The sequence below is a fragment of the Pristis pectinata genome, chromosome 18, assembly GCF_009764475.1.
Source record: "Pristis pectinata isolate sPriPec2 chromosome 18, sPriPec2.1.pri, whole genome shotgun sequence".
Lineage (NCBI taxonomy): Eukaryota > Metazoa > Chordata > Chondrichthyes > Rhinopristiformes > Pristidae > Pristis > Pristis pectinata.
Window position 1 is genome coordinate 20,994,847 of NC_067422.1, and position 72,089 is coordinate 21,066,935.

Genomic DNA, 72,089 nt, shown 5'->3' on the forward strand with positions numbered 1-72,089 from the left:
TAACATGGACTTTAGTAAGGCTTTTGACCAGATCCTGCATGATCGGTTGGTCCAGAAGGTTAAGACACAAGGGATCCTAAGCATGTTGACAAACTGGATCCAAAATTAGCTGGGTGATAAAAGGCAGAGGGTAGAGGTGGATGGATGTTTTTCCTGATTGGAAATCTGTAACAAGTGATATACCACAGGGATCAATGATGGGACCCTTGTTGCTTGTAATATATATTAATGATTTGAATGGGAATGTAGCAGGTAGGGTTACTAAGTTTACAGATGATATGAAAATTAGTAGAGTCATGGATAGCAAAGAAGGTTGTCTAAGGATACAGCAGGGCATAGATTAGGTGGAAAATTGGTGCCAAACTGTGACAGATTGAATTTAATCCAGGCAAGTGTGAGGTCATGCACTTTGCAAAGTCAAATTCTGGTAGGACATACAGAGTAAATGGTGGGGATCTTAGGAGCTTTGATATACAGAGGGACTTTGGGGTGCAGGTCCATTGCTCACTGAAGGTAGTGACACAGGTGGATAGGAGAGTGAAGGCGTCATTTGGTATGCTTGCCTTCATAGTCCAAGGTATTGTGTTTAAGAGTTGGAATGCCATGTTGCAGTTGTACAAAACATTGGTTAGACTGCACTTAGATATTGTGTACAGTTCCGATTGCCACATTACAAGAAGGATGTGGTAGTAATAAAGAGAGTGCAGAAGAAATTCACCAGGACGTTACCTGGAATGGAGATCTGTGGTTATAAGGAGAGATTGGATAGGCTGAGTTTATTTTCACTGGAATGTAAGAGTTTAAGGGTTGACTTTATAGAGGTTTATAAAATTATGAGGGTCATATATAGTATTGATAATCCAAATCATTTTCTCAAAGTAGGGGAGTCTAGAACTAGAGGGTGCAGGTTTAAGGTGAGAGGGGAGAAATTTAAAGGAGATCTGAGGGTTAAGTTTTTCCACACAGAGGGTGATGAATATCTGGAAAGAGCTGCCAGAGGAAGTGATGGAGGCAGATACAATCACAATGTTTAAAGGCATTTGGATGGGTACTTGGATAGGAAAGGTGCAGAGGGAAATGAGCCTAATGCAGGCAAATCGGATTAGTGTAGATAGGCAGCATGATATGGATGGACAGATGGACCAAAAGGGTTCAACTCTGTGCTGTACATTTCTATGATTCCATATTAATTTAACTGGTGGCAAACAGGCCAATAAGTCCCAATGATGTTCAGAATCTAAGTTGTTTTCCAGACCACAGAAGTATTAATCCAGTGATTTAACTCACCACATAATTTGGACAATGGCAAAGTCAAAACCATTTATTTCAGCATATGGGAACAGGGGATCAAGGAGGAGATTTTTTACATCAGCCAGATGTGGACATAAAGACAGTAAAGTGCTCCAAATGCTCTGCAATGGTTTTCTCTTCACTGGAGGGTCACTGGCTAGAATTTCTTATCTGCACTGCAACCAACAGTTTTAGATGTGTTTCTTTAGTATCTGAAGACTTTCATCTTTTGCAGTATAATGAATCACAGGTTGCTGTCATGGCTCTGCACTAGACAAGTCTTCCATCATATTAATTCTGTCCAACTCTTCCTGTGGCTCATAGAATAAAAATGTCCTAATTAAGATGTCAGCAAACTTTATCTGCTTCCTTGTCTGAAAGACAATTCATATTATTTATATCTTGTCTCATTACCATCCTTTGTAGTTTTTCAGAATGTTGCCAAATGTTCCCTCCAAGATAACTTCAAAGGATTAACAATCTGTCTGTGTAGTCACTAATCTGCCATAAAGATGTTGATGGAATCACTGAATTATAGTCCCTACCACTTAAGACACCCACGTTTCAATTAGGCCATAAAGTGCCCCATGTAATTGGTTGAGAGGATGGCAAGGGAACTATAATATCTACATCCTGCTCTGTTCCCACTGTTCCAGTATCACTGGATGGAGGCTCATCTCTCCCACTGATCTGCAATGGAGTACACTCCAGTAGATGATAGACACCTCATAAGCCTCTATTTATTTGATAACCTAGTCATACAATGCCCTCGCCCAGAGATTGAATGACAGTCATTCATTCCAAGGCCTGGATGAAGCTGATCTCAATCAGCCACATGTTCCAAGCTGGTATAAAGCATTGAGGCTTGAAAAGATGATGCCACCGCCAACCTGAAACAGGTTCCTCCATACTACTAAGTATAGGGCTTCTAATAATTGAAAATATTGCTTGTGTGGAAAGCAAGTTCCTTTCAGAAGCTGGCATTTGACATCCCTTCTCTTCATCAGTCACTTTCTAGCCTGACTGATTCTGTTCAAACACGCAGCCCTCACCAGCACCTGCAGATATCAGTCCCTCACCATCTAACTCACTGAAGGTGCCAATCATTGTACAGATAGTCAGGAAAGATGGAACACATAACATTGCCCCTATGGAATATTTGCTGTCTTGCTTATTCTTTTGCAGTAACTTGTGCTAAGAAGCACAGGGGTAAAAAGGGGCATAACTTAGTCAGGCACACTGACTGACAGGCTGCCGAATGCCTGGTTGTCCCACACGGTAACGAAGTCCTCAAGCTGGCTAAACGTAATTTTCTGAAGTACATAGACATGGATAACGTTGGCTTGTGATGATCAAGTAATCCACGCCCATTTATCTCGGTACAAGGCACACATAAAATTTGTGCTGGAACTGCATTAACATAGTTTCACTGACCAGCTAGTGCTACATGCTCTACTGCTGGCGACTGAGATGAATTTTATGAGTGGCAAACACTAGTACCATAGAACCATAGAACAGTACAGCACAATACAGGGCCTTCGGCCCACCATGTTGTGCCGTCCTTCAAACCACACCTAAGACTATCTAACCCCTTCCTCCCACATATCCCTCCATCTTAAATTCCTCTATATGCTTATCTAACAATCTCTTGAACCTGTCCAATGTATCAGCCTCCACCACCACCCAAGGCAGCGCATTCCATGCACCAACCACTCTCTGGGTGAAAAACCTCCCTCTGATATCTCCCTTGAACTTCCCACCCATTACCTGAAAGCCATGTCCTCTTGTTTTGAGCATTGGTGCCCTGGGAAAGAGGCGCTAGCTGTCCACTCTATCTATTCCTCTCAATATCTTGTATACCTCTATCACGTCTCCCCTCATCCTCCTTCTCTCCAATGAGAACAGCCCTAGCTCCTTTAGTCTCTCCTCATAATCCATACTCTCTAATCCAGGCAGCATCCTGGTAAATCTCCTCTGCACCCTTTCCAATACCTCCACATCCTTCCTATAATGAGGTGACCAGAACTGGACACAGTACTCTAAGTGTGGCCTAACCAGAGTTTTGTAAAGCTGCATCATCACTTCGCGGCTCTTAAACTCGATCCCACGACTTACGAAAGCTAACATCCCATAAGCTTTCTTAACCACCTTATCTACCTGTGAGGCGACTTTCAGTGATCTGTGGATATGAACCCCCAGATCCCTCTGCTCCTCCACACTGCCCAGAATCCTGCCATTTTTTACCTTGTACTCCGCCTTGGAGTTTGTCCTTCCAAAGTGTACTACCTCACACTTCTCCGGATTGAACTCCATCTGCCACTTGTCAGCCCAGCTCTGCATCCTGTCAATATCCCTCTGCAAGCTTCGACAGCCCTCCACACTTTCCACAACACCACCAATCTTTGTGTCATCTGCAAACTTGCTAACCCAGCCTTCCACCCTCTCATCTAAGTCGTTAATAAATATCACAAAAAGTAGAGGTCCTAGAACCGATCCCTGTGGGACGTCACTAGTCACAGCTTTCCACTCTGAATGGACTCCCTCCACCACAACCCTCTGCTTTCTACAGGCAAGCCAATTCTGAATCCACACTGCCAAGCCACGTGAGCAACCAGTCAAAGTCATGCTGACCTTTTTAAAATGAGAAGTGTTTTACCTCTTAAACTGGAGGATGGATGGAATTCTGCTAACAACTAGCAGCATGTTGGAGAGTGCAAGTGAGCATGGTCCAGTTTCATTCCAAAGTGGCTGTGGCTGAGGTGGAGCAAGGTCGTCTATGTAAGTGGTTCAAAAGTGTTCCAGGCACACAATGAAGCAACAGCAAATGCTTGCACATGCAATCCTCCTTCTCACATCCCACTTTGACTTTATATCTCAATCTCTTCCGATTTACAAGCTGCAGATGATGTAAGCTTATACTTCTTACCTTCTCCCTTCACCACAGACCTGACCTTCTGCCTGTCAACTGGCTGAGACACATTACCAAAGGCAGATTGCCAAATCACAATGAATGGCGGTATTAAACAGAAGCCTCACGTGGCTGCTATTAATAAGATAAGGAGGCTGGAGCCAAAATAAAAATGAAAATGACAGAGGGACATAGATGGAGAATGTGGATTGTTATAGGAGACCCACACACCTCATAGTTCGAGTTGCTAATAAAGGAAAACTCAGGTGCTGTTCACAGAAAGAACTACCACCTGTCCACCAAGGGAATATGAGGCACATTTAAATGAAGAGGTCTACCAGCTACAGATATTTGTCAAGCATCATTGAGTGGCATCAGGGTATTAGTACTTGGATAACCTCAATGTTGTGTGCTTCTGGTTAACAAACTTTCAGTGAGTTAAGCTCTCAGCTTTAATGAATTTATGTCAGTTTAATTGGATTGGCACTACCTTCAAGTATTCATTTGCTTTGAAAAATGCAGAATCTTACTGAACCAATGATCACAGGAGGATTGTGACTTTGTTGTAATTAAGGGAAGGTCCTGGTCCAAAAGTGTGGCCAGGATTTGTATGAAAGAAGGAACCGTAAATGAGGTGGGATGGCAAATGTATCCACCAGTGGAAAAGGCCGGTTGAGGTTGAGAGTTATTTTAAAGGAAAGTGCTGCAGGCTATCCTGTGTGATGCATCTCTTTGGGAGGCACAAGAATGGATTCAGATAGAGATAAATGAGAAGTGTAGGCCAGATAAAGCAAATAAAAATCTGGCAAGTGATAAGAGGGACAAGAAATTGTGTGTTACTGTTGTTTTTGATCAACCTAGAAGACTTGGATCAAAAGGCAACAGAGAAGAAACTTAAAGTTGAAACCAGCACTAAAGCTGATTCTATGCCGAGAAAGATGAAAGATGAACACAAGTATTACCAAGCAAAAGGAAACTAAGGGGCTGCTGGAATTTCAGTTTGTGTGAAAATCTGTGTAAGTGTTGATTACAAATGTTTAAGAATTTACAGCATTCCTTTGTTTGTATGTCTGTCTTAACAAAGTGCCGGGATTATTGATTGCTTTTATTGCCAATACCATGCTTTATTCAAAGAGGTAAAAGGCGGTTAACCCTCTGTTGTCTTGTTTTTTGGGTATATTAAATATTTTAATGTATGTCTTTTACTCAGTCAGTTCTGTTTTAGATTTACTCATTGTTTTTCAATGCATGCATGTACACAGGTATTAGTTTAAAGACACAAGTCTTATTTTTGATTTTGAACACTTGAACTGTGTACTTCTTGGGCATGCATTCTGGGAGCATCACATGAAATTTGTATTCAGAACCTGTCATGTGGATCAAAGTTTCTAAGTTGCATTAAAGTAAGAATATAGTTGCTAAATATTTAAGATTGTGCACCCAGAATTGGGAAAAATGTAATTACATTTTAAATTAAAGCTGCTGCTGTGGATGTTCCTATTGTTCAAAGTAGCAAAGAGTTCTGTTTTAGCAAAGATAAGATTCAGCCTTGGAGAATTACAAGTTACTGAATGGCGCCTTGGTTTATAATCAATTGAACTTGTGGATTCACTTTGTTTTAATTGGATTACTGCTAACAATTGGCTTTGCTTTATGTAGATTAAACTAAAAAATGTGCAGTCTCAATTAGAATCAATTTGAATATTTATATCATTTTCTTATTTCAGTTCCTGCAAGTACAACGACTAATATTCAGATAAGAGACACAGGACACAGCAGATGCTGTAACCTGGAGCAGAATACAAACTGATGGAGGAACTCAATGGGTCAGGCAGCATCTGTGGAGGCAGAGGGATTATTGATATTTTGGGTTGAAACCCTGCATCAGGACAGAGTATTCTGATTATCTATCTCCAGTCCTGCATCTTTGGTAGGTAAGAATCAGAAATGATCAAGAGTCTTTGAAACACACCTCAAAGTGCAGTAAAGTAGAATCTTTGAATATTTTTAAAGCAGTGTCGGATAGATTCTTGATAAGCAAGGAATTAAAGGTTACCAGAGTAGACCGGAATGTGAAGTAAAGATGACATTCTGATCAGCCACAATCTTACTGAATGATGGAAGAACTCAAGGATCTGCTCCTGCTCCTAAGTTGTTTGTTTTCATTTACATATATTGTAAATTCAACAGATAGAAAAAGGCAGCCACCAATTTAATCAAACATGGAATAAAGAACGAATAAAGGAAAAAAAATTGCAGAAGTCCTTTCTATCTCAAATCATGATCTCTTTAAAATCTTCTGCAAATGCTTCATCATTTTATTCCTTCAATGTAAGAGTAAGGAAATTAGTTTTTCTTCAGTTATATTCACCTCTTTTGACAAATCTTCAACAGAGATATCTGATGAGAGACCAGAATGAAAGATTATGTGGTTTCTATCCTACATAAGCATCGATGGTACAGCAGAAGATCAACCAGTTTTAAGAATTAAAGTATTTATCTGCAAACATTGACAGACACTAAATGTCACAGCATGGTGACAATTTAAATCGAAGACTTAGCCTTTCAAGTTCTTGGCCTTAACCTATTCAGGTACATTGGTAACCTTACAAAGCAAAAAATGGGAGATATAGAATCATGAAGTCACAGAGCTACACAGCATGGAAACAGGTCCTTCGGTCCAAGTCATCCATGCCGACTAAGGAGATTACTGCCAAAATAACGGCAAACATATAAAACCGCCAAACCTGGGCAACATTTGTTTCTGAAATTAAAATTGATAGAATAATTTGATATGTTGCTCTTTCAAGAAGAGTAAGTTTTACCTGAATCTAAATAGATAATCTAAAATTATTTAAAATGATTCGCATTATTTATTTATTTATGATGCTATTGCAATGGAGATGTACAAGAAATGTTGTCAGGACAAGAAAAGTTTGGCTATGAGGAGAGTTTAGATAGGCTAGGACAGTTTTCATTGGTACAGAGGAGGATGAGGTGGATAAAATTATGAGGGACTTAGATAAAACGAATAAGAAGGGCCTATTTTTCTTGGTTGTGAGGTCAAGGACCCAGGGTCATGCATTTAAAGAAATTGGTAGAAGAGTTAGAGGGGAGGAGAGGAAACGGTTATTCACCCTGAAATTGGGAATGGGAAGAAATATTTCATGGAGAATAATAGTGGATATTGGTAAAACTGACAATCCAAATACATGGCAGATGTGGATAAATGTGACATTAGCTACTTCAAAGGAAAAACAGAAAGACAGTATTATTGAAATGGTGATAAATTGGGAAATGTTGATATACAAATGGATTTGCCTGTCTTTGTACATCAGTCAGTGAAGCAAACATGAACTGCAGCTGAGCAGTTAAGCAGTTAAGAAGGCACATGGTATATTGGTCTTCATCACAAGAAGTCTGGAGCATAGGAGCAAGTTGTCTTACTATCATTGTGCAGGACTTTGATGAGAATAGACCTGGAGTACTGTGTGCAGAATTAGTCATCTCAGTTTGCCATAGAGTACAACAAAGATTCACCACACTGTGTCCTAGGATGGCAGGACTGTCAGATGAGGAGAGATTGGGTTGACTAATCACAATGCAGGGATGATGCTTCGCCTGACTGTCACTCAGGGTTCCAGAACCCATGGCCTTAGTCTCAGAACATGGAGTAAAACACTTCGGACTGAGATTTCTTCAGTCAAAGGGTGGTGAACCTGTGGAATTTTTCACCACTGAAGCCCGTGAAGGCCAAATCACTGAATATAGTTAAGAAGGAAATAGATTTCTATACACAAAAGGCATTATGGAGTATTGGGACAGAGAAAGAATATGGTACTGAGGTAAAAGATCAGCCATGATCTTACTGAATAATAGAGAAGGCTTGAAGGGTTAAAAGGCTATTTTTGTTCCTAATTTTCTATGTTTCTTTGTTTATGTGAAAATAATAAATTCAGAGCTTTCTCTTGAATCTATCGACTTATTTGCTGCGGGTGGTACACAAATCCATCTAGACACCCTCCGATTGTTTATTAAGAGCACCTAAAAGCCGAAGGCAGGCTTCTATCGTTTCATCGTTCTATGTTGCATGACGCCCAGATTTCACTGCATGTGAGCAAATTGATTAATTCCATGTAAAGCAACTTTCTAAAACGGATAATGAATTTGCTCTGAGCAGCAGGTCTCAAATATTCACCGTTACTTGATAGCATGTAAAATAGTTAATTTTGGCTTAGGAGAGGGAGACAGCTTTTTAGACCAGTGGCACCCTGACACATGCCTCATGCCCCATCCCCCAAGGAAGCAACCGAAATAATCAGGGTAGAGTTAGAATATAGAACATAGAACAGTACAGCACAGGAACAGGCCCTTTGGCCCACAATGTCTGTGCCAACCATGATGTCAGTCTAAACTAATCCCCATCTGCTTGCACCTGGTCAATATCCCTCCAGTCCCTGCCTGTTTGTGTGTCTGTCAAAATGTCTCTTAAGTGTTGCTATCGTATCTGCTTCCACCACTTCCTTTGGCAGCAAATTCTGGGCACCTACCACGTGCTGTGTAAAAAAATTCCTTCATAAATCCCTTTAAAACATTCCCCCTCCCACCTTAAAGCAATGCCTTCTGGTATTTGACAATCTACCCTATCTAAGCCTCCGATAATTTTATGCACACTGTTAGAATTTGCTCAAAGAATTGCAAAAATGGAATTAAGATGATTGAGGGCTCAAGAAAAATAGCGCTGGAGAAAAAAATAAGAAAGTTTATGCAAAACATCGATATGGTTCTTGGTTGAGTTGGATAATCTGCTAAAGCCCACAACTTGTCAATTCTATAATATTGTTTTCTGCACAATATCTCTGTATCAGGAAATTTGCTTGAAATGTAGATTTAGATGACTTGGTTGGCATGCTAATAACTTAGTGGGTGCAAGAGGATGTGATTTAGTGAGAAGTTGGAGTTTCTACCCTTCAAGATATGGATTTGTGAGTTTTTACAGGGCTTAAAACATTAAAATATGTCAGCATCCTTGAGAAAAACAGTGATTAGGAAAGGGTAGATGATAAAGTTCAAGGGACAATGAATGAAACTAAATTACCTGTTTAAAATGGAATAGGACACTCAAACCACTGATCTAATGGAACAAGATACTTTAGATGTTCTGGAGACTGTCCATTTCACTCCATAGATGGTGCCTGACCTGCTGTGTTCCCTCAGCTCCTTTCTGTGTTGCTTTAGACGTTCTTATCATGTGTGCCCATACTAAATGGTTGCATATTATGTCATTGCAACCTTGCACAAGCTGTTGTGTTACTACAGATGGATTGTTAAAGCTTAATGAATGGTAGGACTTTAGAACAACCATTGGTCTAAATTAAGAGGGAAATCAGGAGGAAAAGAGAGGGTATGAGATGGATCTGGCAGGTAAGGTTAAGGAAAATCCCAACACCTTCTAAAGGTATAGGGAGAGAGTAAGTCCCCTTAGAGATCAGCAGGCCCAGCTATGTCTCGAGCCACAGGAAATGGGTAGGAGTTTCAATGAATATTGTGATTGCGCAAGAGATAAGGGAAACAAGTGAAGATGTTTTGGAGAACATTCATATTATGAGGGAGGAGGTATTTGCTACCTTACAGCGCATTAAGGTGAATAAATCCCTAGAGCCTGACTGAGTACATCCTTGGACTTTGTGGGAGACTAGAGAGGAAATTGTGAAGGCCCTTGTGGAGATATTTGCTTCATTGTTAACCACTGGTGTTGCTTCCAAAGACTGGAAGGTGGTTAATGTTGTTCCGTTGTTTAAGATGGGTAGCAAGGACAAGCCAGCAAACTACAGGCCAGTCAGCCTGACATCAGTGGAGGGGCAGTTACTGGAGGGAATTCTGAGAGACAGGATCTACCAGCATTTGGATAGATAAAGTCTGATGAGGAGGAGTTAACATGGCTTTGTGCACGGAAATGCATGCCTGACGAATCTTTTAGAGTTCTTTGAAGAGGTAACCAAAAGGATAGATGAGGGTAGGGCAGTGGATGTTGTCTATTTGGACTTTAGCAAGACCTTCGACAAGGTCCCACATGGTTGGCTGGTCTGGAAGGTAATGGCTCAGAGGTAGGAAGCAGAGGGTGGTGGTTGAAGGTTGTTTCTTGGAATAGAGACCGGTAACTAGTAGTGTGCTGCGGGGGTCAGTATTAGGACCTTTGTTATTTATATGAATGATTTTGATGTGAATGCACGAGACTTGATCAGTAAGTTTGCTGATGACACAAAATTAGGTGTTGTTGGTAGTGAAGAAGGTTATTGTAGATTACAGGGGGACTTTGATCAGTTAGGGGATTGTCCAAGGAGTGGCAAATGTATTTCAATACAGGTAAATGTATGGTGATGCATTTTGGAAAATCAAACCAGCATAGGACTTATACAGTGAATGTTAGGGCACTAGGGCAAGTAATGGAACAGGGGGACCTGAGAGTACAAGTGCATAATTCATTGAAAGAGGCATTACAGGTAGACAGAGTAGTGAAAAAGGCACTTAGCACACTGGCCTTCATCAGTCAGGGCATTGAGTATGGAAGTTGGGACCTTAATGTTGAAGTTGTATAAGTCATTGGTGAGGCTGCACTTGGAGTACTGTGGACAGTTTTGGTCACCCTGTTATAGGAAGGACATGGTTAAGCTGGAAGGAGTGCAGAAAAGATTTACAAGGATGTTGCCAGGACTAGAGGGCCTGAGTTATAGAGAGAGGTTGGCCAGGCTAGGTCTTTATTCCTTGGAACGTAGGAGAATGAGGGGCGACCTTATAGAAGTGTTTATAGAGGCATAGATAAGGTGGATGGTAACATTCTTTTCCCCAGGGCAGGGGAGTCCAAAACTAGGGGGCATAGAATTAAGGTAAGAGGGTAAAGATTTAAAGGGGACCTGAGGGGCAACTTTTTCACACAGAGGGTGGTGAGTATATGGAATGAGTTGCCAGAAGAATTGGTTGAGGTAGGTACAATAGTATCATTTAAGAAGCACTTGGATAGGTACATGCAGGGTAGGACATAGAGAAATAAGGGCCAAATGCAGGAAAATGGGACTAGCCAGGTGGTCGGCATGGACTCGTTGAGCCGAAGGGCCTGTATCTGTGCTGCATTGCTCTCTGACTCTATGACTCCATAACTAGAATGGTCAAGACTGTGAGAATGTGACCAGCTGATTGCTTTTTATTATTCATTTATGAGATGTGGGTGTTGCTGGCAAAGCCAACATTTATTGATCACCCAAATGCCTTTGAGAAAGTGGTGGTAAGTCTACTCCTTGAACTGCCACAGGCTAACTGATGAATGCTCTCCCACTATACTGTTGGATTGGATATTTCAGATATTACAAAGGAACAAAATATATTTCCAAGTCTGAATAGTGGGTCACAAGGAGGCGAACTTGTATCATTCCAATGCACCAAATGCTCTTGTCTTTTTGTGTAGCAAGAGTTGCAGATTTGGGATCTCGGCCACCTTGGATGAGGAAACTCCAGTAATTGTGGAAGGCAAAGAAAAATAAGTGAGAAACCCATAAAAGGAGAATGTGAATTGGTGTAGAGGACTTGAACATTTTTTTCCATTTGAGAAATATGAGTAATGTACTTAGGAAAGGTAACTATCAACTGTTGAACAAGGGAGGATTGGGCATCTTGAGCTGTCAACTACAACATCTCCTGAGCCATTCTATCCAGGTGGAACTAACTGTATAACCTTGATGTTCTCTACAGCCGATTTAGCAACTTATGTTGAGTTGTGATTTTAGCTTTAATAAATTAAAAGGTATTATGAACAGATTTATGTCACCTCAAATAATAGATTTACTTTGAAAAAAAGCAAAGTTTTACATTCTCTATGTCAGCCAGGAGAGAACAGGATTAGCTTGATCAAGGATTAGCTAAAGTAATGGTTTTATTTTAACATGAATGGTGATTGGGTACAGCATGTAAAAATAGCAAAATTTCTTCAAAACACCATGTCATGAAAAATGACTGAGTAAACAATGAGCAACATTTTTTAAGTTCTCTTAGACTGTTCACTGCAATTAGTTTTTATAGCAACATACTTAGAGAAATAATGCTTAGGATAAATTATCCACAACATGGGTATGGTTATTGAGTTCTATAGAGAGTAAATATCTGATATTCAACCTAATTAGGCCTGATTGATAATCTTAGTGTAAAATGGAAAAAAACCTCTGACGCATTTTGCAGGTCAAATTTCAGTCACTGGTAACAAAATCAACGGCTCTGTTTCCTTGCACAATTTATTATGTTTCTACAAAAATTTAGTGAGATAAGTAACAAAGCTCTTTAACTTATGGATTTTTCTGACGGGCTCCAGGCTGCACGTTCCCTGAAAGATATCTGGTACTTCACTTAGTTAATCCATGATGGTTGGTTCAAGAGACTAATGGTATTTAATCAAATCACTACAATCCTCTGGTTTTATTATACATTGTCAGAGCCTATTATGTCTCTTGAAAATGATACTTGCTCAGAGCTCCCAATTGCTATGCTGTTATCACATTACAGGTTGCACCTCAACTTCAATGGAAGCTAACTGATCTGTCACCAGTACAGACGTGAATCTGAATGCGACAGTAATAATCGGGAACAGCATTCATTCCACCACGTTTAAGGCATCAGGGTTACTCACTTTATCATCTCAGTTCAGCGTGCTTTCCAGTGTTTATTTTCTGATCTGTGTATGAAATGAACTTCCAATTTTACCTTCACGGAATGAGGTCACTGCTAAGGTCAGCATTTATTACGCATCCAGGATTGCCATTGCAAAGCTGGAGGTGAGCTGCCATCTGGAATTGCTCCATTCTGCGTAGCAAAGGTACCTTCACAGTACTGTTCGGTAGAGATTTAAGGATTTTGACCCAATAATGATAAAGGAGCAGTGATATATATCCAAGTCAGAGTGGTGTATGACTAACTTTCTTATTACGACTCATTCAGCCTTTTGGGTCCATGCCACCTCACAGGAGACCAATCCCTTTAGTCCCATTGCTCTCTCCTTATTGACCTGGTCTCCAAAAGCCCATCCACTCCCTTTTGCAATACACAAAAAGTGCTGGAGGAACTCAGCAGGTCAGGCAGCATCCATGGAGGGAAATAAACAGTCAACATTTCAGGCCGAGACCCTTCATCAGGACTGGAAAGGAAGAGGGCAGAAGCCGGAATAAGAAGGCAGGGGGAGGAGGAGCACACGCAGGCAAGGGATAGGTGAGTCCAGGAGAGTCTCACGTCGACTGTTTATTTCCCTCCATGGATGCTGCCTGACCTGTTCCTCCAGCACTTTCTGTGTATTGCTCCAGATTCCAGCCTCTGCAGAATTTTTTGTGTCTCCACTCCCTTTGATTGTTTTGCTCCTTACCTACACTGGGATAATTTACAGTAGCCAATCAAACTATCAGCACATATTTGGGATGATGGAGGAAACCAGCGTACATATAGACAGCATCCAAAGGTCAGGATCCGTCCTGGGTCCCTGGAGTTATGAGAGGCAGCAGCACTAACTGCCATGCCACCGTGCTGCTCACAACTCACCTGCTTCTTTTGTCTTTGAAGGTGGTATAGGTCAGGGGGTTAGGAGTTGCTGTTAAAGAAACCTAGCTGAACTACTGCACCCCATCTTGCAGATGGCATGCCCTGTTGCACAGGTGGAAGAGGAAGGGAGTGTTAGAGCTGGATGATGGTGCGCTAGTTAACGAGGTTGGTTGAGTTAAAATTGTTGGAAATACTCAGCAGATTAATAACAATTTTGGAGGAAGGCTTATTTAGAGATAAAGGCTTCTTATCAAGTGGAAAGAAATTGGGAAAGTGGGAAGGAAAGGAAGTACAAAAATCAAAGTCTCAGAAAGAATAACAGGACAGTGAGTGCCTTCTGAACACCTGCTAGGTGGTAAAAGGAATGAGATTGTAACGGCTGCCAATCAAGCTGGTTACTTTGACATCAAGCTCTTGGTTTCGTCTGCACTTTGCCAGGCAAGTAGAAAGTATTCCACCACAGTCCTGTCTTGTGGATGGTGGAAAAGATTCGGAGATTTAAGAGGTGATACACTTGCCACAGGATACATAGTTTCTGTGCGTATTCTGTGTTTATATGCTTATTCATTTCTGTTTCTGGTCAGTGGTAATCCCTATCCCTATTACTGGTACACGATTTGGCAGCAGAGTGTGGTTGAATGTCAGGTTAAATTGTTAAACTATCTCCTGTTGGAGCTGGTTTTTGCCAGGTACTTGAACGGTGTGAATGTTACTAATCAACTTGTATTGGAACATTGTCTAGGTCTTGAAAATCAGAACAAAATTGGAGATGCTGGAAATCTAAAACAAAAAAAAGAAAATGCTGGAAATATTTAACAGGTCAAGCTGCATCTGTGTTAATGTTTTAGGTTGAAAACCCTTCATCAGAATCCTTCTTTCTCCAATAGATGAAGCTTGACATGCTGAGTATTTCCAGCATTTTTTTTCTAGGTCTTGATTCACATGGGCATTTTCAGAATTGGAAATCAAACACTCTGCCATCAACATCTCCACTTCCAACCTTACTATAAAGATGGTGAAGCACCTTTGGCTAAACATGATTAAGCCAAGACAGTGCCCTGAGGAACCTCTGGTGCAATATTGTGGAGCTGAAATGATTAGCCTCAAATATTCATAACCACCTTAATGCTAGGTAGGTCCAGCCAGTGAAGATTTTTCTATTTAATTCCCACTGTTTACAATCTTATTGGGGTTTTTGATGCCACCACATCATCACATGTTAAACTCTATCAGGGACATTCCCACCCACATCATCTCCGGAATTATATCAAAACTGTGACAAGGGCTGGAGCTGAATGGTCCTGCCTGGAGAAACACCAGCTGAGCAGAGCTGCTTGATAGCTCCCTTGATAAAGCATCCCATCAGTTTGTTGGAGATTAGGAGTCGACTAATTGGAAATAGCTAGTTAACTGGATTTGTCCTGCAGCCACTTCTGGCCTTTTACTTGGGGGTGGCATTTGATGGAACTGCTGATGATACTATGGCCCAATATCCTCTCTGAGTAAACACCTAAAGTTCTGTCCTTGCTTAGCTCGAATAGCTTCCTAAACAACAACTTCATACTGGGGTTGATACCAACCAGTCGAAATATTGCCCTTTCAGATGCTTTCAAATCTGTGTGACTCTGTGATCCTATGCTTAACTCATGAGAGCCCCACAACTCATCAAATGCTGCCTCAATGTCAAGATCTGTCATTCTCACATCACTGCTGGATTTCAGCTCTTCCGTTTATGGCTGAGCCAAGATAATGAAATTTGGAGTAGAGTGGTTCTGTATAACTCACCCTGAGTATCAGTGAACAGGTTATTGGTGAGCAATTTGTGAGTAGGTTGATTGCACTGCTGATATCACCTTAAATCACATTATTGAAAAGTGATGGGGAACTAATTGGTAAGATTGTATTTATCAAGTTTTTTGGGGGGACAGGACATACCTGGGCAATTTTCCGCTTTGTAGGGTGGATGCCAGTGTTGTAACTCTGCCAGAACAGCTCAGTCAGAGGCACAGCTCGATCTGGAGTACAATTCTTCAGTGCTACAGCCAGTTGCTACTGCTGTGCACAGCCTTCTTGTTTCTTGATAACACATGAAGTGATGCAAATAGACTAAATACTAACATCTGTGACCTCAGTAGGAGGCCAAAATAGATCAGTCACTCAGCACTTCCAGATGAAAATAATTGTGAATGCTTCATCACTTTCTTTTCCCTTCTTGTGCTGGGATCTGCCGTCACTGAGCACGGAATTGTTCATGGATGCTCAATGTTATTAACTCAGGATGTGAAAGGCCTGTAAAGCTTTAATTCATTGGTTGCGGGTTTGCTAATCTCCAACTCCAGCATGTTTCTTCTTCTATTTTATGTGCATGTTTTAGCTTCATTAGGTTGGCACCTCAGTTTCAGGTACAATTGATGCACATTCTTCTCCACTCCCCATTGACTAGCTCCCCACTAATGCAGTGTGAGGCTTGGTTGGGTCAGAGTTGAAGGTTGTACCGAAATAAACTGCTGCAGATGGCCACAGTGCTTCTTGATGCTAAGTCTGTTTAAAATTCACCCCATACGACACAATGGAGAGTGTACTCAGTATGAAGATGGGGCTTCATCTTCACTAGTACTATGAAGTTGGTTACTTCTACCAATTCCATCATGGGCAGTTGCCAGTAGGCTGCAGCAAGTAAATTCAGAGGTTAGTCATGTAGGCTTGTCAGTCACATTCGTTCTCTCACTGTAGTCTGGCAGCAACATTGTGACGAGAAGAAGATAGATAGCAAAAGCAGGAGGTTTTCTTCCCCATGTTTAAACCAAGACCATCAGTTTCCATAGATTTTAAAGTCATTGTTAAGGATTTCCAGGTCACTCTACTCTGAGAGTATACCGCTGCGGCAATGATATAGCATGTACCCAGAAGTAATTTCTTGGACTTTCACCAATAGGTATGACGTTGTGAGCATTATCATGTCAGGTTTGTTGTTTAACTAGTCTGTGGAATAGCTTTCCTAACTTCTGCACTAGTTCCCAGAAGTTAACGTGTCGGTGGGACCGAATGACCCTTTCTTGGGGATGAATTCAGTGCCTCATTTGATACCAAGTAGTTTATCTGTTTTTAATCTCCTTATATATTTTGTTCTGGTTTAATACAACGAGTGGCTTTCCAGATAACTTCAGAAGAGAGTTAAGTGTCAACAGCATTTCTTAGAGTCTAGAGTCAAGTACATAGCCAGACTGGATAGCTGTCACACAGTTAGAATTTACAATAATCCGATAGTTTCCTATTTGTTACCACAGATACTAGTTCTTACTCATCTAGCACCTTTCCAACAACATAAACATTGTGCTATAGGTTGTGAATGCTGCTTTATTTTTTTTATTCTCAGGAAAAATGTTGCAAACCTAGACCTTCCTGTGGATTGCAGTGCACTGCTTCAGCGTAACCTTCTGCTAGTCCAGCAGTGTTGACTATTGTCTGAGTAATTTGATTGAGTTTTTCAAAGATGTAACTATGTATATAGATGAAGGCAGTGTGGTTGATGTAGTTTATATTCAGTTTAGTAAGGCATTTGACAAGGTCCCACATGGAAGGCTGGTCCAAAAGGCAAATTGGAAAATTGGATCCAAAGTTGCATTGGTAATAGGAGACAGAGGGTGATGGTGAAGGTTTGCTTTTGTGATTGGAAGCCTGTGTCCTGTAGTATACCACAGGGATCAGTACTGGGACCCTCACTGTTTGTTATCTACCTTAATAATTGTATGTTAATGTAGGAGGCATAATTAGTATGTTTGCAAAAGACACAAAAATTGGTGAGTTTGTGGAAAATTAAGGAGGATAGTCTCAGGCTGCAGAAAGATATTGTTCAGCTGGTAAATTGGGCAGAGCAATGGCAGATAGAAGTTAATCCTGATAACTACAAAGTGATGCATTTGGGAGGTCAAATAAAGTTAGGGCATACACAATGAATAGTAGGGCCCTAGGGAGTTTTGAGGAACCGAGGGTCCTTGGTGAATAAATCCAAAGATCCCTAAAGGTAGCAGCATAGATATATAGGGTGGTGAAGAAGGCATAGGAGATGATTGACTTCGTGAGCCAGGGCACACCATATAAGTGCAGGGAGGTCTTGGTACAATTTGATAAAACATTGGTTAGGCCACATCTGTAATACTTGTGCCACAATATAGAATGGATGTGATTGCTGTGGAAAAGGTGCAGAGCAGATTCACTAGGATGTTGCTTAGGATGGGACGTCTCAGTTACAAGGAGAGACTTGGATAGGCTGGGTTCATTTTCTTTGCAGCAGAGGAGGCTGAGGGAGGACTTTATAGAGGTATACAGAATTAAGAGGGGCATAGATAGGATGGACAGTCATAAACTTTTCCCTGTGACAGAGGTATCTGTATCAAGAGGATATAGGGTTAGGATAAGGAGTTGAAGGTTTAGAGAGAATATAAAAAGAATGTATTCCCTCAGAGGATGGTTGGAGTTTGGAAGGCACTGCCTGAGAAGGTGGCGGAGACAAGTACCCTCACAATATTTAAGAAATATGTAAAAGAGCACTTATATCATCAAGACATAGAAGACTATGGACATAATACTGGTAAATGGGGTTAGTATAGATGGGTTGTTGATGGTTGGCATGGATAGTGTGAGCTGAAGGGCCTGTTACTGTGCTGTGTGGCTCTATCTTTCTTTTATTGCATGTGCTTTCTCCTCCACATTACTTATACCACTGTCCTGGTACTGTGAGATAAAGCTGCACTTACTTGTTAGACAGTGTCATCTACTATTTCATTTTCTGTTTTAGTGTACATGCTGTTGACAGAGTTTCCTATGGATCTAGTGTGTCCCCTAGAGAGATAAGCAGCTTTTCACTTCAACAGATATTTTGTTAAGTCTATGTATGGCTCTCTAAGGAGCCTCTCGCTCAAGTCTCTCACTCATCTAATATCATTTAAGATCTGTCAAAGGTTCCTAACAGTGCAAGTGGTTGCTAAAATGTTCAACTCATTTTCTAGCTCTTGATAATAACCAAATATTCTATTTTAGTCTCATTGGTTGAAGGACCGATATTGATTAGGACACCAGGGAGAAGTTCACTGCTCTTCTTCGAAATAATGCCACATGATCTTTAACATCATTTTGAGAGAACAGACAGGGCCTTTGTTTATTTTCTCCTCCATAAGGCAGTTACAAGCTAACTTCTTTCCATTCTATCACATTTTATAATATGAAGAATACAAAACAATTTTAGAAATCTAAATCCAAAGACAATGCCAACGACAACATGAATTTATATTTGTCCTTTAACATGGTAAAGCATTCCAAGGCACTTCAAAACATCTTGACACTAAGTTTTTACATAGAACCACTGAGAAATTAGCGCAAGTGACCAAAACATGACCAGAGAAGTAGGATTTAAAGAGTTTGCCACCTAACTGTAACTTTATGGGAGAAGAAATTCTTTCTTGGTCACAAGCTCAAAAGACACCCAGTGCTGTTGGTTGCTTGTTATACTTATTAATTCATGCCATTAATTTCAATGGACCAATTTCTCTCTGCACCCCATTAATTCCCTAAACTAACTCAATCAGCTGCTAAGTTTCACCTAGAGAGAGCAGTGTATTTTATGTGTAATCCCTTTGAAGCCAAATGTATTTATGATGGCTAAATGTATTCTGTTATTATTGAGAGCAAAATGTTAATCAATGTACTACAACTCATTTAATCAAAGATTTGCAAATTGGCTTATTTTATCTTCACTTCACAGAACTTCTGATACAAACATAATCCTGATCCAAGTAAACAATAGGTCTTATAAAACCATGTCTGTGCTTACTGTATTAGTCAAAATTTTAAATGCTAGTTTTCCAGGTCATAAGTGGGTGTTTAATAGAATGGATATTCAGTTTTCAACTGATTACTAACACAATTTCTGTAACTGCTGAAATGCTTCTGAATCTGAAAGTTAAGTTCTTCTGTAATGGAGTTGATTATCAAAAGTCTTACTAATTGATCCTGGATGTGTTGACAGGTTATATAACACAAATAGAATTGTGACTCATTGTCACACCCACATTTCTTTCCTGCTGCTGCATAAACAAGTCTAATTGTTGTATAGTTATCTTCAATATCAAAATCACTGGGAGAAAATGTGTTATTCAGTCATAGATTTTGGACAAAGATCGAGTCATGTAGTGGTCAGCAAACTGCATCTAAGGCATTAAGGAAGAGCTACAATTATATCAAACAGCATTTCTAATCATACATTCTTTTTGTTAACAAAGTCTGGACATGAATTGATTTGACTAATGCCAAGATTGAACCTGGCACTAACACTTCCGCCTGATTTACTAATGTTCAGTCTGTGACTTAAAAGGACAATTTGATTATTCTTTGTCATGTTTGTGGCATTTCATATATACATTAAAAAAAGGAATCAACTCCAATCAATGTTAATCCTAGCATCCAAAAACAAGTCAAATCCTAATATTACAGCAATAGTTGAGGGGGCTTTGTGATTTTGAGTGTGTAGTCGTGATACTCCTTCACATTATATAACTATAGAAGGCATCACAAAATTCATGCAAATTAGCAGTTCTTCAGCTTTATTCAGTCTCCCACTTCTACCCAGAGATTTAAAGATGTACCCACCATCCCTGCCACTGAAACATTCAGTTTATACCATCTGTGGGTACAAAAGATTTATTCCCTGAGTTGAAAGAATTTACACACAGATTGCTGAATCCTATATGGCCCTGAGATATTCATCATGACCAAAGCCACTTTGAAACAGATTGCAAATGTGTTCACTGCAAATACACACACAATAGTGAAGTTCAACGATATTAGCAAAAGATAGAAAGCATATATTCCACACCAGTGTGTAGTCACTCTGCCTCAATGCAATTATCCATCAGCATTTGGTGACGTTAAATCTAACCTTTGGGCGCAACACAGCTGAATTGAATAGAACAAATGAGGCTGTAGCAAAACACAATCCTGTCTTTTGCCATTGCTTGTTTGTCAGCTTTTTGATTGGCCCATGATAAACAAGGTAAGGAATCTGTAAAGCAGATCAGATATACAATCAGTCAATGATTTATTACAATACAATGTCACTTTGCTCTGGAAGTAATGTTTGCAGTCATATTATTGGTTGAAACCAAAATTTAAGGCATTTAAAAGCTTAATATCTCCAGCATCCAAGGAACAAAGTTACTCCAGAATTTTTTTTTAAGTGAAGGCCCATTGTATGATTTTCCTAATTATTTTCCCTGGTATCTGGATCCATCTACAAATAAATGTCAAACATTTAAAAGCAAGTACTGATTCCCCATACAGTATTTTTAACCACAAACCATCAAGAAAATTATTTGTCTCCAAGGAAATGCAGATATAAAAGTAAGTACCTTATCCTCATCCATATTTTAGCAAAATTAGCTAACAGCTGAAAATATGTTCAGATATATTTATTTTAAACAAGGTTGATAGAATCTCCGAATATGCACTAAGCAGAGTAAAACCAAATGGAATGAATTATCACAGAACTAACTTGTCATTAAAGTATCATGGCCATTTAGAATTCCTACATCTCAATTGACAATAAAACAGCACTGAGTTGTACCTGATGCTTACTTGGTTTCTTACACTAGACATCCTTCTCAAATTGAATGTCATTGATGACACCATAACTGGACCTTAAGATTCAAAGTACACATTAAATTGCTCACTACAGTAAAAGCTCTGTTATCCAGTATGTGCCAAAGTTGACAGGTGCTGGTTAATCAAATAGGCCAGTTAATCAAGAGTTATACTACTCAATAAATGCACTAGACTGTAAAATAAATAGGTTATGTAATAAGAACAGCAGAGTATATGGGCGTATGGAAACTAAAAGAAGGATCAGTAGTATCACTACAAACACCATTGGTAATCTCACCAGGACCAGCTACTTTCATATGTTAGTTCCACTATGGAATCCAGTTACTGAAAATGGAAAATTGTCCTGGTAGATTAATGCCAGTTACTCGATTGTGCCAAATTGTAAAACCTTAGATAACCGAACTTTCACTGCATTCAGAGAAGTGTACCATGCAATCTTACCTTCCAGTCTTGTGCAGCCATGTGAACACTTTGGCAACATGAATATTAAAAGAGAAAATGAGGAGTACTAAATGCATTAATAGTTACAATCAGTATGGCATTTTCTATTTGCACAGAATGTCAAAGTAACATGTACGGCAGCACGGTAGTGTAGAGGTTAGCGTAATGCTATTACAGCACCAGCGAACCGGGTTCAGTTCCACTGCTGTCTGTAAGGAGTTTGTACGTTTTCCCCATGTCTGCATGGGGTTCCTCCAGGTGCTCCGGATTCCTCCCACATTCCAAAGACGTGCGGGTTAGGAGCTGTGGGCATGCTATGTTGCCGCCGGAAGAGTGGCGACGCTTGCGGGCTGCCCCGGCAAAAAGACTCATTTCACTGTGTGTTTCGATGTACATGTGACTAATAAATAAATATCTTAAATAAATATCTTGTATCTATGCAGCTCGTAAAATTACCACTGAAACAGTGGTGTTTACTTCTTATTTATCTAACTACTACCCCAGTGCCGCTGGGCAGCCTTGAACCTTCCTGTCCATCAACTTGGTGCAATACATAACTCCAAATTTCTAAAGAATCCAAAGACATACTTTTCACGTAACTGTTTCTGTATGTCAGCTTGTCAGAGGGTTCAAAGTGTCTCCCTTGTAAATATACTTCCAAAGAAACATAAACTTTCAAATACATGAGAGATATTTGAAGCAAATGGCTTGACTCTCTCCTATTTGTCCCAAAACTCTGTGAGTGGCCAGGATATGGGTCATCATTCAGGGAAAGCACAAGTAGTCAAGCAGCACCTCTCTGAAATACGTTTCATCTCTCTCCTCTCCATTACACAATTCTATGAGGGAATTCCACTTTAATCCTGAATTTATTGGGCCCAGCAAAAAGAATCCAATAAATAATCCTTTGCAAACAAACATGCTTCATGTTTGTCACAATATCAATGCTAAGAAACTTCAAGGTTAGCCTAATATATATCAGCAGACTGAAACCTTTATGTCAATAAAGAATTAATAGAACATCACTGGAGATACAGGATTTACCAGATGCATGATTTTCCCCCCAGTCCAATCCCAAACAAAATAACTAATTTATGGAATTGAATTGGGAAGGAAGCAACAATCCATGAGCCAAAATATCTTGAGCATGTTTTGACTGTTTCTTCATAGCTTTTCACCTGTATGAGAATAGCTGTAGAGCCACCTAAATAAGGCACTTTTAACATTTAAATGTCCACTATGTAGCTGGTAGTCTTAATGCGCTTGGGTGAAGGATAAGGCATCTGCTGGTGTCGACAAGATGGAGGAAGGTGCCTCAATCTGATGCTTTAATGATTCAGTGACATCTGATCCTTGGCAGTAAGGGGCAGAGAACATATTCATGTTCTTCTGTTGTGTGCTGTGAGGGAAATATGTCTTTGTTCCCTTGTGATATAGGAGAGGGATTGCCTGTAGGTTACTTTTGCAAGTTATCTTAAGTGACAACTGAGAAAAAACAATCCAAGCCTCTATACTTAGATTGCAAGACTTCAATTCCCTTCACTCCTGAGGACTAACTTGGCTCACCTTTTGCAGCAAGTGTTCAGAAGATGCAAACCTTTAAATTAGAAATATCAAAAAAGTAGGTCAGCCTGAAAGTGACGGTGGTCCACAAACAAAACAGGGATAGCAAGGAGGTGATCCAATATTCAAACAAGAGTCAGCCAAGAGATTACCCATGCTTTCATTACAGGTGTTACAGACATGGGTTATTACTTCCACTGGATACACTCCATTAGGATTTGACTTTCTACATGAATACTGGGACTTGTCTGGCCTTGTCAGATTCTTTACTATCACTTGACCAGGGACATTTTTGAATTAGAGAGTGCTTGCCAATGCAAACACTGAATTCTAGTTTGCAACAGTTTACCCTGAAGGGCCACTCTATTTCAAGACATCAAACTATGCTGTATTTTTCCCAAGGAAAGCAGATGTTAATTAACCAAGGAATGCAAGGTGCAGCCAGTGTAACTGATATTGGCTTTGGTGTTATAGAGATTCTTCCACAAGTTCTTTATTTTGTATTACTGAATTGCAGTCCTTAGATGGGGCCTGACTTGAATTGACCACATTACCCTCTCCCCAGATAATAATTCCCTTGTTTTACTCTGCAGATTGGAGCTTCAAACAATTTCTTTCAACTGTTTATGTGAAAGCAATAACCTGGAAAATGATGATCCCTTCTGAGTTGACAGCAAAGTATGCACTCCACCCACATTCCCACATAACTGATTCAGAATTGGTCCTCCATTAGTAATCGCATATGCTTTAAGCTCAAGATCTGCTGACTTTTTGATAAATTTCATTAAATTCCTGGGATACCACGTTTATGCCAAAGTCATACATGCTGACTGTGCCAACTTAAACATCTCCAGGGTAATAGCAGACTCCATTTAATGAACAATCTCCGTAAACTGAAATGGACATGAATAATTTTCAACCTATAATGTCTGCTCCAGTGAATCTTGGTAATAGCACCATATTTCCACTTAATAAGAAAGGAAAATGGTAAAGGCTCAATGGGTGAAAAATGTCATCATGCAGCATGGTTTTCTGGGAGTGCTCGATGCCCTTCCTTGTCTCCCAGCCGCAGGCAGAAAACACTTGCCCTCCAGGAGAAGGCATGGACACTGGCAAGAGGAGGTGCCAGCAACATTTTAAGTGAAGAATAACTTATTTAAGTTTAAATTACCACATCTTGAAGAACAAATGTTGTATTTCCAAACATCCTTTGCTGTTGCTGGTACATGGAGCTAAGAAAAATAGAGGGCTATGAGTCTCTAAGGTAGGGACATGTTCAGCACAGCTTTGTGGGCCGAAGGGCCTGAATTGTGCTGCAGGTTTTCTATGTTCTATGTTCTACTTGCCAGTAATTAACATGCGGGTCCCTTCCTCTCCTGCCAAACAAATAGAAGTCAGGAGTTGAGAGTTCACAAGTAGCATAAAGTAACAAATGCTGAGGGTCTGACATAAAAGCAGACAGTGCTGGAAATATTCAGCAAGTCGGGGATCATCTGTGCAGGGTGCAAGAGAGTCAACCTATCAGGTTGGTAACATTTCGCCAGAATGGTTCTGATGAAGAGTCATTGACCAGAAGCATTAACTTTGTTCCTCCCTCCACAGATGACGCGTGACCTGCTGAGAATCTCCAGCGCTGCCGGATTTCATTTTACATGAGCTGAGAGGAGCACAATTGCTGGCTGTTGTAGACCAGCCTCTATCCCCAGCTAACGTGCACTCCCTTTTCCACAAACCGATAAAACAGACCAGCAAAACCCCTTTCTGCCAACCAGCAATACCCCACTAGGCAGGCCAAAAGTACTTCCCAAAATACCTTCCCAGGCATGCCAAATACCTCCTCCTCAGACAGCCTAAAAAAAGTCTGCACACAGGCCGAATACACCTACCTTGCACGCAAGGTATAACTCCCCCCAAAAGGCCAGCAACACCACCCACCAGGCTATCAATAACTCCATTGGAAGGCTAATTGTACCTCCTACTACAGGCTAGTAATAGTTCATCGCCCAGGCCAACAAACCTCACCCCCAGGTCAACTGCACCACCTAATAGCTTCTACCTCTTCCTGATGGCCAAATGTACTCTTCACAGGCCAGCAAAACTCCACCTCCCGACTCCACCCCAGCTATAGCAACACTCTAGGTTTACAATACCTCCTCCCCAAGTCAGCAAAGGCACCCCCTCCTCGCAGGTCTTCAATAAGACTCCCTGCAGACCAACTACAACTTCCCCTGCAGAACAGCAATAACTCCTTCCATGAACCAATTAAACCTGTTCTCATGGATCAACAATCCCTTCCCCACAGGCCACATATACTTTCCCCCATAGACCAGCAATACTTCCTCCTGCAGGTTTGCTGTATCTCCCACTGCAGGCCAGTGTAGTGTAGCGGTTAGCGTAATGCTTTACAGTGCCAGTGACCCGGGTTCAATTCCGGCCACTGTCTGTAAGGAGTTTGTACATTCTCCACACGTCTGCATGGGTTTCCTCCGGGTGCTCCGGTTTCCTCCCATTTTCCAAAGACGTACAGGTTAGGAAGTTGTGGGCATGCTATGTTGGCGCCGGAAGTGTGGCGACACTTGCGGGCTGCCCCCAGAACACTCCACCCAAAAGATGCATTTCACTGTGTGTTTCGATGTACATGTGACTAATAAAGATATCTTATCTATCTTATCTTATCTTTGCCGTTGACCACCACTAGGTAACCTTCACAGTTCCCCTCCACAGCCATCCATATCTCCTTCTGTGCGGGCCGGGCAATAACACCCCTATAGGCCAGCTGTACCTTCCCTTGCATGCCTGTCAAACATCCCCCATGGGGGTCATCAATGGCCTCTTCCTCCCCTCCAGACCAACAACACCTCCTCCTGTAGCTGCAATAGCTCCCCCAACTACTTCCTCCCACAGGCCAGCAATAATTCCACCTGTGGGCCAACTATACCCCACCCCACAGGCAACCATATCTCCCACTTCCCCCAGGCCAGGTACTGGATCCCCATAAACCAATATTACCTCATCGTCCAGGCCAACCAGAGGACACCCTGCCCATTTACGGGCTCAGTGTCTGCTCATAGACCTGTAATTGCCTCCCTCCATGCAAACCTGCCCTGCCCTCCCCCAAGCATACACCCTGCCTTGCCCCAGCGGGGCCAGTAATCCCCTCCTTCTCTGGGCCAGGTATACCTCCCCTACAGGCCAGCAATAGCCCCCTCCCAGCGCCAACAATACGACATACCACTGGTCAGCAATAGATCCTCCTGCAGGGCTAGCAATAATTTCCCCCACACGCCTCCATCCACAGCCCACTGTACCACCTCCCCTGCAGGCTGGCATTAGATACCACTGCAGGTCAACCATAGTCCCCCCACAGGACAGCAAGCATCTCTCACTACACGCCAGCAATACTTATCACCCTCCCCTGTAGGCAAACTATATCTCTTCCCCACAGGCCAACAATACCTCCAACCATGGCCCAACCATAAATCCCCTGCAGGCAGAAATAGTTCCAGCAAAGACCAATTATATCTTCTCCCCATGTTGTCTGTACTTCTTCCCTACAGGCCAGCAATGGCTCCCCCTGCAGGCCAGCTTACCTCTCCCCTATCATCCAATTACACCTTACCCCACCATTTCCTTCATTCCTGTGCCCCCATTCTCTTCCCCCCCACTTGCCCTCATGACCTGCCGACCTCCCTCCCTTTACTCCATGGCTTACTGTCCTCTCCTATCAAATTCCTTCTTCTTCAGACCCTTTTGCCTGTTCCACCTATCACCTCCCAGCTTCTCACATCATTCCCTTTCAAACCCACTCTCCCACCTACCTACCTACCCCCCTTTCACCTGGATTCACCTATCACCCCGCCAGATCATGCTCCTCCCTCTCCCTCCACCCGTTTAATCTGGCTTCTGCCCTCTTTCCTTTCCAGTCCTGATGAAAGGTCTTGGTCCGAAACATCGACTGTTCATTTCCATCTGTAGATGCTGCCTGACCCTCTGAGTTCCTCCAGCGTTTTGTGTTTGTTGCTCCACGTCAGATGTATCTCAGTCGCAGGACATACACAGCTTTCCTGCAGCTTCTTCCCCTCCGCCGTCCAGATTGCTGAATGGTCCATGAACCCATGAACACTACCTCATTATTCTTTTTTTTTACTCTATTCATTTATTTTTGTAATTTATAATAATTTTATGTCTTTGCACTGTTACTGCTGCTTCAAAATTTCACGTCATATAAGTCAGTGACAATAAATCTGATTCTGATTCTGAGCCAACTCCATCACCCACTGCAGGCTGAAATGCCTCTCCCCTGAAGGGAACAGTACTTTCCCTTGCAGTCCAGCAATTCCTCCCTATAGACCAACAACAGATTCCCCTGCAGGCCAAAAATGCCTCTCCCTTCAGGCAAGCTGAACTTCACCACCCCTACAAAACCATCGATTTCTCCTCCTGCAGGATGAGTGCAGCTCACATAATATTCAAGAAGATCAACACTGTCATGGTCAAAGCAGCACACCTGATTGGTACACAGTCCACCATCCAAAGGTTGATTCTCTCCTTGCAATGTTCATCATGTAAAAATATGCATACAGTTACTCAGATAGGCATCCTCCAACATACCCTACCAAACCCACGACTTCTACCTCCAGGAGAAGCAGACTCATGGGAACATCACCACCTACAGGTTTCCCTCTGAGTCACACCCCATCCTGACTTGGATCATCCCTACTCCACAGCACTGTGGGAGTGCCTTCACTGGGAGTCACTGCTCCAATTCAGGAGAGTGACTCACCACCACTTTCTTAGCAGTGTTTAGGGATGGGCAATAAATGCTGACCTTGTCACTGACAATCACATCTCGAAAATGAAATAAAAGAACAACCAAGCACCCACCCTGCCCGATGTTCAACTCCCACCATGATGACCAGCACTCACAAACATTCTGCACCCCATCCCCATTGAAGATTCAGTGGTGGAGGCCCAATACGTGAGGTGTCCTAGCACTCAACTATTCATACACATGGGTTATATATTATCTCCACAAAGCCAAAACACCAAATTATATCATGAAATATGTTTAACTGGGTAGTCAGCTGTACCAGAGAAATACAAATAATACTCAAAATCCAACAGATTTTATTTATTTTAAAATACTTGGTGAACTGCAAAAAAAAAGGAATTTCAAATAACTCCACAGGAGTCAAAGAGTAATTTATTGAAATCAACCTTTCAGGAACAGCAACACAATATGAAAACAGTTTGATTTGACTGCATGCCTCTTGCTTTCATGGCTCTGTTCAGCATTTAGGGTAGTGATACTAGCAATTTCACATCACTTTGTTAGAACTGTGACTCCGGTGGGAGCTCGTATTTGCGAATCGTTTCATAATGTGGGAATCTTTCCTTTTTCACAGCTTGATTTACACTTGGGTAAAACATCAAACTTCTAATCTGCATTTTCAAAGTAAACTGGATTCACTAAAACAGGTACAAACAATGATGATTATTTCAAACTAAAACAGCCTAGCCAATTAAAACATGAAGGCATGGAGAGATGAACGAAGAAGAAAATAGATAGTGCTGTTTGGGCTGGTTTTGAAGGCTTCTAAAATCTGTTCTTGTGATCTTATTCCAGATATAATCCTGCACCAGATTAATATAATTTGCCTTATAGACTTACTCCTGCTGTCCAGAGGATAATATATCACAGGTTTTGTCTCATGAATAATGGACAATTCTTGGAGAATTATTCCTTGATGCAGAATTAATGCTACTGATGCCAAATCATTTTGGGATGAATCGGCCAGAGACCATATTTGAAAAATTGGTCAATTTCAAACCAGACGAAATTTTTTGAGAGCTGAATATTATTCAAATTGCAGTCTGAAAATGCTGAGAACAAGTCACAGAAGTTGTTCTGAATTAAGTTACCTGTGAGACTCAGAGTGGATGATGATTGCAGTTAAACCATGGTGACTAGCATGGCTGACTGACTCCTGGAGAAAGCTCTGGAGGAGGATGTGGGGTGGAGCAGGAGGGAAGTCTGAGGTGGAGAATTTGGACAACAGTAAAGATTGAAGTGTCCTAAGGGGGGCGGGGGGGGGGGGGCGTTGGTAGGGGAGAAGGGGATGCATGGGGATGGAGAGAACTGGCTAAATCAGTCAAGTCACGTCGTTATTGTCATATGCACAAGCACATGTATGCACAGGAGCAATGAAACCTTACTTGCAGCAGCATCACAGGTACATAGCATTAGAGACACAACATTCAAAAGAAAAACATAAATTAAACATAAATTATACAAACATTATTCAAGAAAGAAACACAACTAGAACAAAGAAAGCCCATCGTAGTGCAAAGTAGTCATAGTGTTGGTATACTGAGATAGTGATTAGCGTTGTGTGGGTTGGTTCAAGAACTGAATGGTTGACAGAAAGTAGCTTGGAAGAATGATCAAAGGGGTTGAGGTCCAATCCTGGAACAGGGTCAGTGAGCATGGAAAGAGTCAGCAAACCTGGGAAACCCAGGGTCTGGCCTGATCTTATTTCCATTGTTGGTGAATGGGGGGGGGTCTTATCTTGGGCGAAATCACATTCTTGGATGAGGTTTGATCATGGGATAGACAAGGGGTAGCAATCTATAGGACTGTGGTCCTGCAGCGTCCTATTCTGGAAGTGGCAATGCTGAGTAAATTACATCACAGGGTAGGGAGATGGGGTGGAAGGTGAGCAGCAATCCATGTGAGCTTGACTTTGGATGGGGGCTGTGGAGACCGACTGAGGGGAGTACACATTCCTGTAGGTAATCAGATTTTGGGCTGTGGGTATGGTTGGAGTGCAGGATTTTCAAAATGTTTACATCCAGACACAAACCCACCCATATTTAAAGCTTAAAATTCACTCACAGGTGTGATGAGTCAGCATATAGGAGCAAGATAGGACATATGGTTTTGTGGTGTTAGTAAAACTAAAGAGCTGATTGTTGACTTCAGGAAGGGGAAGGAAGTGAACATATGCCAGTCTACATTGGGGGATTGATGGTGGCAAGAGTCAGCAGCTTTAAATTCCTGGACGTTAACATATCTGATAACCTGTCCTGGGCCCAGCACAGATGCAATCACAAGGAAGGTGTGCCAAAGGTTAAGGAGTTTCAGCATGTCACTAAACACTCTAACAAACTTCTACAGGTATACTGTTGAAAGTGTCCTGAATGGTTGCATCATTTGCTGGTGCAGCAATCAAATGCGCAGGAATATAGGAGGCTGCAGAGTAGTGGACTCAGCCCAATACATCATGGGCACATCCATTCGCATCATTGGTAGTATCTACATGAGGTGCTGCCTAAAGAAGGCAACATCTATAATCAAAGATATGCCATCTTCTCACAGCTACCATTGGGCAGGAGGTACAGAGACTTGAAGTCCCACACCACCAGGTTCAAGAATAGCTACTTATCTTCAACTATTTGGCTCTTGAAACAATCCTCAAAACCCTAATCACTACCTCATTATAGCAACATTATGATGACTTTTATCAATTTGCACTACAAAGGACTTTGTTTTTATTTCTAATTGTGTTCCTTCTTGTAAAAATTGTAGATAATTTATGTTAAGTTTATATTTTTCTTTGAATGCTGCTTATCTGATGCTCTGTGCCTGTGATGCTGCTGCAAGTTTTTCATTGCACCTGTGCATTCTTGTACTTGTGCATATAATAATAGATTCAACTTTGACTTTGAGATGTGGACCTTTCATCAAGATGCAGTTTCTCTTTCTATTTCCATCATTTAGTTTTTGTTTTTTGATATGGAGCAAGTGAGTCTTCAAAGTAATTACCTCCATCACTGCTCTAAACTATTAAATTCTATATCTTTGCTTCTGAGTATAAAAGATACGAAGGGAACTGAAAGGCAGACAAAGATAAATAAAACAACAAGCTGCCAAACTATGTGCCAAAAATTTTGTTGCAGTTTCTGAGCTTAGAATACTGCTGTTTTTAAACCTACCAGAAAAGCACAGGTAAATTTAAAACTGCGACACTAACCTGAAAATAATAATAAATAGCTCAGTCTGAACCCAGCGCTGTGATGTAACCCTGATTTTACTGACGCTGCTTTGACTAGATATCATTGTCAGTTACTCAGTGTCTGTCAGTTCAGTCAGCAGGATGCACACTTTACTTTCTCACCATCAGACCACTTTTACCAACATGATCCCATGACAAGACAATTTTTTAAAAAATCATTTTATTGAACCACTTTCACACAAATCAGTTCTGAAACATGGCCTCCCTTCATGCAATATTTCCACAGCAGGCTGACATTCCTGGCCACCTAGTCTTTCCTGCTCTTTAATGCTTGTGGGTCAGTTTTAACCCAGCCTGGCTATCTTGAAATCAATAGATTCTGGTGCATTACTGGCTCTCCTTGATTTTACTCTCCATTGAAGTCCACACAGGTCAATCAGCAAAAGAGCTGCCATCTGTAATGTAATGATTCTATGACTTTATCCTGGGCAGGCATAAGACCAAGGTTCCACCTGATTCCATGGGGTTCTCACACACTGAGCTAGGTGAAGATAACTGTCTTAGTATATAATATCTATTTATATCCGTTCATTCATCTCCAAAATAATCGTATGTTTTCTTTATCCACGGATATATGTGAAGGTGCCATATAACAAACTCCAAGTCTGATCTGAATGTTTCTTCTGTAACTGGCCTCTCCGAAGTATATAAGTACAATTGCTGCTGTTAATGTTTTTACCCTAAGATTTCTTTCTTGTGCTCATGAGAGGAGTGAGTTGCTATAACATATACCTCAGAATTAACATGTGTCATGTTAGGTTGGCATAGACTGTGTTTAACAGGTACTTTAATCATACTATTCTGCACACTGCAGAAATTCACTGCCTTTAAGGAGCACATGTGTATCCCTAATCTTATATACAAGCTAATATAATACATAATCTTATATACAAGCTAATTCTTATATAAATCTAATATACAAGCACCCAGAACATCACATTGGTACTTGACTGAGTGTGACTTCATGGAATCCTGATAAAATTGGTCATGGGGCATCAAGGAGAAAACATTCCAGTGTCTGCAGTCATACCTCTCACAAGCTTCTTCCCAGCCCAAGGACATCATTGCAGAGGGTCCTCAGGCAGTGTGCTCAGACCAACCATCTTCAGTTGCTTCATCAGTAGTCTTCCTTTTATCATAAGTCAGAAGTGGGGATGCTCGCTGAAAATTGCCATCCACAACTCCTCAGCAAGTGAAACAGCCCATCCCGGCATGCAGCAGGGCCTAGACAACATTCAAGGATGGACTGATAAATAGAAAGTAACATTCATGTCATACATATGTGAGATAATAACCATCATTAATCATAGAGAGATTAACCACCTCCCATCGATATTCAATGGAATTACCATATTGGAATTCGCTACTTTTAAGATGCTGTCAGTCACTACACGTGAGAAACAGCTGGACCAGCCAACGAAATGCTACAATAGAAATGCTGGGTCTCATTGAGTAAACCAGAGGAATGCCTCAGTTCTTGATCTCCACCACCTACATGGTTCAAGTCAGCATTGGAATATTCAAATGGGTGCAGTTACAATAATCCCACAAGGTTAATCCCATCCAAGGGAATGTAATGCACATATAAACAGCCCATTGACCACCTTCAAATATTCTTCCCTCTACCATCATCAGTGTATTATGATTGAAATGTTTACTATCGACAGGATTCAACACTGAAACTCACCAAATCTTCCTTATCAACAATTCCAAAAACCTTTAAAAAGCTCACCTCTAAAATGTAGGATGGCAGCAGGTGCCTGAAAGCACCATGACTCCAAGATTTCCTCTGAAAAAGCAGATATCTAGAATAAAGCATACAACTACACTCCTTTGTAATTGCAGTGTCCAGACCCTGGGATACCATGCCCAAGGGCTTTCTGGGAGCACTTTTGCCACATAGATTACAGCGGCTCAAGGTAGCAACCTACTGCAACCTTCTCAAGGACAACAGAGGATAAGCGATAAATACAAGTCAAGCAAGCAACACCCATATTCACAAGAACAAATTTTTAAAAAATCACTGCAAGATCTGAAGGGAATCGAGAAAAAACTTGAATTAATTCACAAGTGTCTCAAATACCATTTTAAAGGTTGTTTCTCACAACTTCTGATAATCTGATCTTGCCCAGATTCCAGCTGCACATAGCTAATTGCATTTTTGATCAGCAAAGTAAATTGTTGGACATAGTTGCTGGTCATGTTGTGTCCATCCTCTTACTCCCACAGCATATGCATGTGTACCTCAACTTTTTGTCTATTGAAACATACAAGGCTGACAGCAGCTTACTGGTGTTTTTTGATTGTTGTCCAATTGATTAAGATGATCCGAAACACAGGTGACAAGGGTAACAGCAGCACCATGGAAACACCAAACACATTGAAGAGAGAGCTGAGACATCATCACATTCAGCTCTTCCAACTGCAATACTGCTTTAGGCCAGTAAACAAAGGCAGCTCAAAATAAGAGGCTGTCTGTTCAGTCCAGTGCTGAAAAGAAACATCTTCACCCAGAGGGTAGTGAACCTTTGGAATTCTTCCCAAACTGGACTGAGGAGGGTCAGTCATTCAAGGTAGAGATTGATTGAATTTTAGATATTAAGGGGATTAGGGGATATGAGACAAGTGCAGGAAGGTGGCACTGAGATAAAACATGAGCCATGGTTTCATGAATGATGGGACCTCTATTTTTTTATATTTCATGTTATTTTTATTTTCATATTTTTTTTATATTTTAGGTTCAAACCTAACCAACACCAAATGGGATGAGCTCAGTTAGGCAACTTGGTTGGCATGGACGAGTTGGGCCATAGGGACTGTTTCAACACTGAACAGATCTATGACTATGACCAATTAGCTATTATAAGGGAAGTCATGGTGAAGGTTAATAAGCAGCATCAATTCTTATTGGACAAGAGGAACAGATCAGTAACATCATATTCTGGAGGTTAATATTCTCAGCTATTAATTTGATTGTCAAAATGTCAAAATGATGAACTCACAAACATGGGCACAAGCCTGGCTCCTGCACTAAGATGTCCCAATTTTGAAACAACACAAATTCATGCTAGAATCCACACTCTGGAACAAGAAAGACTGCAAGGTTTCACAATGAATGCATGAAAATCTTTGTTAAATAAATGTTCAAATTAAATCCATTAACTTGTATTGTGTTGAAGCCATTTAGAAACATAGAAACATAGAAAACCTACAGCACAATTCAGGCCCTTTGGCCCACAAAGCTGTGCCAAACATGTCCCTATGTTTATTCTAAACCTACTGCATGTACAAACATTTTTGCTGCCATAGGCCAGGCAGGAGCTTAATTGGACAACAATTAAAACCAAGCTTTTTTGACAGAATGTATGCCTGTCTCAATGTGAGTTTCAGGTAAACACTTCAGAATTTCAGGATATGTGATCAATGCTGTACAAGCAAACGAACAGACAATGGAAGAAAGGAGAAGGATCGAGATTGCCATGGTTTTGCAGAATGGACACTAAAGGATAAACGTGGTCATCTAGATATTCATGTGGACGGATTTCTGCTCCATCCATTGGCTTAATGTCAAATACCAGCTTGATCTTAGGGTTGACAAAGAGGTAAAATTGATTGTCATCAGATAACGTGGTGGGATTTGATCTTGTGCCCAAGAATGTGAGATGCAGCACTTTCCCTCACTCTGTCCCATCTTATATTCAAGTTCAGCAGAGGATTACCAAACTGCTTCCGTCTTCTGACAGTTAGGAAGTCATGTATTCTGAGCTGCATCTTTAGAATGTTGTTGCTGCTGTTGCTGTTCTAACAGACCATATCTCCAATGATTCTACCTTTAAATGATGGCAGCTCTCTAATTTTCATAGTTGTCCTAATTTTGTTTGCTTCTGCATTAAAGCTGACAATCATTGGTCTGTTGTAACAGATGGGGAGAAAGTAATATCATTAATGCATTAAACACCTAAACCACACAACCGACCCATAATATAACAAACACTGTGGAAGTTCACATGACACATGGAAATATTGAAGTTTGGGGAGCAGTTAGAGGAGGTGGCAATAAAATTTTGGTTGATCGGCTCCTCACATCTGCCTGAAATTGAATAAAATTATACAGTAAGATCACTATTGTAATAGTGGGCCCAAGAATAAAATTCATATCCCATTCTGCTATGAGAAGCTACTTTCACCACTGACTAGAAGATTATATGCTTCTTAACCCGTGTGTGTGTGTGTGTGTGTGTGTGTGTGTGTGTGTGTGTGTGTGTGTGTGTGTGTGTGTGTGTGTGTGTGTGTGTGTGTGTGTGTGTACGCGTATATATAAAATTTCAGTGTTTCACAGTGGAAGAATTTGCACAATGTGTTTTTTCATATTTTTTCAATTCGTCAATGTAACACTGGGGAGTGTCCAGCAAATATTATGCTTTCAGTAACCAGCAACAGGAATAGAGCAACTGGACAACTAATACATTTCACTCCCCTCAACAACCCACTTCAGCCACTGTCGAGTCTGTTGGGAGACTTTATGTGTAAGCAAGCCTACTCAAGGGTGTTTTGTGAAGGATAATCTCTATTTCTGCAATGCAGCTGAAAAGCTGAAGTCTTTCATTAAAGTTGTGTGGATAATTTCCACAAGGACATTACTCTACAATACTTTGCATGCAGATGAAATCCAAGTTCTGAGTTGGCATGCTGGGGCAATACCATTTAATAGTCTTCTGAGATTCTACTCCTAGCAGATGGTCATCAGCATCTCCAGGAGCAGCAGTCTAAGTAATTGCCACAGATTCTTGTGACTACTTTGAGTGTCTCCTTTGTCTGATTGCAGTCGAGATAGTGCTGGGTACATAATAAACAAGGTCTTGATGCAAGCAACATGAGATTAAAATATGAAAACATCCTTATAAAAATGGGAGGGGGGAGAGAAGAAAAACTCTACGATCATGCCAAATACATTCCTGAACTACAGGGAATCTTATTCTTTTTCAAGAAATGTATAAGAAAGCTAAAGAGTCATGCAGACATTTTGATTGGTGTCTGAAAGTCACAGGGAATGTGACCACAATAACTCCTGTTTTTAATTTGAGGATAGGACTTGCAATTTTTCAGAAAAACACTTTTAGTTATTGTGTTTCATTTTGACTCAACCATTATACTAATCCTTCTCAGGGAAGCTGCTGGGACACTGGTAGATCAGAGGCAAATGGGAATAAAGTATTTTTCTTGACAAAAACAAATATTATGCATGAGAACAGTTGGATGAAATCAAGATTATCAGCATCATTAATCAAGTTCACTTTCCTAGCAGGAAACTTCCTTTCTGCGGCTGGGTGTAGGGAACCTGGATGTCCTGTGCATGGTTTTCTGAAGCATCAATGTCAGTAGTCTGAAGACAATGCACAATCTTTAGATGTCCCTCCTCCTTAAAACATTGTTGTACAAGGTGCCTTTAAAAACCTCATTTCAATATGTCCTGATGCAGCTCAGTATCAAATTGTGTTTGATTTTGACTTCTCTGAACCAGCTTGGGATGCTTTACAGCAACAAATGCAGTATAGTTGTTGTTAATGTGTTTCACTCTGGAGACTGTCCTGTCTCCATGGCATCATTCAGTTTCTGATGGATCTCCTGCACTGAAAATAAAAGCAACAGTGTCCGCTGTATTTCCAGCAGGAAAGAATGCCCAGTCTGGAAAATAGGAACAAGATAAGAGCTGCTATATGATCTCTTGAGTATTTCCAGCATTTTCTCTTTTCATTCAGCCCCTTCCACCCATTCCAGTGTAAGATTATGGTTAATCTATAAACACATTTCATCCACCTGCATTGTCTCCAGAGAGAGGCTTCCTTATCCTCCAAACACAGTGCTGTTATTTTTAATTATTGTAAAAATAATGAACACATAAGTTTTCCCCCCAAACTAGGCTGGAGATTGATGAATTAATCCAAATGTTCAATTCAATCTTTTAAATGTTTGAAACCTAAGTCAACAATCCTTCCTATACATTTTAGAGAAATACCCTGGAATACATATTATTCAGATAATAACATGCATTTCCTCAATAGTTTAAGAGTTAGATTTGAGAAGTCTTGATGGAAATTTGTATACTTATAATGAGACAAAAGAACACCAAAATTTAAGCCATCAAAGCTGTAGGAGGTGATAATTATCACTGGAAAATCTGCTCTCAATCAATTTAGAAGACGATTGGAAAGTGAACAGTAAGTTTCTAAGTGTCAATTCCAAACAATGTGATTATGAGAATGAGGCTAGGATTTTATCAATCACAAACTTAGGTCAATTTTAAATAGTTAGGTGAGGGTCACTGAATCATTTATGTAATCACTGAATCTAACCTAAAAGCCTCCATTCATATTTATAATAGGAATGATAGTGGTAGTAGATACAGGCCCTAATGCAGCTGAATGGGATTAGTGTAAATGTGCAAATAGGGCCCATTTGTATGCTTTATAACCCCATGACTCTCCGACTGGGGAGTGGTGAGGATCGAGTGGGGGCTAATGATCTAAGTATGGAGAATGTGTCCACATAGGGAATAAGGACATATGTGGTCAGGTCTTCGGTCAGCTATCAGGCCATTCTTACACTTGATACTATAAAATTTATGTTCTTCATCAGTGGGTACAGTAAGGAGAAGACATGAGATTCAATGTATTTCTACACTTGCTGCCTGCTACTAAAGTTCCACAAATTAACTCAAAAATTCATTAAAAAATTTAAATAGCAGTGGGTTTAATAATATCTGAGTGTATTACCTAGGAGGCACATGTTATTCACCAATTTAACTTGGATTCCCAGAGTACAATTTGATACCTACATAGATTTGCCTTGAGTTGGGAAAGCCAGCAGAGAAGGAGTGGCAGGACTAGCAGCTACATTCAAAGAGAACAGTTTCCAACACTTTACATTCTCCTGCACCCTCTGGGAGCCCTTCAGTCACTCCCTGCCTATTAGTTTCTCAGTGCCAGATATATTAAACTTTCAACCATATGATTACCAGTGTCCTTCTCCGAGGGCACCCTGGTGTGATTTCTACTCCTGATCCTCCTTACACTCCCATCTCCCACCCAATCCCTCATTTGGTTGACAGGGAACAGAACATTAAAAATGAGGACCTGCTATTAAGTTCACAGAGATCTGGGTCATCAGCTCCTCTGTTCAAAGAGCCAAAGTCAAATTCAAAGATATTTGGTTTGATAATTTGGACAAGCACATGGATAGGAAAGCTTTAGAAGGTTATGGGCCAAATGCTGGCAAATAGGACTAGCTTGGATGGGCACATTGGTCAGCATAGACCAGATGGGCCGAATGGCCTGTTTCTGTGCTGTATAACTCTATCATTCTTTGATTCTAATTGACCTTGGGACATTGTGTAGATCTGTAGTCCCAATTTTGCAGTCAACAGGGAAGCAAAAGCACTGGCTACTGATGTAGAATTAAAGAAATTTATAACATTGAAGTCAGCCATTCAGATGTTCACGTTTATGATGACCAAAAAAGAGCCATGAAAATCTAAGTCAGTCCACTTCCCAACTCCTAGTCCATACCCCAGTCAGCAATGACACTTTGGGTACTCATCCAGGCACTTTTTAAAGGTAATGAGCATTTCTGGTTCCAGCATACATTGAGGCAGAGAGTTTGTGATAAGAATTTTCTCTCACTCAATAAAAATAATTCCCTTGGTTCCCTTCTAATTTTCTTATCAAATAGCTTAAACATAGATGCCCTATTTAATTTCTTCCCTGAATTCAAAGGAGGCTACTTACAAAAGTATAGTGACCTGCAACGGTTTTTACTTTCCTGATGTCTCTTGTTGTCAGGCACGAGCTCAAGCGGACCTCCAATCACCAGCAACAGTGATGTCATCATCCAGGCTGCATAGCCAATCACCACGCAGAGTTACAAGAGACAGAAACACAGGAAGTAAAAATCTCCAATCTTTAACAAGTTGTTTCAACATTTTATGACAATAACATCTATAACGTAGCAATGTAACACTCCAAGAAACCTTGGAAAAACATTATTAAACAAAAAAAAACACTGATTTCATGCCATATCTGATGATCAAAAGCCTAGTTAAAGAAATAGGTATTAGCTATGGCTTGGAATCAGTTTTTTTTTGTTTAATAATGTTTTTCCAAAGTTTCTTGGGTATAAAATTCTCAGTGGTGAATAGGTTAAATTTGAGGATGCTCAAGAGGTCAGAATTAGAGGAAGACGTATATCATGGAGGGTGATAGGGCTGGTGGAGATTACAGCAATAGAAAGGGACAAAACCGTTTGAAGACAAAAAGTCATATACTGAGCCATTGATTAACAAGAGACCAGTGTCACCCAGTAAGATTATGAGCGGTGGGTGAATGGGACTTGGTACTTGTTAGCATTAGGATTGAAAATGGAATACTTTAGCAGTAACTTGTGTTTTAAGTTTGAACTAGAAGCTTTTGATTAAATCCATAGAGCCATATGAGACTAAAGCATTATTTCCCTGCCCTTTGCTATAGTTTTAAATGAAACTGCATCACAGAGTGAATAGTTTTAGTTCTGATGGATGACACTGAAATCAAAATTGTTCATTAGACCTAGAAATAATTAATACTTCATCTCTCTGGGATTTCAAATGCACTGATGTTGTTTACCACGTGATAGTGCAATACCCAAATGAACATGGACTGCAGTATTACAACACACATTTGTGGCATTTTACAACTAAAGCTATAGCATGGAATACAAAAAAAATCCCGGAGATTAAAAAACTGAAAGGACAATAAACAAGACTTTCTGACAATGTGGTGATACAGCAGAGAGATACTCCAAGGGTTCAAGTATTGATCCCAATCATTTACCTCTGTAAATTCAGTTTCTGTACTGTAGATTATGGAATCCCTGTAGAACAATTCATTGTACCATCTACTCAGTTACAAACTATTCATCAAAATGCCAACAACCGCATTTTCATTACTGTAAGAAATGATGATTAAATGATCTCTCATAAATATATGGATTACATTGTTCTACAATAAAAACAGCCAAGAAAGGGATGAGTGAATTGGTTTGAGTTTTGATACTTAAGTTTGTCTTTGAACACTATGCCAACAGTAATATTAAAATTCATATTTCCTGTGGAAATTGATGGAAATAGCAACAATTTATTGCTAACAACATATGTAAGGCTCTATGACTAAGAAAATTGTCTCCCAGCTATCTGCTGCCATAAAATATATTGTTGCATTTCATGCCTTTGCTCTGAAGACCTCTCCTGGTTATTTATGTTATTCATTGATTTCTTACCTCCGGCACTTAGAGGATTCCAATGAATTCACTTAAAATTCTAGAGCATTGTCAATAAAACCAAGTCCAAGAGTGGCATATTTGTCATAATTAAAATTGAAAATATCCAAATTTACATCTTGAAGAATTTCCTCGTTGGAATCTAACCAAGTAGTAAGTAAATGAAAGGGCTGTTTTTCACAGTTGGAGATGATAATCAGAATTCAAATTTGGCAGTGGTAGGAATTCAATCATATCTTTTTTTCTGGAAACAGGCCTCCTTTAAAGTTGTTGATGAATAATTTTGAATCATTTTCCAAATAATTGAGAAGAAAAAAAGACAAAACTGTTGTTTTGAGCCAGACAATGAAGCTGGAATTGTAAATATTGATGTTTTTGGTGATAAAGATAAAATTGTCCTACTAAAACTTCATAGTGATAACTAGAAATGAACTCAACATACGGCCACTTTAAAGCATACATTGGTTTTGATTCACTTAGCATAACCAAGGGCATATGGTTTCCTATACTGCTGAGTAGATTCCCAGGCTCCTGACATAGTGATCATAGAGAGGAGCTTCAAAGAAGAGCACTTGACCCATTCATGAATTACAATCACAGATGTAAGACTAGGTTTCAATAATACAATTAATAGCATTGATGAATCCTTTTATCTGCCCATACAGGGAACTGATTTCCATAGTATGATGGGTGAGATTGATGAGCATCTGTTAGATGACAGACAGATTAGAAAATCAGATTCCCACACCAACTGCCCACTTCACACAGAAGGAAGTACAGTACTATGATGGCTTACAAACTCATACATTGAGAAATTATACATTTTAAGCAACATGCACACACTGTAATTGTCCTTTCAGTGGGTGTATGTGCATAAGCACAAGGTGTACCACTCTGAATTTTTGATTAGATTACCATTATGCAGTACTCCACCAGCATGAAGCACAATCTACAAAAAAAGTATTGACAATTCTGGATACTCAACATCTTAACGTTAACCAAGGCTGGAAATTGCAGTTTTCAATAATGGCAGAAGTCATGCGACAGGGCATTTATCTACAGGTTCTCTGAACTAGGAACTGCACTCTTCTTCTATCATTTTTCCATCAACTGCGAGGTTTCCCATTTGTCCCAGCTTTCCTCTATTGCAGGTGGTAATGGCAACAACAAATCAATTACTGAATCCACAAACAACCCCTTACTGTACCCTCATTCTACCCAAAACATTGAACAATCTGGTAATAAATTAATTTGTTTGCTTGGCCTTTGTGGAGACTGTTTGACTCTCTGTAATTTAATAACCAATGTAAGCAAGAAATAAAAACCTATTATGGTAAGGACATTACCAGCCCACACAAAAGCATGGTATTTCCTGGAACTGTTCCTTGAAGACTTTAGTGCTGAAGGACAAATGAAATATTAGAGCAAGGTGCTTCAGGAGTGAGAATAGGAAGCTCTTCTACCTACAGAGTGTGGTAGAAATTTGGAATTAATTCCACAAATGGCAATTAATACGAGGTCAACAGTGAATTTTAAAAAACTAGATTGATAAATTTTTGGAAAGCTAAAGAATATGCAGATTTTTGGAAGATGGTCACAGAGCAGTCACAATTTCACTGTATGGTGGAAACAGGGTTGCTTGTTTGAATGATCTGCTCTTTTTCCTGTGTTTCATATCAATAATGTGAAAGGATTTAGTTTCCACCCATGCACATGATATACCAGCATCCAAATGGATATGTTGTTGGGGACCTTATTTGGAATGTGAGACAAGTTATCTGCAGGAATTCCACTTTTTTACACTGTTGACTCATTCACTGCTGTCTGTCATGTGTCACTGCACTTGATTGCTCTCTGCATCATTAGTCCGTTCTACATTTCCTGTTCAATTATTCAATCATACAATGTAACCTTGTGCTGTGTGCTCTATAAAGTGCTACCATTCTCTTTTGCCACAACATTGTGTCATCATTATCTATATTCTGTTTTAGAATAAAGCTATTCAATCATGCACCACAGACTCATGATTGGTTGTTTGTTGATGTGATATACATATTGAAAACAAATATTAAAAAAAGCTTGAACGTTGTAAATTTGAAGCTGCTTTATAGCTGCAATGAGCATCTGCACTTGTGTTTCCAAGCATTGACAGATAGACGCTGCTCCAGCAGCACTCTACAAGCTCAACAACATCCAGGACAAAGTAATCGACTTGATTGGCACCCCTTTCTGTGATCCACGTTGGCACACTGTGGCTGCAGTGTGTCCTTTCTACAGGAAATGGAGTAGAGGCTTGCGAGGACTTCAGTGGCAGCACCTCAAAAATTATAAGCTCCAGTACCCAGAAAGATAAGGGCAACCATTGCCTAGAAACATCATTGCATCCAAGTTCCTCTCCAAGTCACCAACCAATTTGCCTCACATCTCTCCTTCATTGCATCTGAATCAAACTCTTACAGCTCTGTGGGAACATTTTCACCACATTGACTGGAATGATTCAAAGAGCCCACCAATAACCAGCTCAGATATGGCGATATCTGCTGACCTTACCTACAATGCAGACAAACCCTGAATTGAATTTCAAAGGCTCCTAGATATCTCTTGGCTCTCAGCCAATTGAGAGAACACATATGCCAAAACCGCAGGTTATTTTCTCCCTTGGAATAAAATAAATGACCTCAAAGTAACGTGGTCTCTTTCAATTTTTAATTTTATCTAAATTATCTGTGTGATTTTTTTAACATTTTTTAAAATCTTAACTCATTAATTTCGTGACAGTTCACCTTCTAAATCATCGCCAGTGCACATGAGTTACAGCACATTTGTTAGTGAATGTACAAAATTAATCTGAAATAGATGACTGGAACGGGGATTTATTTGTTTACAATTCAGCGTCAAGTTATTAAATATTTTAAAACACCCTTCATTTGAAAACAAAGTTGAATAATAGTTTCTGCAAATTTGAATATTTAGACAGTTTAAAAATATGCTGCCATAAATTTGAATGATTGTTTTCATGCCCCTTACCGTCATACTCCCAACTTATTTACATGTTTCCCCATTGGAGTGATTAATTCTAAATAATTTACACTAGCTGGGACAGACGGGGTCACACTTCTGCTGTCTTTGGAGTTCTTTAAGATCATTTTGTCGATTTAGTTCCACATTGGTTGACAGGCCATATTCTTCTATGGCAGCAAGACTCCAAGGTCAACTTTGCACCTCCAGGTTATCAATCTGTTTGTGTCAAGTTTTTAGTGGCATGACCAAGGACATGCTCTATTCTGACAAATTATATTTTCTGATTTTTGTCCTCCAGTTCTAATATGGTGAACAAACAGAGCCTCCAAACTCAAGTGAATGCAAAAATTTTATTCTAAAACTGACAGAAGATGTTTTGAGTGATATATTGCTTACATCAAACACAAAAGCAAACACAAATAGCAAACATATGTGCCACAAAATGCTGGGGTGAAAATTTGAGAGACAAATAAAATGCCAACTGTTAGCACCAATCCCAAAGGACTGGGATGGAAAGTTTGCTTCATTAAAATAATCAAAAGCGATTACTATAAATTTGCTACTGCAAGCATTTATAAAGTCATAACACTAATGAGAAAACTGCTGAAACAATTTATTAAAAGAATTTAAAAGGAGCAAATTTTCGTGATGAGTTGAATTCTACCTAAAAAATTGAACTTCAGATCTGTCAGACTATATACCCTGAGTTTGTTTAATGGTTTCCTTCCAATATTTGAAGATCATTTTATTACACAACATTCATTTTCTGGGGACGTTTAAAAAAATTAAACATCAAAAGCACTAGGTGTGCATCTTCCGCTCCTGGCATCCTTATAACCATTATACCACTGCTATTTATGAGAAAAATCCAATGATGAGATCCACTTCGCAAACTCTGTAAATAGCCACAAAGCACTACCCTAAACTTAATGACAAAAGAGCCTTAATCCGAATTTGTCAGGTTAAATTTAAATGCAAAGCATTGGTGGCTTACGTAAAAGAAATGTCCAGAAACTTTGCCCAGATTTTCTGGTAGTAGTGACAGCAAAATATTGATATGCATCACTGTCTCACAGTGAAACTGACAGGATTGCAGCCTGTTTGCTGCAATTTCACCACAAGCCAGGCAAGTCACAGGAACAGATATAAATTTAAGCTATCTACAAACTAGTTCCATTACAAAATATCCTGGATAGAATCTCACACTAAATTACATAAGTTCTAAATGGGTTTTTAATAGTATCCTAAGCCATAATTAACTATCTAACTGTGAAAGAATTAGTACTCAAGGACAGAGAGGCAATCAGTACCCACAGGAAGGAACAAAGAACACCTAGCTGTTAACTGCCCTTGACACAAGCACCCTTGAGATGGCTCTATCCCACAACAAACTATCCAGTCTCACCTGCTACCACTCTCCACCCACTGACTAACAAAAAGTCAGAATGGTTATATGGCAACTGAAAAAACAACAAGGCATCAGGAGCAGACCTTATCCCTGCTGAAGTTCTAAAACTTGGTAGAAAGGAACTTCAGTCACAAATCTACAACCTCAACTCAAACATCTGGGTAGAGTAAGACCTGCCAGGGGACCTTAGAGACACCACACCTGTGACCATCTTCAAGAAGAAATAAATCCAACAGCAGTAATTACAGAGGGGTCCCTGCTGTCCGCTAGGGGGAAAGTTATCACCAGCGCCCTTCTCAAACATGGCCTCCCTGTGACTGAAGAAATGCTCCTTGAATCACAGTGTGGATTCCATCTTATTGGAAGCAGAGCAGACTTGATAGTCACAGGCATCAACGACCCGCCATCAACCACATGACTTTTTTCAACACAACTAAAGACTTTAATTCTGTAAATCAGGAGGGACTGCGGAGCATCCTCCTCAAATTCGTAGAAATGTGTCTCTGTCTTAAGTTTGTTTTGTGATTGCATGCCATGATCATAATCAAAGGGTCCACAACAGATGAAAGTCAATGACCACTCAACATGGAGAAGGAGTTCTTAGGATTGCTCTGAGAACTAGAGCCCATGCATTAGGAGCATACAGAAGGCCAGTATAAATGTTGGAAAAGCACACCGCCTCCACCCTGCCAGCCACCTCCAGCTGCAGTTATAGTGAAGCCTGCCAGTCCACATTCGCTTCATCAGTCACCTCAGAACCCACAGAACTGGACTGGAAGCAAGTCATCCTCAATCTTAAGGGATCACCTAAGAAGGCGAAGAGTTTGTTGTATTGGTATTTTAATTTCTTTACATGAATATTTCAGACTATAAAGAATTTTAAAATTAAAACACTTGAATGTTGAGCACCTTCACTTCGTCTGCTGGAACAGCCGGGATCTCCCGGTGGCCATCCATTTTAATTCCACTTACCGTTCCCACACTGACATGTCCTATCCACGGCCTCCTCCACTGCCAAGTTGAGGCTAAACGCAGATTAAAAGGAACACACCTCATATTCCATCTTGTTGTCTCCAACTTGACAGTACCAACATCAATTCTTCTCGAACTTCCAGTAACCACACCCCCCATTACCCCCCCCCCCCCATCTTTGGTTTTCCCTTATCCCTCTGGCCCCTTTACCCCTTCTCTTTCTCTTCCCCACCCTCATGACTTGCCAATCACCCACACCTTCCTCCCTCTGGTTCCCCACCTCCTTCCCTTTATATTCCATGGTCTAGTGTCCTCTCCTATCAGATTCGATATTGTTCAGCCCTTTGCCTCTTCCACCTATCACCTCCCAGCTTCTCACATCACTCCCACTTCCCCCCCTCTCCCCACCCTTTTATTCTGGCTTCTACCCTCTTTCCTTCCCAATCCTGATGAGGAGTCTCAGCCTGAAACATTGACTGTTCATTTCCCTCCATAGATGCTGCCTGACCTGCTGAGTTCCTCCAGCACTTTATGAGTGTTGATCCATATTTCCAGCATCTGCAGTCTCTCTTGTGTCGCTGAAAACATTTGAAAAGTTTATTAATGATATTTGAACTTATGCTTTAATCATAGGTGTATGATCTGAACTTTATTTAACATGGCCTCTTTGCTTAAACGGTTAATTAGAAAACATTTCCTGTATTCCTGCTTGGCTGCTGAACAAATTTGATGACATCAGGCTGGTTTTTTTTTACTTGTTCACAGGATATTCATTCTTAATTGTGTCTGAACTGAGGAGATAATAAGGAGTAGGCCAAAATGGACAAGGATGGCAGATTTGATTCTCTAAAGGATATTTGTGCACCAGAGCAGGTTTCTACAGCAATCAGGTAATTCCATAACTATTGCTAGCTTGTAATACATTCTAGGTTTTATTGCCCCCTGGAATTTAAATTCCTCTGGCATAATGGGATTTGAACTTGTGTCTTGATGCCATTCTAGGAACAAAGTCACTGTTTCTTGGAGAATACTTGGGGTGTCCTCCAACCTGGCTGAGAAATGGGCATGGAGGTTTCTCTTGGGCTAATGTGTGATAGAAACAGGCTCAGGAATAGGGGAAGCTCTTACTGGTGACATCACCCTGACCCATGTGTGGAGTTCGCTTTGAGATTCAGAGTCCATTGCCGTCACTTCCTTGCTGAAAATTCTGGGCTGCTATGTCCAAGAATAGCAATTCAATCCTCACATGGAACATTAGCTAACTTCCACAAAGAAATAACAACATAATTGTCACTGACATGGTGTGTATTGAAGTGACGTCCTTACTGTTTCTTTTAAGTAAAATCAGTTTTAGACAAAAGCAAAGTGAAAGCCTACAATGGACCCCATATACTTCTTCCTGTGGTGATCCAGTAAGAAGTCGAAAGCAGTTATGACAAACCCACAGAACCTTTCCTCCATAGGTAAAACAAACATTACTTAATTTTAGGCTAACCTCACACCCTGCCATATGTTTGGAGCTGCAGTAGGAATTTGTACCTTTAAATTAATGAATTACATTGCAGTGGAACTTTTTTCTGAGTTTTCTGATAGGCTGAGGAGTGAAAGATCCCCATCTCCTGAGAGGTAAATCTTTTCCTGGATAGAAAAAAAAAACAAATCTATCCCAAAGAAGACTTTTATGACCACAGGATCAGTCCCACCTGAGCAGGGGTTACAACATATATTCATTGAAATCATACAGAACAGGAGGAGCATGGTAGCAGAATGGTTATAGTTCTGAACTAGCCAGTCCAAAGGCCTGGACCCTGTGGATGAATTCAAGTTCATCATGACAGCTGATCATTTAAATTCTGTTAATTAAATGGTTAATGTTCCAGGGTTTTGATGTTTAGAAAAGATAGAGAGGGAGGTAAAAGATGGGTGAGTTGCACTATTAATCAGGGAAAATATAACAGCTGCACTCAGAGGGGACATAATGGAGGGCTCATCCACTGAGCCTATATGGGGAGAACTCAAAAGTAAGAAAGGTGCAATCACTCTGATGGGATTAAACTACAGACCCCCCAGTAGCCACCGGGACATTGAGGAAAAGACATGCAGGCGAATTAGGGAAAGGTGTAAAAACAATAGGTTGTTGTAGTGGGTGACTTCAACTCCCCAATATAGACTGGAACATCCTTAGTGCTAAGAGGTTCAGATGTGGCAGAATTTGTTAGGTGCATCCAAGAGGGTCTTTTAAATCAGTATGTAGATAGTCCAGTGAGAGGAGGAGTCGTACTGGACCTGGGGTTGGGTAATGAGCCTTCCGAGCTGACTAAACTTACAGTGGGAGGAACAATTAGGGAACAGTGACCACAACTCCCGAAGTTTTAAGATAGCTATGGATAAGGATAAGTATGGACCTTGCAGATAGTATTAATTGGAGCAAGGCAAATTACAAGAGTATCAGGCAGGAACTCGGGAGGGCTAATTGGGAACAGCTGTTTTTGGGCAAGTCCACATCTGGTATATGGAGGGTGTTTAAAGATGAACTCCACAGAGTACAGGACAGGTGTTGCGCTTTGGGAGATCAAATGTAAAGGGACCCTTAACAATGTTGATGTACGGAGGGATCTTGGGGTCCAAGTCAATAGCCCCCTGAAAGTGGCTGCATAGATTAATAGGGTGGTAAAAGAGGGATTTGACGTGCTTGCTTTTATTAGTCGAGGCATTGAGTTCAAGAGTCAGGAAGTTATGTTCCAGGTTTATAAAATACTAGTTGGGCTGCATCTGGGGTATCGCATTTGGTTCCGGTCACCCCATTATAGGAGGATGTGGAGGCTTTAGAGAGGGTACAGAAGAGGTTTACCAGGATGCTGCCTGAATTAGAGGACTGTGCTATGACGATAGGTTAGACACCTTGAGTTGTTTTCTCTGGAGGCAGTGGAGGCTGAGGGCAGACCTGACAGAATTTGTAAGATTATGAGAGGCATAGATAGAGAAATGTAGACAGCCAGTATCCTTTTCCCAGGGTTGAATGTCTAATACCAGAGGGCGTGTCTTTAAGGCGAGAGTGGCTAAATTCAAAGGAGATGTGCGGGGCAAGTTTTTTGCCTGGAATGCGCTTCCAGGGGTGGTGGTGGAGGCAAATATGAGGAGACATTTAAGAGGCTCTTAGAAAGGCACATGCCTGTGCAGAGAATGGAGGGATATGGACATTGTGTAAGCAGAAGGGATTAGTTCAGTTAGGAATTTACTAACTTGTTTAATTAGTTCAGCACAACATTGTAGGCCGAAGGCCTGTCCCTGAGTTGTACTGTTCTATGTTCTACGTTCTAAATAAATTCTGGAATTCAAGAGCTATTATTATTAATGGTGATGATGTAACTACTGGATTGATATATAAAAAAACAACTAGTATTATTTTAACCTGCATTTCTGATCATTAGTCCAATAACAACTACATTGCAACACCACCCATTAATGACATAATTAATCTACACTCACTCTTTGAGAGAAATGCAGTTTGGTTTTCTCTCCAGACTCCTCCCCACTGTCTTCATATTTCACATATTCACTCGTGTATCCAATTGGCTTCTCTAGTTACTGTTGAATGTGCTTCCACCAGCATTTTAAACAACAAATTCCAGAAAATAAGACATACTGAGTGGGAAAATATACCTCTTGGTTCTGTGTCATTGGTTAATGACCTTCCTGCCATTGAAGTCATTTCTTCCATCAGCTCCATCAAAACCAGTTTGCAATTTTGAGCATCTTTACAACATTGCTCAACTCCCTCTGCTCAAAACAAAACTTTTAAAAATAATTAAAATGCTATAAATCCTGGTATCTTGCTTGTAAATCTTCCCTGCCCACTCACTTAGATCATTACATCCTCCTTATGGTCTGGTTCCCAGAGCTAGGTACAATATTACACCTAGAACCTAACCAATGAGTCATAAAGGTTTACCACAACCTATATTCTGCATCTCATTATAAAGCCAATAATCCACATGTTTAGCAATCTTATCAAATTCCCAGCATTTTTTAAACTTTAATGAAAATGACCACTCTCTGTTTCTGTGTCCCATTAAAATTGCACCATTTAAACATCTATTATCTCCCATCCCTTTTCCTTCTCTGCATTAAATTTCACATTCAGTCATTCTTACTATTTTGCCCATTTCAAAGCCTCCTGAAATCTCCTGTCATTGTCTTCGCTTTTTTCAATCTTTGTGTTGTGGCGCAAGATGTGAATTATGCTTGCACCAAGTTCAGATCATTGAATAAGTGCTCTGATCCTAACATCACTGTGTATTTTCTTCCTGTCTGATAGTATATTCATTGCTTCTTTCAGCTCTGTGACTCTTCTGACTTACTGGTGCTTTGCTGATCATAGGTGCTTAGAGCTTTTCACTCTGGAAGAAAACCAGTCAAGGAGGTCGGTCCTGGATGGACTTTTTTAGTGGTTCACATAACGCTATTACAGTGCCAGCAATCCGGGTTCAATTCCGCCACTGTCTGTCAGGAGTTTGTATGTTCTCCTAGTCTCTGTGTTGGTTTCCTCCGGGTGCTCTGGTTTCCTCCCACATTCAAAGACGTACAGGTTAGGAGTTGTGGGTATGCTATGTTGGCACCAGAAGCGTGGCGATATTTGCGAGCTGTCCCCAGGACACTCTACGCAAAAGATGCATTTCACTGTGTGTTTCAATGTACATGTGACTAATAAAGATATCTCATCTTATCTTATCTTAGACTGTTAAGTCAAATATAATTTGACTGTATGGATTTTTGAAATGTTAACTGACTAGGGAATAGGTGAATTCAATTACTCTGTTGACCCATTAAATGAAATGTTTGAAACAAAAGCAACAATATCTTGGCATTAGTGTTTTTCCTTTGAAGTTATTCTTTCAGGCCATTGGGAGTCTGAATATTCCAATGGCAGAAAAATCATAGTTCTGGTTACTCATCTTTGGTGGGAACAGATCATGTTGTCTTTTGGGAGTGCTCTGTTAAAATCTATCACAACCAACAGCATATTTAAATACCAATTTTAACACTTACTGTAAGGGTCATGTCTTGTGCAGAGGTTCAGTACTTAACCTGGAGAGAGAGCTGTCAACAAGAGTGGACCTGAGAAGAAATATAATGAGTGAGGAGAGATAAATTGATCCTATTCTAACGGTGTAATCAAGTTTAAAAATGTAAAAAACTCATCCTCCTGACCCCATCACTAAGATCTAACTGTGGTCTCTGAATGGAAACTGTGATTTGCCCTGTTCCAGAGGAACAAAACACTCCTTGGTTTCAAGGTTAGATCTTTACTGACAATAAGAAATTAATCAAAAACACCAATTTCTCTTACCTTCAATGTTCTGAGTTATCTTGTCCTCTTTAAACATAGCTGGAACCAGAAATTGGATACAGGAGAAAAGGGGCACAAAAATGGCCAAGTTACATTTACCCTGCATTCTCATGCGTTGGGCCTTCATAGGCAAGGGAGCTCATTGGAACAGCTGTGCAAAAATAATTGCAAATTTTGCAGACACAGGAGACTGCAGATGGCTGGAATCTGAGCAAACACATGAGATTCTGGAGGAACTCAGTGGGTCAGGCAACACCTATGGAGGAAAGTGGACTGAAACATCTACTGTCCATTTTCCTCCATAGCTGCTATCTGACTCGCTGAGCTCCTCCAGCATCTCATGGATTGCGAATTTTGTGTTTGTTTTTACAATGACAAAAATAAGATACCCCCAATAACATTCCTTGCTTCTCAGTAATTAAGAAAATATTCAGAATTGTTCCACAGACATTCAATAAATTTCCAACAGTCCTATCTAATAATTGGTGTTAACAATTTGAACTGCATTTACACAAACCACATACACGTTTTAGCATTGCAAAGAGTTCATAATAATATGTTTGACTAATTGGTATTCAGATATACAAATATGAAATATGATTACATTTCAACTTGAGGACAAACTGTAAACTCACAGTAACTGACTTTATCAAGAGTGTGTGGGTAATTTCCTGGGAAATAAGCTCTAGGTTCAGTGACAGGAAATTGCCCGTGTTTGATGAGAACAGGTGGAAACTCAATCTCTGGAGTGTCAGTCAGTTGGGAGTCCATCAAGCTAACACAGATTAGTTAAATTCACAGTGAAGGTCTCATTTATAATGAATATGAATAATCTGAAAACATCACCCTAAAGGAATTTAATAATGCAATTTGTGTGTTTTATATTCTTCAGTGTTTTTGCTCCACCTTCAGTGTATTTTTTATGCCATTTGAGAATGATAATTTGAATAAGTTGGTAATCAATGCTCATAAGAACTGTTCTTTTAAATGCAGAAGTCAATTAGTGAAATACTGTGGGTGTAGAGTGTTTCATATTTGGAAATCCAACTGTTCCACACCATAAATATACTTCTATGTGCTCTAAGAACCATATGTTTTGGGAATTTGTGCATTCACTGTGGAGTGTTGCATTCTCAGGGTACATATTAGGAATTCAGAGATAGTGGTGAGCTCACCCCTGATGAGTCTTCCATCCGCTGATTTTAATGAATCAATATGTGATCATGCTGACTACACCAGCCAAATTCCTGTCAGAGCCTGCAAGGAGTGTTAGTCAATAAAAAAAAATCTACCATATAGGACAGTCTTTAATTGTCTTCTTTTTATAAATTTCTTTTTCAAAACTGTTATATCGGACACAAATTATCTTTATCAATGTCATAGAATGGATTCCATGTGGATTTACTGGTTACATAATCTGTATGTTATTTACAATGCTTGCATTTCTGAGAGATATTTGGCATATATTCATGAAACAAGTGAATGGTTTAATATTCACGTCACTAACTTGTTTCAGATCTAGCTTTCTGTAATTGTGTTTTGTTCGTGCTCTTATTGAAGACAGTGATTTTTGGAGTCTCTCTGTATGTGATATTGAAAGGCAAACATAGACTTGCAAATACAAACAATGAGGTGGAAACTTTCTTCTTGGTCATTGGCATTCAAGGCAGTGGTTGTACATTAGCTATGAGTTTCAAAAATTCTGTTCCATTTAATTTCAAGAGTTAATGTATTTTGCTTTCGACCTTGGACTATGCTGGGAGCTATGGTAAGTTTTAACCAAAGTAATATTTACAGGACCCCTGGTGTTTATGACATATTTTCTATAAACACATGACTTATTTGCATATTATACTCTACTTTCCTTCTTTAAAATATCGAAAATATCTTTATACGTGTGCCCAGTCATTACAGATTCAGTCTGTTGACTAGCTTCCTCAGTCATTTTGACTTCTCAGCTATGTTATTTGCCTCTGATTTTGTATTTAACTTAAGAACTTGCAAACATGTAGCTTAAATCACAGCCATTCTGTGACTCCAACAGTCGCTGATTCCACGTCAACGCTCAGAATAGATTCAGTCTTTTGCTGTGATCATCTGATCAACATGGGCGTTTCTGATCTTACTTCCAATGCTTACAGGATACCTTTTTGAATGACAGATTTGGGCTATTTCACTGAGATTCCATTGCTGAGTTTCACATTTGCCTGCTAGCGTAGTGATTCTAACTATCATTGAAATTGTTTTTCTTGCCTCAAACTATTGTCTTTTGCTTCAGTTTCTGCTCTTAAATTGCCCTTCCAAATTAAGTAGGATGGAACTCTCCCATGAACAAAGAACAAATGTGAAGAGACAGTACTCTGTTAATGGCAAGACCCTTAACAGCGTTGATGAGCAGAGGGATCTTGGAGTCCAAGTTCATAGCTCCCTGAGATTGGCTACACCAGTTGATAGGGTGGTAAAGGAGGCATCCTGCTTTCCTGCGTCCTCACCACAAAATTCAGTGTCAGAAGTTTGCAAAGGAACATCTAAACAAGCCTGATGCATTTTGGAAACAAGTCCTGTGGACTGATGAAGTTAAAATAGAACTTCTTGGCCGCAATGAGCAAAGGTATGTTTGGAGAAAAAAGGGTGCAGAATTTCATGAGAAGAACACCTCTCCAACTGTTAAGCACGGGGGTGGATCGATCATGCTTTGGGCTTGTGTTGCAGCCAGTGGCATGGGGAACATTTCACTAGTAGAGAGAAGAATGAATTCAATTAAATACCAGCAAATTCAATTAAATACCAGCAAATTCTGGAAGCAAACATCACACTGTCTGTAAAAAAGCTGAAAATGAAAAGAGGATGGCTTCTACAACAGGATAACAATCCTAAACACACCTCAAAATCCACAATGGACTACCTCAAGAGGCACAAGCTGAAGTTTTGCCATGGCCCTCACAGTCCCCCGACCTAAACATCATCGAAAATCTGTGGATAGACCTCAAAAGAGCAGTGCATCGAGACGGCCCAAGAATCTCACAGAACTAGAAGCCTTTTGCAAGGAAGAATGGGCAAAAATCCCCCAAACAAGAATTGAAAGACTCTTAGCTGGCTACAGAAAGCGTTTACAAGCTGTGATACTTGCCAAAGGGGGTGTTACTAAGTACTGACTATGCAGGGTGCCCAAACCTTTGCTTCGGGCCCTTTTCCTTTTTTGTTATTTTGAAACTGTAAAAGATGGAAATAAAAAAGTAATCTTGCTTAAAATATTAAAGAAATGTGTCATCTTTAACTTTATGCCTTTTGGAAATCAGGTCATCTTTTACTCGCTTAGCTATTCACAGTAACAGAAATTTTGACCAGGGGTGCCCAAACTTTTGCATGCCACTATACATGTCTCACTTCAATTTGTTTTGATTGTGTATTCAATTGCAAATGCCACATACACATGGTCTCACTGGAACAATCAAGTTCCCGGGCTGTATTGATGTCTTGAACATTACTGGAAAATTGTACACATTGATATGGTTTAATCCAAATCTTCATCAGATCTCAGCCAATACACAAAATCCCTATCCATGGTTGTCATGTTGACAATGCCAGTGTGCTCCACATCTAGGTTTCCTGAAAATGCTTGGACCACCGCTTGATATCCTCATTTCAAGCTGTCCTGCTGACAATTCAAACTGTGATTGTACAGTAGCCATAATCTTTACTTGGACCCTTTTCCATACTGGTGTCCCCTCTCCAAGAGTGCTCATGGACTTGCTTCAGGATTGCCGGGTTGCCTGAGAAACCTCTGTGGCTGTGAATAGGTAACCCTCGTCTACAAGTTGCAATTTGAAAGTCGTGCTTTCACCTTCTAAAAACAGATCGCAATGACCAACTGAATCACAACCAATAATCAGAAGTGTCTGGTGAAAATGAGGAACTAAAGAAACTAAATATTAGTCAAAAAATAACATCAGAGAAGTTGGTTCACAATCCTTCAGTAATTTGATTAATTTAGTCTGTATTTCAGGTCATAATCATCATAAGAAACATGAGCAGTAGGAGGCCATATAGCTTTTCAAGCTTGCTCTGCCATTCATCAAGATCGTAGCTAACACTCTATATTAACATCATTTTCTTGCACCATCTCCATTTTTGCAGGCATGATCCAGGAGTGATTCTTTGAAGGCGCAAAATGCATCTTCCATTGAATTTTTACATCCATGTCAATCTATGTCAGATCTGAGGACTATCCTTGTCACCAATTGTAATGTATCTTGGACTACCCTGACTGTGCTGGTAAGCTCTAAACGCAATAACGTCTCCCTGACACCAGGAGCTTTGGTACTCTGGTAAAAGCAAGGCGCTCTAACACATGGAACTGACACTACATGATGACATCATTGGGTTCGATAACCTCATGACTTATTAACACATTATGCACAAATACACTACAATTACAATATGATGCAACCATCACCATATTGTACATTATTGAAAGTGACTGATGATGAACTTCCACCCCACTGGGTGAACTTAAGACTTTCATCCAAACATTTTCGAAATGTAGGCATATTACCGCAGACAATAGGGACACAAGTCATGTTAACGAAATAAGCAGATAATCAGTTTTAGTGGCGGTCAATGAGGGGTAAACATTGATAAGGGCACTTTGAGAACTTGACTTCAAATATATTCAAATATAAGCAAGTGAATGGGGCCTTGCTTTAACATCTCACTCAAACAGTGGCACCTCTAAATGTGCAGTACTCTCTGTATTGCACTGAAGAGCCAATTTAGATGATTGCTCAATTCTCCAAGGTGGAAGGAGCCCATAACCTTCTGTTTCAGAGGCATGCAATTATCACAGAGCCAAATCTAACATGGTGCTAAGGAAAAAATAGATGCAGTTAAATCTCATTAATCACAACAGTAAAGCCCATGTAATTGATAGCTTTGAAATTCTTTGACATATTGAACCCTGAGATACAAAACCTTTGTTAAAAGAAAACACCAATTAAAAGATTTTTTTTCCCTGAAGGTGCTACTCTTGGTGGTTACCAAATTTGGATCAGAAAGTGAATAGAAATCTATTGCATTGTGAATGAGATCAGCATGTTGTAATATCCCACCTATTGTGATATGGTCTGGGATGTCAGGCAGATTCTTTGCACTTCATTGAGAAATAGCCTCAACATTTGCATACGTGGGACTATAGCAGGTTCTGATTTGCAATGGTCTGAACTCCATTTAGCAGCTAGAAATATCATGGCACTCATGCCAATGAATGAATAGGCAGAATGGTAAGATCTAGCTCTGACACGCACACTGCACTGAAATAATGAATGTGCATCATTCTACAAAGAAAATAGCTTCAATGAAATACGTGTGATGTATTTTAAAAAGATGCATGAAGACAGGCAGTATAAGCTAAATGGTACAAATTTTAAAAGGGGCACCAGTTCATTTACAAATTTCCAAAAGTGGCTGATCAGGTTGATAAGGCTAATAAACATATACGCAGAAGAATTCAGCTGTATTAACAGAGATGTGATGGCAGAAATTTGTCTTCAGTCACTCGCACTGGTGAGCAATGTAGTAGCCAATGTGGATTTTACTTTGCAATTTGCAACTACACTCACCTCAATGGAACCAAATTTCAGAAGTGCAGACAGTCATGCGGGGCTGTTCCACAAATCGATGGGAGGTACATCCATAATGCCATCGTGATACATACTATTAATCCACTTTCCATTACTCAATTCAGTTTTCGGCAGAATCAGTCCATTCCAGGCCTCATTTCTAAACTTGATCCAGATATGGATTTTAAAACATGAGAAAAATGGGACAGATGGGAAAAGTTGGCTTTTGACTGAGTTTTACAACAAAGTGTCCTGTCCTCATTGGCCAGATGGGATGGAAGAGGCTGCAATATTATATGATGCAAAGAAACGTGGTTTTTGTTTGAGGCCAGTCATCAACAAATCTGGAATATCAATAAAGTTCTTCAGGAAAGCACCTTTACCCAATCATTTTTGCCAACTTCATTAATGGCTTTCTATCCGTCATCAAAGTTGTCTACATTCCAACATTATCAAATCATCCTTGATGGGACGACTTGAATGGTAGACCCTAGATAACCCAAAAGTATTTTGTTATACTGTAGCTAGGTTGCTTAAACCCTGGGTCACAGAAGCTTGTACTCATAGAATTATAGTATTTTACAGTACAGAAGGGAGTTATTTTGTCCATTGTGTCTGGACTGGCTTGTCGAAGGATCTAATTAGTCACAGCCAGCTACTCTTTTCCCCTAGCCAGCTAATTTTATCTTTTCAAGTATGCATCTATTTCCCTTTCTAAATTCCAGATTAATCTTATTCTACTATCCTTTCTTTATCATAACATCCTGCAGCTCAAAACAAATTCTCACCTTCATCCTAACGCTTGTGCTAATTAGCATAAAGTTATGGCTATTGAATCTCCTGCCAATAGAGATAATTTTTTCATTACTATAATTATCAAAACCTTTTATCATCTTGAATGCCGCTCTGACCTTCTTTGTTCCTGTATGATGGCCAGAACTAGATACAATATTTAGATATGGGTAGAAATTCATCCTCAACTACATGTGCTTAACACAATAGACTCCACTTCTGAGAGTTCATTCCTTTGAAAAGAAAATAATATCTACCAACATCAGAGCAGTACACGTGGAACTTATTTCCACAGCTTAGTCTTGAGTTGGTAGCATTTTCAATCAAACTGGTAATTAAGATGTAATTAACTTGTGATGAGAATTAAATAAGTTGCGAATTACAACAGGTTATAAATACCCTTTCAAAAAAACGTGTAGGAACATTTAAAGGAACAACACTTCTGAAGGATTGCTTTGCACTCTATCACTTCAGGAAAGCTAATTTCATAAAATATATTAAAATATTAATTAATGCACAGCATCATGAAAGCATCAAAGCATCTTGACATGCAGCATGATAATCAAATTCAAAAATAAATTGAACAGAATGTATTCAGGCTCAAATGTTCATCTGCAATTGAAAGCTGCTAAACAATTTTTGAAATACAACAGCTATATTTAAGAGGAAGATTTACTTCAAGTACAAAACTGACAAGAACAGAAATAGTGGCACCTCCTGCAGCAAAACCCTCTGAACAAAAAGAAACAAACAGAAATGGCAGCAGACAAAAAAATAGAACATAATCGTATAGCAAATTTGAGAGTAACAAAAAATTAACCAGGTCATCTTGAGCACAGCTATACAGCTTAAGAAACATAGCAGCCAATTTTTGTCTGCCTGCCAATCCAGTTTGAGTGTGGATGGGATACGAATCTGATGAAAATAATCAAGTGGAGAAATAAATCTTTTACCTACTATTGGGACCCAGCCATTGCAATTTATGGGTAGGTCTCACCATTAGCATTTTCTTCAGATACTGGCAAAGTCTGACGAAGTTTTGACAGATTAAGCAACGATTTCTGTTTTCATCTATCTCAGTGGTGCCATTACAGCTTTGCCACGCTGCCCACAAACCATGGACAGTACAGGTAAGGTGGTAATCAAATGTAGTGCTACCAAAAGTGACAATAAGCTGTAGTTGATTTAGGCTGGAGGCAGACACAGAAGTTAACTTATATTGATTGTTTTAGGGAAATTTAAGGCTTAATGGATTTCTGCTGCTCCATAGATCCCTTAAAACATTTCAGCTCTCCATTATAAAGACATGAGACAATGCAGCTTCAGTAAGCTACCTGCTGGATTTTTCACCTGCTCCAAAAATGAGTTGTTTATAAGCAGCATGACTGGAATGAACCGCACTTCCTCCATGCTAATGAACACCAACAACCATACCGGTGTGGCCAAAATCATTGGATGGTTGTCATGGTGATCAGATCCGTTGTACCCCATAGAACTATTTGAAGAAGAAATTATCCCATTCAAAGCTATTTCTCTGCTGTGCTGCAGAAAAAAACATCATTATTTATGTCACACTTCAAATAGAGAAGCATCAGAACTGATGCAAATGCAACAGAGTAGTACAGAATGTTTGGAGCATATACATGTACAGGAATGTAGGAAGACAGCAATAGGAAGATCCCATTAACTCCTCAAATCTGCTCCACCGCTTACTTAGATCATAGTTGACAGAAGCCCACCTTCTCCCCTTCAAAATCTATCAATCTTAGATTTAAAATTAACTACCAACTTCGTTTCAGTTGTTGTTAGCAGAAGAGAGTTCCAAACATCTATTATTTTATGCCTGCAGAAAAGTGAGACAATTTAAGACATTTAGTACAGCTGACTTATTGCTATGCTCCATTCCAAAGCTACTATTGATTTTTTTTCTGCAAAGTTGAAAAATTTAGCTATAATAAAAACAGAAAATGCTGGAAATACAGCAGATCAGGTAGCATCTGTGGAATGAATATATCTAACAAGAGTAGAAATTCACGGGATATTTTGTACTCCCAAATTATGTGCCTGAAATATACTTGCCAATATGTTTAAAAAAATACCCCAGACGAAATGGGCTAAATTTTGTGCTGTGTAGCACAAAAATACATCTGTCCAAGTGACCCCTTTCAATGTCAGGAAATAAAATTGAATGTAGACAGGGAACAAGAGCAGTAAAACATAAATGTAGAGAATCATCAAGAATGCATGTTCTGCTCAGTACAAGAATAATGGTTGAAGGGCGAAGCACACATGCATTAGATAACACCTCTGGAAAAATTATTTAAAAATTTATGAGGAAACAAATTAGGAGTGCAGCCACATAGTTCTGATGAATGTTCACAGCTTTCGACAATGCTTCACCTTGAGATGTAGAACAACACAGAACAATATAATAAGGTGAAGTAAAATTCAGGTTATAACATAAAATGGTGCAGAGTACAAGAATACAGAAGAGAACATAAAATGAAGGCAAGATGAACAAGAACTATATAAGTTAAAAAAATGATACATATGTGGTGACAGTTGATGGAAAAATGACAATGCCAGTAGAATGCAATTGTACACAGAACACAAGGCACAGATAAATGATAGTGTTACAGTTTTCAGGAAGACCAATGTCTCTACCAGTGCCAGTAAATCTCACACCTCTCAGCCATGTTGGTTGCTCTGAACCTGCTGCAATCAAGCTGGTGTTATCAAAAAAAATATGAAAAAATTTAATGATGGGTTTTCTGGAGAATTAATTAGACATATATAGTTAATATCATTTGTCAAACATATTTTTTCTAAATACTTAAATAACAGTCAGTAGCAAGAGCATTCCAGAAGTAAGCTTAATGTTTGTAAATACTTTGTTCTGTGCCAATGCCATATGAGACATCCTACGTGCACAAATTCTCTCTTTGATGGAAACATTTTGCCAGGCTGTGAAAACCAAAAGCTCCCAGTGTTATTCTTCTTTGCTTTGAGGTAGATATTTCAGACTGTGAGACACAGACTTCCACTGCTTGGACAAAAAGCTGAAAATTAGCCATGGTATCTAATACTTGGATTGTGACTGGTTCATTGCGTTCATGTGGTAATCGTGCAACAATGTGCAATGCAATCGGTTAAAGTCTTGAGTATCGTGGTAAGTTACATTGGGAGTTATAGAAATAGATTCAATCTCAGATCAGCAGCAGTTAACACATTATACTCCACTTCTAAAATCTGGCTCAATTGACTTCAACAAAATCAAATTTGGGAAACAGAATAGCTTGTACAGAAGCTACTGTTATGCATTTATTATGCCCATCTTCAGACAAATTTCTCCCCTGGAAAGAAAAAGAGAGAAGGTGAAGTACATCAATACTTGATACTGAAACTAAGTATATAACTAAGTTCAGATTATGCTTGAAATGGGTGTTACCTTATACCCTGTGACCTGATGTAGGTGTTTTGCATTACAAACATATAAAATATAGAATGAAATGTATTTTACTCTTACTTTTACTGAAAAACTAACCTGAATTGGTCATCGTCTTCATCCCTGATGGGCGTCCTGCATGTCAGTATATTCAAGGGAAATGCTTGTAATCATATTTTCTTTCAATACAGGAAAGCTAAGTCCACAACCTGAGCTTTTCTTGGGAATGGACTGGACAACATCAGCCCAATCTTCTCTTTCAAATCCATTACCACTGCCCTCACCTTTGAATTTGGATTCACTACAAAATCAACCTTCTGTCTCTCTTTCCTCTCCAAAGGGCTTGAATAGATTCATGAACTTCCCCTTCCAGATTGTAACTACAAGGCTCTATGCATTCCATATTTCTCCGATTCTAGTCCTTTGTGTTGTCCTCTTCTCCTTTGTTCCATTGGGAACAGTGCTTTCAGCTGCTTAGAACCTAATCTCCAGAACTTCTTTTCTAAACCTCTCTACATCTCCAGTTACCCTCCTCTTTTAAGACCCTTACTAAAACATATCAGTTTATCCAAGCTTTAACCCCCCTCTCCTAAATCTCCATCATTGACCCAATATTGATTTTTCTTTGATTATGTTTGATTGAGAATGTAGGTGAATGTCATGAAGTCATACAGCCCAGTTGGATTGATTGAGAATGTAGGTGAATGTCATGAAGTCATACAGCCCAGTTGGTCCATGCTGACCAAGATTCCCATCTAAGCTGGTCCCATTTGCTCGCATTTGGCCCATATCTCCATAAAACTGTCCATGTACCTCTCCAAGTACCTTTTAATGTACCTGCCTCAACCACTTCCTCTGGCAGCTCATTCCATATACTGACCACCCCTCTGGGTGAAAAAAGTTGCCCCTCAGGAGCGCAAAATGGCAGTGCTGACCTCATGTCAGTTTTGTAGACTATCTGGCATCTTAATCTGCATACTGACACTTGTCTTGTGAACTTATGAAACCCTTCACCAAGATGGCACCCTTTCTGTGCATGGTCAGATCCTTACTATCAAGTATTACCTTTCTGCACAGCCTCTAAAATCAGGTACTGCAAAGCTGGCTTAAGTCTGGCTGTGTTCTGGTATTTGTACAAAAATAGCTTTATTCTAATCATTGATAATTAAACAAGGGAGTGGAATCTGAAAAATCTAAACATCCTTTTTCAAAATCAATAGGCTACATACGTCCAGGGATAGATTAAAATTTATACATTCAAATTATTAATGTATGAAGTAGTTTGAATGCCCTGTATAAATGGCTTCTTCTTTAACCTGCGATGCATGCTATTACCCTTGCTGCATACCTAATGGATGCTGAGTGACTATGAGGGCCCTTACCAAGCTTGCTTGTGTAACATGTTGCAGCTCTAATGGATGGGTCACCGTGCTCCCTTTCCCAACACCATTACTATCTGCTTGCACATGCAGCCTATACACATTCATGTAGAACTGATACTGCAATACAGTGACACATTGAAAAGAGAAGAAATGTTTATCACAAAATGTATTCACAAACAAGCTGTTAAAATTATGATCCATAATTAACTTCAAAGGAGCTGATATGTAATAATTTAACTCCTGTGTAAAGATGATAAAGTAAACATTATCTGCAGTGCCATTTCCCCAGAAGTTTGTGCCAATTTTTATTCTACTTTGCCAGGATATTTGTCAGTTCTGAGGTTCAAGCAGCCTCTGATATCTCAACCAAATGTCTATTTGTCTGACTGTGGAACAGGATGATCAATGGCAACAAACTGCATCTGACTGTGGTAGGATGCAGCAGAAAGGGGAGGAATGCAGAAGTGGCATATTAAAACCAGGCCAATGGAAGTGCACCTGGAAGCATGGGCTATTGATCAGGACTATCACTGTTCGTGCAACTCTGCTTAAAATCAGAAGAGCTGAACTGGGAATTAACATCTTCTGGTGTTCCAGCCCAGTACTACATCCAGCATTTGCCACAGTACCATGAGATCCTTGAGCTCAGCATCTACTGGAAGAAGGAGAGAGAGAACTTGTGTTCATTTAACATCTTTGGCACTCTCAATACAATCTAAAGCACCTCACATTTTTGGATCTACGTGTGAAATATCAGTGGTATGCTGCCAAGTGCAGCGACAGAATTTGCATTTGGCAAGGTCTCACAAACAGCCACACAAAATAAATGACAATTAATGACTCAATTGCTATTTCTGGTTGAGGGATGAATTTTAAGTGAACTAGTTGCTTTGCTTTAAATCATGTTGCAGATTCTTTATGCTAACCCGAACAGGCTGTCTAAAATCCTGTCTGAGAAATGTCTTGCCCATTCTTTGGCCCGATACTGTGGTAAGAAAAAAGAGTGATGTTATCAGTGCTTCCTGTCAGAAGGAGGAAATCTGACACAGCTTGCAGAGTGCGCTTATGAAAATCCATGGACCCCAGTCAATTGTTACCTACTTCTCTGCACTAAATTGTGTTTTCCAGCTTAATCTACAGAAATCAGATATGATCTATTAGCACTTAAGTAAACCATGATAAAGGTGCATGAGATATAAATGAATACTAACAGCATATTAATCCACAATTACCACTTTACAATCTTACTGGCCAAAACAAAAATTGTGTTGATTGTTAATCCCTTAAGTAAACATTTCAAAATCCCATTACTATTTAAAATGATAAAAATGCTTTCAATTTAAAATTTTAAAGTTAGCATACGATATTTCTTCTTCTGCTTTCCAGCCTTTACTCTCCATAAAATAATGAGAAGTTTAAGAGTCGGTTTGCTACCTGTGAGAATTCTTCACTGTGAGTTGTGAACAAAGAGTTCTTCCTTTCACTGAATGTGGCCTGAATCTCCTCAACTGTTCATTTTTCCACTTCACTGATTATATTTGCCAAATGTGTCGACCAGTTCTGCCTTCCCTTCTCTATTGGGACATAACAGAATCAATCCAGCACCGCAAGAGACCATTCAACCATCAAGCTTTCACCAGCTCTGGGAAAGAGCAATCTTGTTAGCCCCATTCTTTGGTTCTTTCCTTATTGCCCAACAACTTCATTTTCCTTCAATTACTCACATAATTGAGTCTGGCCAAGAACAATATTTCTGTGTGTTTGACATAATATATAAGTTCGACAGTCAGGGATTTGGTTTTCTCCTAAAGTCACCTGGGATATAAAATTTGAAATTCCATTTGGTCTATTCTAAATCACTGTCCTTCATCATTAATGTGGCTGCATGGGTTCCAATTTTAAAAATCCTAGGCTTCATTTTTCAGGTATTAAACTTGAGTGTAAACTTTCCAGTGATATCAAGTTGATGGCTTCATAAAAGTTGGATTTTCTTTACTGACAATGCTCCAACTAGAAATGCAATGGAGTGGGATCTTCAAAACCCACTCCTGCACCCCCCCCACCCCCACCCCCAATCAGGCTGAATACTGCTGACTCCACTGAGCCAGCATTCTTTGCTTGTTGAGGACAAAAAAAAATTGCTGCAAGCTTTATGCACCATTCACAGTCAACACTTCCCATCAATGCTGTGAGCAAAGGAAGAGGAAGAAAAATAAATCCACAGCATGCACAGAAACAATGATTAGCACAGAATCAGAATCAGATTTATTATCACTGTCTCATACGGTGTGAAAATTTGTTGTTTTGTGGCAGCAGTACAGTGCAAATACATAAAATTACTATAAATTACAACATAAATAATAGCGCAAACTAAAAGGAATGTTTCAAAAAGGAATATTATGGTATGAACTGTTGAGGTGGGGGTAGGGACAGGAAAAGAGAAGATTGTGCTATGTACAACCCAGGTAATCTAGTGACTGAGCACCAAACAATTCTGACAAAAGCAAGAAACATTCATGGTAATTTAATGAAGAAAAGTGCTCATAATTTAATAAAAAAGTAGTGTTCATGGGTTCATGGACTGTTCAGAAATCTGATGGTGGAGGGGAAGAAGCTGTTCCTGAAATGTTGAGTGTAGGTCTTCAGGCTCCTGTACCTCCTCCCCAACGGTAGTAACAAGAAGAGGGCATGTCCCAGATGGTGAGGGTCCTTAATGATGGATGCCACCTTCTTGAGGTGGGGAGGGCTGTACCTGTGATGGAGCTGGCTGAGTCTACAACCCTCTGCAGCATCTTGCGATCCTGTACATACCAGGCTGTGATGCAACCAGTCAGAATGCTCTCCACTGTACATCTATAGAAATTTGAAAGAGTCTTTGGAGACAGACGTCAATGCATGGACTACCCAAATTTACATCTGGGTCAGGAGAAAAGCAATGCTTTGCAGAGCAGTCAGCCATTGAATGTTAAAGAATTAGTACAGTAAAAAAATAAATAAATAAAGCCATGGATTTGTCATCCAGCACAAGGCTTCATTGATTAATGACTTTCTTTTTGACACACTGCCCCTGCAAGCACTTGCTCCACCATTAGGCAGAAGTAGGAGTGCCTGATCCATAAATTTAGTATTTATATTCACAGTAGTTAAGTGCCATGCTTTTCCTACATTGCTTGATCAGCCTTACCTCCTCCTCTGAGTATCACAGATAAAGGATAATTGCAATTTTTTGTTGTTTCTCTGTCTCCAACAACATCTGCTCATCTGGAGCAGGCATCACACAGTGATGTGAAAGGAACAAAAATAAAAGTATAATAGTTTACACCTGAAGACTTGACATCAATGTCTCAGCTCTTTACATCTACTTCTGTCATCCCTGGTGCTGCTTATCAGTACGGAATATTATTCCCTACACCTGGGTTCATTGCATTGGGTCACAGATGGGTGAAAACAGACCAAGGAAATGAGTTGCACCTCGTTAATTTATGACTCCTCCCAGTATGTATTGGAGTAATAACTTCTTTTCAGTGTTGGTCCTTCCAATGGAATGTCACAAGCCTGGATTACATTAGCACAGACACAGCAAGATTTATCACTAGTGCAATATTTACCCCATTTTGTATCCAAAAAGGTGAGGAAATACTATGTTAAAACCCACTATGTCTTTCAGAACTATTCATAAATCAACAAAAAGGAGTTTTCTCCTCTCAAATCCTGAAACATAGCAAATTCTGTCCACCCCATCACTTGCATGTGTAACAAATTATTTTTCTCTCTTCTGTATAATCCTGATTAGAAAAAAATGGGCAAGTGAGATTATGGTTGAGTTATAGTTCCTCTTAAGAGGCTGCTGCTGTGATAATTAATGATGTTGAACTGTTGAGTGGGGGTAGGGACAGGAAAAGAGAAGATTGTGCTATGTACACCCAGGTAATCGAGCGACTGAGCACCAACAATTCTGACAAAAACAAGAAACATTCATGGTAATTTAATGAAGAAAAGTGCTAGTAATATTAATAAAAAATGACTTGTGCCAGTTCAGTTCAGGTCTCCTTTAATATTAATCAATGGATTTCTGATTGGAATAAAATTTGTGCTTGCCACTGCTAAAGGAACAATTTTTCTATTGTTCCAATAGGTGTTGTTATTTATTGAAATCTGTACGTATTTATTCAATTTCCAACCATCTCCACTACTTATCATTTTTAGATGAGTTTTCAGATACTCACAATCAGCCAGTCAGTCCTGGTCTAAGTACCTGCTTTGCTGGAGGTAAAAATGGCAAGAAGTGGATCCCTACCAAAGTTAATGCACAGTTTCTGAAACAGGAAACAGCTCACTGGAATGGTTAGCAGAAGTTAAAGTGGAAACTGTCCGTTTATTTTGTAATAGAATTTACTACATACCCTGTTGGGAATGCTCAATTTAAATTTAAGACATTAATAATATGCAAAATTGAATAATATACACCTTTATTTAAAAAATCATGCAATATTTCTGGAGGACTGAGACAAGCAGAACTTGAATAAGGTAGTCATGCCTAGAAATTCATGCCCAGACAGTGGCACAATTCAGTTGTAGATGTATAAATGTAATCTGCCTCAAAATACATTATGGTGAGTACAACGCACTGATGTGACTGAAGAGCATGTTTAGCACTGCTAAATCAGCTTGAATCCTCTAGTCCTGAGAATATCTTTTTATTCCAGAGTCTATGATCCATTTCCCCATATGCACCAGAAAACACAAATACTCCCAACATGCAAATTGTTTGAAATGCATTTAAATTGTGCACAATGTAGGATGTGTCCAAACAACATAATCAACACTTTTTTTGTGACTCAGCTACTGTTGTACATGTTTCTAGTTGCATATTTTATTCCTTAAGACCTTATTTATGTAATCACTGAAAATCTGATTTATTTCCTTCACATTGCTTAGCTATCATCACAACTTTTAATCTAATTTCCCAATCGACTGGAATGCTGGTACTAAGTAGGTCATTCTTAATTACTCTTGAGAAGATAATGTTGGACTGCATTCATGAAGCAATATTAAGCAGGGGAGGGGATTGTGGATAAATCAAAACAAATAAATTAAAACACAAACTCACCCTCTTTTCCTTGCCTCAGTGTTGACACAGAAATACAGAGATGATTACTGAAGGAAGTATGAGAGATGGCTGAAGTGGATTGATAGAGGGTCAGCATTTCAAATCAGAATCTTGAAATTATATCACCCAAAAAATGACAATTGATTGATCCACCTTGGAATTGCTGCTTTTGCAACAGCAGTGGGTACAAGCATAATTTAAGATGGACTTTGGTGCCACTGCTACCAAGATCTGATCCTGGCATGCACGTGTTATCTATACCATCAGACATACCCTTCTTTGGGTACAATGGATGAAGACCTGACAGATGATTTACCCAACTTGTCTTGCTTCTTCATGTGGATATCCGGACCAGAGAGAAAGCTACAGTCTGAGGGAATTTACATTTCTGCAACAACAAATTAAAGAGAGTGCTAACAGACCATTTTCTCCCACTTGCCCTTCCGACCTCCCACCACCCTCCTGTCTTACCTCCCCACTCCCACACATTTGTCTACCTCTGCTGGTCTCACCAGGCAGCAGATTACAGATTAGGAGAACACCTTTATAACTCATGGTATTATGCTACATTTTCATTACATAAATTCAAACGTAATTTCATGAAATTTAATTACTATATACATTGGAAATTGGTCCTGTACTAATAAATAGCATAGTCTCTGACACAACATATTAATCAAATGAGTAAATTTAATGCTAGCGTAAAGACAGGCAACTCCACACAGCCCTCAAGTAAAAAGGACAAAAATACACAATTAGTGAATATAATACATGCTGCCATAGATTTTAAGTCATGTTATGCCAGTTGTACTGATTGAACAAACTAAAAGGAACCTTCATACAGTGGCTGAATAAGCCATACTAAAAGCACAGATTTTCCTTCACTGTCCCACAGGGAATAGCTGTGCATTTGAGTAGGTCACCTGCATGTGATTGTGAAATCTTAAATGACTCCAATTATATTTGTCAAAACAACTGAAGTTAACTGCTTGGCTGGCACAAACAGAAGGTCAAAAATACAAGAATTCCGGCTTCCTCCCTGTTTAATCCACATACAAAGTAGAAGTGGGGGGATTTATGTTACTAGGTCATCTTTCCAACATTCATCTGAACCTGTCCATGGACAATTACTTCTCAGCAAGAAAACAGATGAGAGTAACACTGGGCAATATAAGTCCCGATTATGGGGCTGTACATTGAAGAATCAGGGAAAAAAGCCAGTGGCTGAATGAATCTGATGCAATTTTTCAAATGAATCTTCTCCTAGGAAGTGTAAAAGTATGTCTAAATAAGCACATGTTCTCGTTACCTAAAGCAGTGTTTAAGCTGCATATACATTTAAAACCCAGATCTGACATAAGTTGAAAGTCAGACAACAGATGACAAAAAAGCTTTAAGTTATTCATGCAGGGGCAATAATTGATTATGGGCAAACAAAGCTCAGGATCACAGATTCCCTACTTCCATCAAACCATAACCTCAGCCATTACAGCCGATAGACTCTGCATTCCCTGATACTAAATCTAAATCCTTAAAGAGATACAATACAGAATGTTTAGAAATTTAAAGGATTAAATTATGCAAAGAATCAAGCCATTCTATAATGCTTGCTATTAAAGTACATTTCATTAATACAGAGGCACAAATGCCATTTTCAAAGGGTTAAGTGTATACAATAACAATTTTGAAAAAAATCAGGGAATCAATCTTTCCTGGTGGACACAGAAGAGGCAGATGTAAAAAGGAATTAGTTTCAGTGATTATTGTATTTCCTCTGAAACAAGCTCTAGAAGCACCATGGCCTGTGGACAGAAGGTCAACTGAAGAACACAACCAAAACCCATCAATGCTCAAGTATCTGCACTCAGCTCACTGCAAGATTACGCTGAAGTGTTAGAAGTGTTAGCTGCATGCAGTTTAATGTGATGTGAAGTGAAGATAACCCTACATTGTTGATCCAAACTCTGTAATGCCCAGAAATCTTGAAAAATTGAAATCAACTTGAGTTCTAAGACTATACCAACAATTCACAATCACTTTCCCATCCCACCTCACCCTTCACCAAGGAAGAATAAATAGTGAAGTATTGATCTGCAGGGGTTAAGTCAAGAGCCAGAGGGATAAGATTGTTGTTCGATATCCATTCACACTATCTGACATACACTTCATGTCAATCTATTGCTAAGTGGGTTTCTCTGGCACTTGTTGGCAGAGCAGTAAGTAGTCATATTGAATGGAATGTTTAAATCAAAACAATCAGGCATTCAAACACTTTGATCACGCTATCTTGACAACACTAACAAGGTAACTTGGTTTCATCTAAACTTTCTAGAGATTTTGATATTAAAAAAGTGATATCGTGTTGCAAAAGTGAATTTTGCTGAGATAAGAGGGAAAATTGGGCAACCTAAATTCCTCACCTACTAAACTATAAACAAACATCAGTTACTTATTCTGCTAAATTTGTTTTAAATGTGTATAATTATGAAATACCTTTCCTCTTTCCACTAATATTCCTTGCAAGACCACTGTACCCCAAGGTGAAGATAACTGGTGAGAGGAGCTGAGGATGGAAGCAGCCTCACATGACATGCCCTGCTTCTCCCATATCACTTTCCATTGTCTCCTATTCATGGAATATGGATGTAGATGAATTCCAATCATATGATGGGCTACCTGATGAAGAGTAGCAGGTTGTTCAAGGCATTGTTCTGCTGGTCAGAGATATGTAAATTCTGACTTTTCAAACCACACCAGTCTTAGCCAAGGACATTTGGATAAGAACATTTGGGAGAAGACGTTAACTGTATCATTACAATGCGGGCTCACTCTTGAGTTTTAAGAATAAATTGCATAGATAATGGATGGGAGAGGTCTGGAGGGTTATGGACTGGGTGCAGGTAAATGGGACTAGGAGAATAATGTTTCAGCACAGACTAGAAGGGCCAAATGGCCTGTTTTCTGTGCTGTATTGTTCTATGGTTCTATTACCTTGGGAATTGGAGATAAGAATGTGGGAGGACTAGATGAATGTGAACCATAAGTCATAAGTGTTTTGAGAATGGGGTCCTGTCCTGGTCTGCATGCAGGATAGTGAGAACATTATGAAAATCAAGTGGGCAGGCTAAAATGATCAACATATTCACAATTATTAATTATGTATGATCACATCATTATCCACTAACTGTCAATCATTGTTTTGGTCTCAAATACAAATATAAAAAATCATTCTCCCTTGGCATCCTTGTATCAATCAAATAAAGACTTGTTATATCTATACCTCCAGACTCCAAGTGGTGGTTGATCCACAACATTTTCTCCCTCCAAAAGCATCTATCTTAATTGATGAGACCATTTTTATCTTCACTGAGGTCAGATGTGAAATGAGAATGCATTTATTCATTATTTTATGTGGATAGTCCCTTAGGCCCTTTTGCTTAAGGTTATGATTTCCCTCATTAACCTTTTCTAATATTTACTGGGATTTCTGTCTCTATCCTCGATAATCCTTAGTGGCCCTTTATCAAGAGTCTAGATAGTTATGGTCTTTCACCATTCGGGGTATGAAAGTCAGTCCCAATAACTCTCTCCACCGACACCCAAGTCAATTGAGGGCAATCAGCTGTGGAAACCCTGGCAGATTTACTTTCTTCTTAAGTCCATTGACAGATTCCTAACAGTTGACCCACACGAGCTTGGGTGTCAGACTGAGAACAGAGCAGTCTGTGGCTTAGGAGGTCAGGTTAGAATAGTCTATGTTTTACCACACTATTCCCTCCATAGGAGCCACCAGGAATGTCTTGCCACATGTTCTCTAGTTTATCAAAAAGGACTTTTCCAAACAATATATTCCTGCAGTTTCAAAAGCCAGTAAAGTCCAAGAAACTTCATTACATATCCAAATCAAAATTTCCTTCAGATCTGCATCAAGACATTTAACCATCATGAGCAGAAGAGCAAATGCAGAGTCAAATGGAAATGCAATCTCAAGAAACTGCACATTTTTGAATATTTAATTGGCAATAACCAACCCCCGTGGCTGGAGCTCTCATTTCACTGTTCATCGTAGCCATTATCAAAGTATGGGTAATGACTAGAAACAATCGATCTGCTGATGAAGAGATATTGAAAACTGCAATTTCTAGTGTGGTAACAACTCAGCTTGTTACCAAGCTG